The sequence below is a fragment of the Octopus sinensis genome, linkage group LG8 (assembly GCF_006345805.1).
Source record: "Octopus sinensis linkage group LG8, ASM634580v1, whole genome shotgun sequence".
Lineage (NCBI taxonomy): Eukaryota > Metazoa > Mollusca > Cephalopoda > Octopoda > Octopodidae > Octopus > Octopus sinensis.
This window is the reverse complement of record NC_043004.1, coordinates 58,859,652-58,931,740: the sequence shown is the minus strand read 5'-3', so window position 1 is coordinate 58,931,740 and position 72,089 is coordinate 58,859,652. Positions and strand designations below refer to the sequence as shown.

The window sequence follows — 72,089 nt, the reverse complement described above, 5'->3', positions numbered from 1 at the left end:
GGGAGGGCGGTGCACCGTAGCTGAGTAAAGAGGTTCTGTTAATCGTGAGCTAGCAAATGGGTTTGTATGAATCGGGAGACAATACTAAGAAAAATTGAAAAATTGAAAAATTGAAAAATCAGAGTGGCTATGAACCTGGAGACAAGTCTAAACGAAAAAAAAAAAAAAAATGTTTGAGCTAGACAGGGTAATGAGGGAATACTGAAAGAATGAGGGACAATACAATGAGATGGAAATTGAAGAATAAAGAAAGAATAAGGATAAGTGCAAGAAGAAGGTAGTCGTAGCGAGGTTGGAACGATTCACTTAACTTTTAGCCATTCATGATCTGTGCGTATTCTTTAGATATTTTGAAGCGAGTGGGGTTAACGATAAATGCGATCGCTCTTTTATGTATGGCGATGATGGTTTTGGGGAGGGGGGGGCATAGAGGACCATGGCGATGATGGTTATGGGAAGGGGGGACATAGCGAGAGAGAGATAGGGTTAGTTTAGAGAGAGAGGTCAAGGGACACGTGACAATAAGCGGTGTGAGGGAATTTGACTGGGGACGGCATGTATATATATGTATATATATGTATATATATATATATGTATGTGTGTGTGTTTGTGTGTCTGTGTTTGTTCCCCTAGCATTGCTTGACAACCGATGCTGGTGTGTTTACGTCCCCGTCACTTAACGGTTCGGCAAAAAGAGACCGATAGAATAAGTACTGGGCTTACAAAAAGAATAAGTCCCGGGGTCGAGTTGCTCGACTAAAAGGCGGTGCTCCAGCATGGCCGCAGTCAAATGACTGAAACAAGTAAAAGAAAGAGAAAAGAAAGAATACTTAATGTACAAGGTCAGATATTTTCAGAGAAAGAGGGTTAGTCGATACCATCAAGTCCCTTACTTGATTGGTACATTAGTTTATTGACTCCTGAGGAATTACTGACCACGTTGACTTCGGCGGGATTTGTACATTGGGTTGGAATAAATAGCGCAAAGCCATTTTTTCCGATGCTCTATCGATTCTAACAGCTCATCGATGTGTAATGGCTTGCGCTTACCCCATTCGATTATATATTTACGGATTACATTTACAGTGATTTTTTTTTTGTTTCGTCTTTTATTTTTATCATTTACCTTTTTTTGTTTTACTTATTTTGGTCATTGGATTGTGGTCATGCTGGGGCATTTTCTTAAGTCTAGTACTTATTCCAGTGCTTTTCAAACTTTTTATGGAGCGGAACCCCAAGTAAACATTCCACTGGCTCAAGGAACCCCTGTGCAATAATTTAATAGTCTTATGCACACATATCTGCACAGGAGAATTAAAAATTACTGCCGATTTTAGCATTTTTGTAACTTCTTGCGGAACCACTGGACTGGCGGAACCCTGGTTGAAAACCACTGACTTATTCTATCGATTTCTTTTGCCGAACCTCTAAGTTATGGGCACGTAAACAATTATCATCGGTTGTCAAGCAGTGTGTGTGGGGGGGGGGAGAACACACACACACACACACATGTACATACATGTCGAACAATGAGAATGCGTGCTCAGGACAGCATTCGTGGATAAGTACACAAATAAAGAAATTATATAAAATGATGGTTTGTTGCCAACTTAATGTGGCAGTCTCAGGAAAGGGGAAAATGCTTCTGCCATTTAGCCTGAGGAAACATCCTTTCCATTCGGCTATGGGACACAAACGTCCTGCGTCTTTAAGTCTTCAAACAGGGAGGATAAGCACCTCAACACAGCAATTATATATATATATATATAAAGTTAATCCAAACAAGAAAACAAAAATACACAACAACGCGAGGACGTGGAACAAGTATAGTATTATAGGACGCTCAGGAAAGAAGGGAAGAAGGAGGGTTTAACGTTTCGAGCGGAGCTCTTCGGCAGAAACATAGAAGGAAAGATCCAGAGAAGGGAAGACAGAGGAAAAAAATCGCCAACGGTACACACGAGGTCACATTTTATATATATATATTGGTAAAAACGGTAAGATGGCCAGATAACCGAAGTGATGGTGTTGTGGATTTCCACCTCGGCATCCGAAACTCAGAGTTTCATCTTGGCTACCGAATAATTGTCATATATTATTTTATTTATATATATATATATACATATACATATATATATATATATTATATATATATATTATATATATATATATATATATATATATATATATATATATATATATATATATATATATATATATATATATATATATATATATATTTATTATATAGAAGGAGCTTCTACAGGACTAGTACTGTTTCATTCAAGAGAAATCTTCCTGAAGATTTCTCTTGAATGAAACAGTACTAGTCCTGTAGAAGCTCCTTCTATATAATAAATTAATTTTACTCTGCTATGTATTGAGTACCTTACTTACTGTGGTTAACCCCGGATCAACCCGGGACCTACATATATATATATATATATATATATATATATATATATATATAATGATCGCACATAGCCTAGTGGTCAAGGTGTTTCACTAAAAATAAAAAGATAGTGGTTTCGATTCCCAGACTAAGCAGTATATTGTCTTCTTGGGCAAAAACGCCTTCATTTCACATTGCTCCAATCCACTCAGGTGAAAATAAGTTTCAGCAATGACTGAGAATTTAACCCTGCGATGGACCAGTGTCCTGTTCAACCAGGTGAGTTATAATTTCTTTTTTTTTTTATTTATTTTTGATTGCCCACAGGGGACAAACAAGGACAGACAAACAGATTAAGTCGATTACATTGACCCCAGTGCGTAACTGGTACTTAATTTATCGACCCCGAAAAGATGAAAGGCAAAATCGACCTCAGCGGAATTTGAACTCAGAATGCAGAAGCGGACGAAATAACAGAAAGCATTTCGCCTGGCTTGCTAACGTTTCTGCCAGCTCGCTGCCTTAAATTATAATTTCATGCACTTATACACCATGGATAGAGGGTTTAAGTTCTGGCCATAAGACATTTTGGGCCTCATAACAGAACTAAGTTTAAAGTAAGAGTAGGAGGCTGTTTTATGCTCAAACCAGCCAGATAATGTATGATTAATTCAAAACAGTGTGACTAAACAAGCATTACATTTGGCGAAGTAATCATAAAAGATGTTACATACTGAATGGGATATTATCAGAAAATATAAACCACTACAAGGAATACTCTTTTTACTCTTTTACTTGTTTCAGTCATTTGACTGGGGCCATGCTGGAGCACTGCCTTTAGTCGAGGAACTCGAACCCGGGACTTATTCTTTGAAAGCCCAGTACTTATTCTATCGGTCTCTTTTGCCGAACCGCTAAGTGACGGGGACATAAACACACCAGCAATGCTAGGGGACAAACACAGACACACAAACACACACACGCATATATATATATTATATATATATATATATATATATATATACATACATATATACGACGGGCTTCTTTCAGTTTCCGTCTACCAAATCCACTCACAAGGCTTTGGTCGGCCCAAGGCTTTAGTAGAAGACACTTACCTAAGGTGCCACGCAGTGGAACTGAACCCGGAACCATGTGGTTGGTAGACAAGCTACTTACCACACAGCCGCTCCTGCGCCTATTACTGTATTTTATTTTGAGATGCTCTGTGTTTCTTTCAATTACTTTAAATACAACGAAGAATTTAGTAAAATAGTGTTATGGACATAAATTGTGACAAAGATTTGGTGGAAGATTTTAATTCAAAACTTATGAAAACAAGACATTTGTACTCAGAGCCAGAGCCGGTTTCAGCCGGGTTGGTAATGAAAGGGTTAAACGTATTTTAATGGTTCCATTAGAATTTGTTTCAAAATCGTGATGTAATGAGTAAAAACTAGATTTTCAGTTGCAGTTATTTCCCTTTATATATAGGGAAACCCATAAGAGCTGTAGCGGGTATGATTCTTGGCCACTACTTCTGGTCTGATCTGAGTGTAGTCCTTAAAAGGACGGTTATCACAATTAGATCCGATCCAAGAATAGTCCTAAAAAGGACTATTATCATAATTAGATCGGGTCTGAGAGTAGTCCTAAAAAGGACTGTTATCGCATTCAGATCAGACTTGAATTAACCCTGAAAAGGACTGTGGTCGTAATCAGCAAAACTGGACAGATGAAAGCAGTAGTTGAAAGGACGAGCAGACAAGAGGTGTAAGTTTATACAGCGATTTATTTTAGGCGTGAAATAGCAGTACAAAGGTTCGAGGCGGCGTGAGTGGCGAGCGTGGCAGGCGAGAGGGACACGATTTACATCGGTCGAGTGCCAAAAAGCCAACTGCTTTTACAGCGATTTATGACGTCTATTTATACAAAAATATCAGCAGTGATGTTTAGCCAGTGTCCAATAGAATGGCAGGCAGGTAGCTTTTGTCCAATGAAAGGTCAGGCAAGTCGCTGGGGGTAGTTGCTTTGTTTTCTCTGTTGATGGCAGATATATTTCCGGTGTCCGTGCAAGTTACTTCCAGTGACTGTACAGAGCCATCTCTGATTTGATGCAAAGTTGATCAATCACCCATCTAGTTACTAAATGTGAAACAGTTCATTAAGACCTCACCTTCTTTAGTAATTTCCATAAATTTTTTTCACACACATGCTACATATATATAGGGAGTATTTCTAAAGTTCTGTGAAAGGGGGCACACAGAGCTACAAAAGGTTGAGAGCTGCTACTATATATAAACAGCAATTATATGACTATGTATTACAACAGCAAAAAGTATGTTTCCATAGATCTCATCTCACCTCATTTGCCCACTTATTTCTGGGTGGGTCATGGAGGCAAAGTCCTCAAGCATGCCTTCCATTAAGTCCAGTCAGTGGCAGTCATCTCCAATCGATCTGGCAGGATCACCCAAGCAAGGAGACCAACTGAACTCATAGATGTTATCCAACCAGCTTACTTGTAGCCTAACCGTGGGTCTCCTGTTGGTTGCTTTTGCACATAAAATGTGTTCCGTGATTCTTTCTTGAGATATTTTTGCTACATGTTCTTGGTACCAGAGCCATGATTTCTCGTCTCAAAGTGGCGGCTGTCTGAAGCACCTCTCTGAACTCTGAGGTATGTACACTATTGAGTAATGTCACTCCAAAAACCCTTCATAGAAACCCCCATTTCAGTTGCTTGTATTTGTAATTATAATCTTTTCATTATTATGATTAGAAGCAGTTTGTTACCATAGTTAACCTCTGAATTTTCAAGAAAATACCTCTTTCTTCTTACAAGTATAGCCTGAATATTAATCCTGTATATCTTTGGTTTAATAGTTATAGATTCAGGAAGGTGGTGAGCAGGCAAAAACGTTAGCACACCGGGCGAAATGCTTAGCGGTATTTCATCTGCCGCTACGTTCTGAGTTCAAATTCCGCCGAGGTCAACTTTACCTTTCATCCTTTCGGGGTTGATTAAATAAGTACCAGTTACGCACTGGGGTCGATATAATCGACTTAATCCGTTCGTCTGTCCTTTCTGTGTTTAGCCCCTTGTGGGTAGTAACGAAATAGGTATTTCGTCTGTCTTTACATTCAAAATCGTGATGTAATGAGTAAAAACTAGATTTTCAGTTGCAGTTATTTCCCTTTACATATAGGAAAACCCATATGAGCCATCCATGATCTCATGCAAAGTTGACCTCTCACCTATCGATGGATATTACTGGTTGCAAAATGTGAAACAGTTGATATATGACAAGCTTTTTTTTTTTTTAATTACTTAAGCCCTTGGTATTCAGATTACTCTTTCAAATGTAATGCTTATTTACAGTTTTTAATTATATCATAGCTTTGAGATTTGAATGACGTGATTGTTTTCTTTTTAAAATGACATTGTAGGATAGGTGTGAGAGGTTGAATCTGGCTGGCTTGAACATAAAACAGGTAGAATATTTGACCTGGATATGACTGGCTTAAATGCTAAATGGTTAATCAGAGGAGGAAGGGGCAACATTCACAGACCTTTTAAGGGCCTTTGAGACAGGTGAGAGAAAAGGATGCTATTCTTAGATTGAAGAGTTCAATTGAATACTTACAATAGCATGAACTCCAGCTAAAAACACACAAGGACCAATGATGGGATGATGTTTAACAAAAATAAAGCTCATAAACCACTTTATTATAAATCTCCCCAAGCTTCACTCTTCATTGCTGACTCCCATAGTAACCTTCCTGTCATTAAAGAACAATATTTACTCTTTTACTTGTTTCAGTCATTTGACTGCGGCCATGCTGGAGCACCGCCTTTAGTCGAGCAACACGACCCCCGGGACTTATTCTTTTTGTAAGCCCAGTACTTATTCTATCAGTCTCTTTTTGCCAAACAGCTAAGTGATGGGGACATAAACACACCAGCATCGGTTGCGAAGCAATGCTAGGAGGACAAACACAGACACACAAACACGTACACATACATATATATATACAACAGGCTTCTTTCAGTTTCCATCTACCAAATCCACTCACATGGCTTTGGTCGGCCCGAGGCTATGGTAGAAGACACTTGCCCAAGGTGCCACGCAGTGGGACTGAACCCAGAACCATGTGGTTGGTAGGCAAGCTACTTACCACACAGCCACTCCTGCAATATTTTTTCCATTAGTTAAGGCGGTGAGCTAGCAGGATCACTAGCACGATAGGCAAAATGCTTGGATGCATTTCATCCATTCTTACGTTCTGAGTTCAAATTCTATCAAGGTCGACTTTACTTTTCATCCTTCCAGAATTGGTAAAATAAGTACCAGTTGAACACTGGGGTCAATGTAATCGACTTACAGCCTCCTTCAAAATTGCTTCAGCCAAATTTTGAAAGCAATATTTTTTCCATTAGTTAAGGTGGTAGGCTACCGGAATTGCTTGCATGCCAGGCAAAATGCTAAGCAGTATTTCATTTGTCTTTATGGTCTGAGTTCAGATCCTGCCAAAGTTGACTTCTCTTTTCATCCTTCCAGGGTCAATAAAATAAGTACTAGTTGAGCCCCTTCCCCAAAACTGCTGGTCTTGTGCCAAAATTCGAAACCAATATTAAGAATGACCAAATGCTGTCTGTAAGTACAATGTCCTATTCAGTTGAACTGTTGACTTAATAAAATAGAGTATAAGCCATAAGGCGGCAAGCTGGCAGAAACGTTAGCACGCCGAGCAAAATGCGTAGCTGTATTTCGTCTGCCACTACGTTCTGAGTTCAAATTCCGCCGAGGTCGACTTTGCCTTTCATCCTTTCAGAGTCAATAAATTAAGTACCAGTTACGCACTGGGGTCGATATAATCGACTTAATCCGTTTGTCTGTCCTTGGTATTTCGTCTGTCTTTACATTCTGAGTTCAAATTCCACTGAGGTCGACTTTGTCTTTCATCTTTTCGGGGTCTATAAATTAAGTACCAGTTGCATACTGAGGTTGATCGAATCGACCGCTCCACCTCCCCAAAAATTTCAGGCCTTGTGCCTAGAGTAGAAAAGAATAAAGTATCAACCAAGCACTAGGAATTGACAAAATCATTTATACCATTCATGGGTAAACTGTGACCTGTGGTGTTCTCTGAATGGCATGCCTTACAAAAATTTACTTTGAATTTCTTTTAGTAGTGTGGCCTGCTTAATGATGAGCTATGTCTCAGGTGGCCCAATTCTCAAAAAAGTTGCCCTCCCCTGGTCTTTACCTCTCCCCCAATTTGGAGGAATGTGCTAATTTTAGAAATTGGTATAAGGAATAGACGAGGGTTGTGAAATAGCATAATCAATAGAGTGTCTGACTAAAAATACCATGTGGTATTTAGTTTACATTCTGATTAAAAATCATCCCAAACTCAATTTTGTACTTCATTTTGGGATAAAATAAATAACAGCCAAGAACTGGGGTCCATAAACCCAACTATATTTCTTACCCTAATGTGAAAACCTCATAACTTTATTACAAATTAACCCTTTGATGTTTAACCCTTTCGTTACCATATTTCTGTTGAGATGCTCTTTGTTTCTTTCAATTAATTTTAAATATAACTAAGAATTTAGTAAAATAACTTAGTTATCATTCAGCTAGTGTTAGGAACATAAATTGTGACTAAGGTTTGGTGGAAAATTTTAATTCAAAACTTATGAAAACAAGACATTTGTACTACAGAGCCAGAGGCAGTTTCTGCCGGGTTAGTAACGAAAGAGTTAAACCATCCATAACTGACCCAAATATCCCAGCTGTTTTATGTTCAAACTGGACAGGTCTGGCTTCTCACATCTGCCCTACAATGTCATTTGAAAGACAAACAATCACTCATGAAATCTCAAAGCTACAAGATAATACTTGATTAATTAAAAACAATATGAATGCTAAAGGGTTAATGGATGATAGAAACAACAATGCTAAACAAATTGCTGTATTGTATTTAGTTATCTTAAAATTTCTAATTCAAATCACATTGACTATATTACTTTCTAAGGTACAGGTGTCTCATAAGCAGGGAGACAATTCAGTCATCTTTACTCTAACTCTTTAGCATTCAGATTACTTTGTCAAGTGTAATACTTAGTTATTCACATTGCTTCAAATTAATCATATGTTATCTAGTGGCTTTGAGATTTCAATGATGTGACTGTATATGTTTAGAATGTCACTGCAGGGTAAGTGTGAGAGGCCAGGTCTGGCCAGTCTGAATATTTGGGCCAGATGTGACCAGTTAAAATGCTGAAGGGTTAACATTTAATCTGGCCATATCTGGCCTAAATAGTCTACCTGTTTTGTTAAAACAGACCAAGTTCAATATCTCACACCTACCCTACAATGTCATTCTAAAAATATAGAAACCCACCGTTGAAATCTTGAAGTTACAAGCTAATCTGTGATAAATTCAAAACAATGTGAATAAATAAGCAATGCATTTGACAAAGAAATCTGAATGCTAAAGAGTTAACCTTACCCTAGAGACTTTAGATTTTGTAACAAAATCAAAAATTTATATGACATAGGCATAGGAGTGGCTGTGTGGTAAGTAGCTTGCTTACGAACCACATGGTTCCAGGTTCAGTCCCACTACGTGGCACCTTGGGCAAGTGTTTTCTACTATAGCCTCAGGCTAACCAAAGTCTGTCTACCAAAATTTGGTAGACGGAAACTGAAAGAAACCCGTTGTATATATGTATATATGTGTGTGTGTGTGTGTGCATATGTTTGTTCCCCAACATCGCTTGACAACTGATGCTGGGGTGTTTACATCCCCGTAACTTAGCGGTTCAGCAAAAGAGACCGATAGAATAAGTACTAGTCTAACAAAGTGTAAATCCTGGGGTCGATTTCTTCGACTAAAGGCGGTGCTCCAGCATGGCCACAGTCACATGACTGAAACAAGTAAAAGAGTATCTGACCAAAGCCAGTTGAGAGGAAATGATAGAATATAGGATCATGAATTGAAATCGCACCAGGTTTAACTGAAACTTTCATGTGTTTGGACTTCATTGTTATTCATCTTTGTAACCCTTTAGCATTCAAATTAATATGTCATAAGTAATCCTTATTCATTTACATTTAAAAAATTAATCTGGTAGCTTCAAGATTTGAAAGATGTGTTTATTTTTAGAATTACATTGCAGGGTAGGTGTGAGATACTGGTTCTGGCCAGTTTGAACATAAAATGAGTAGATTATTCGGGCCGGATATAGCCGGATTAAACAGTATATAAAGATAGTTCTATGACTATTGCAGTCGTTTCTCAGCTGGAAATAAATGTAATTCAGGATCAGTTTGAACATCTGGAGTTGAACATTTGTAGGGAAAATGTAGATGGGGAAGGGAAACGAAAAGAATTACTCTTTACTCTTTTACTTGTTTTAGTCATTTGACTGCGGCCATGCTGGGGCACCACCTTTAATCGAGCAACTTGACAATGGGACTTATTCTTTTGTAAGCCCAGTACTTATTCTATCAGTCTCTTTTGCCGAACCGCTAAGTAACGGGGACGTAAATACACCAGCATCGGTTGTCAAGCAATGCTAGGGGTACAAACACACACACACACACAAACATACACACACACATATACATATATACGACGGACTTCTTTCAGTTTCCGTCTACCAAATCCACTCACAAGGCATTGGTCGGCCCGGGGCTATAGCAGAAGACACTTGCCCAAGGTGCCACGCAGTGGGACTGAACCCGGAACCATGTGGTTGGTTGCAGCAGAGAAAAAAATATTTGGACAGTGATTAGTGTAGAAAGAGGTCTAGTGAATGAATGAATGAAAGTATGAGAAGGAAAGTGAGGTGTACAAGGTGAGCCAGGACAAAGGTATGCATCGTTTGTATTAATTGAGATAGCTTGGCTGTATGATAAGTTTACTTCCTACCATATGGTATCAAGGCCAAGTGACTTCTACTGTAATCCAAGGCCAACCAAAGCCTTGTGGATAGATTTAATAGACTGAAAAAAGCCAACAATGTGTGTGTGTGTACATTGTTGGCTGTCCATTGTATCAGCATCGAATGTTCTGTTCAGGCTTCTCTGAAATAAAATGCTTTGGACAGTAAGACAGTTGGCATCGTCCCCACTGAGAGCCTTCACACCAAGTTGTGTACGAGAGTGCCACGAGCATGGTCAACGATGAGGCTGTCCCGCAGTAGCAGCTCACTTGCTAGTTGATGCCAAACCATTCTCTCATGGTACAGATCTTGCACCTGGTCACAATAACTTTCAAGGTTGTTGTTCCAGGACTCTTCCACTTTGTCGGTTATCTGTCTTTACCATATCCCTGGCACAGGAGGCTAAGGTGCCACACTAGACTATGAACAGAAGGGGTGACTGACTTTCCCTGTTTACAAATTGCCACTGATGTGGGTACCATAGTGTGTGTGTGTGTATAACAAACGATAAGAGACAGAAAGTGGAATATACAAGAAACTTTATTGCTTACAACAATCATTTCAATGCATCTTGCATCGATCCCTCACAGGTGGGATGCTGTACAACTGGTTGTGGATCATCCCTTGGTGCAGTCGCATTTCCTCAGCTCATGTTATGAGGGATATCTTGTTAAATAAACTCGCTTTCACTCAGTTTTAATACAGCATGTTCTTAGTGACAGTATGTTTAAGCCAGTATATATCATCATCGTTTAACACCCACTTTCCATGCTAGCATGGATTGGACGATTTGACTGAGGACTGGTAAACCAGACGGCTGCACCAGACTCCAATCTTGATCTGGCAGAGTTTCTACAGCTAGATGCCCTTCCTAACGCCAACCACTCCCTTTTACATGCCACCGGCACGAGGGCCAGTTAGGTGGTACAGGCAACAGTCACGGAAATATTGTTTTTTTTTACATGTCACCTGCACAAGTGCCAGTAAGGCAACGGTGATAACGATCACACTCAAATAGTGCTTTTTACATGCCAGCGGCATGAACACCAGTTAGCCGCTCTGGCAACGAACACACTCGGTTGGTGCTCTTAGTGCTCCACTAGCACAGATGCCAGTCATTGAATTTGATTTTGTTTCTGATTTCACTTGCCTCAACAGGTCTTTGTAAGCAGTGTCCAAAGAAGGGAAGGTACGCAAAAGTGGGATACACACACACACATATATATATATAAGTATGTATGTATATATGATTGTTTTGCATGCTTGTGTCTCTTTGCCCTGATATCACATGATAATTGTAAAATGATTGTCACAGGTCATACAAGCAGTGTCATTCATTTCTAATATTCTGTGGAGTGTGTTTAGCTATGGGGAAATACTATCTTGTTTGGAAACAGGTGATGGTTGGTGACAGGAGGGGGATCTCTCTGTTAAAAATCTGCCTCAATAAACAGTCCAACCCATGCAACCCAGGAAAAAAGCAGAGGTTAAAATGAAGATGATAATGATAATCCTTGCCAAGAATGTCTGAGATGCCTTGTGTTGACCAAAGACAGTGCCACGGAGCATTGAGATAAATACAAGAGACAACATCAAGAGGAGTTGGTTTGGTGGGTTGCAATCACTTTCATGTGATCACTTTCAAGCAAAAAAGAGTCAAAGAAGTAAAGTAGCAAGACAGGAATCAAATATGGTAGCCAGGAGAGCTATTTAACCCTTTTGACACCATATTTCTCTTGGTATATAATGCCTTTCTTTCAAGTAATTTCAAAAACAATGAAGAATTTAGTACAACAATTCAATTATAATTAAAGTGATGCTTGAAACATAAACTAACATGAAATTTTAATAATTAGTTTTAATTTAAAACACTTCAAAAGAGGAAGTTTGTACTGCAGAACAAGAGTCAGATTCAGACAGGCTGGCATCAAAAGGGTTACGATCAGTGGGTGAAAGGTTTACATAGAAATTAGTAGATATAAGTCTTGGTAAAATTACGGAATACTCTTTTACTTGTTTTAGTCATTTGACTGCGGCCATGCTGGGGCACCACCTTTAATCGAGCAACTCGAACCCGGGACTTATTCTTTTGTAAGCCCAGTACTTATTCTATCATTTTCTTTTGCCGAACCGCTAAGTAACGGGGACATAAACACACCAGCATCGGTTGTCAAGCAATGCTATGGGGACAAACACAGACACAACACATATATATATATATATACATGGGGCTTCTTTCAGTTCCGTCTACCAAATCCACTCACAAGGCTTTGGTCAGCCCGAGGCTATAGTAGAAGACACTTACCCAAGGTGCCATGCAGTGGGACTGAACCCGGAACCATGTGGTTGGTAAACAAGCTACTTACCACACAGCCACTCCTGTGCCTAATTATAATTAATGAAGCAACAAAGTTTGTATATTATATGACACAAAGACCTTTGGTGATACACTGTGCTTGAGAAGACCTGTCAAGGCAAGTGAGATCGTAGTTGAGGCTGATGCTGGTGTCTTGTAACTGGCAACCTTGCCGGTAGCATGCAAGAAGCACTCACTACACTCTCAGAGTGGTTGGCATTAGGACAGGCATCCAGCGGTAGAAACCATGCCAGATCAGACTGGACCCTGGTGCAGCTCCCCAGTTTACCAGTTTTCAGTCAAACCGTCCAACCCATGCCAGAATGGAAAACGGACATTAAATGGTAATGGTAATGATGATGAGTGGCTGTGTGGTAAGTAGCTTGCTAACCAACCACATGGTTCCAGGTTCAGTCCCACTGCGTGACATCTTGGGCAAGTATCTTCTGTTATAGCCCCAGGCCGACCAATGCCTTGTGAGTGGATTTGGTAGACGGAAACTGAAAGAAGCCTGTCGTATATATATATATATATATGTGTGTGTGTGTGTGTGTATGTGTTTGTCCCCCCAGCATTGCTTGACAACCGATGCTGGTGTGGTTACGTCCCCGTCATTTAGCGGTTCGCAAAAGAGACCGATAGAATAAGTACTGGGCTTACAAAGAATAAGTCCCGGGGTTGATTTGCACGACTATGGCCGCAGTCAAATGACTGAAACAAGTAAAAGAGTATGATGAAGGTCTCTCTCTCTTCTATGATGCTTGCCTAACAGACACTGTTGAAGTGAATGTATACCTTCTAGTTGGTGATAACAGGTATCTTCCTCCAGGTGTTATAAGCTGCGTTCTTTATCTGTAGCATGAGCATAGTTGCAGTTAAGGGGCAGCCGAAACAAAACTGTTGAGGTTCCAACCACTTTAGCCAGCTTGAAGCACCAGAGGTACTTTGCTGATAAGAGCTGCTGTGTAGTAACATGTAATGCGCTACCTTCACAAGCTAGGTGTTATCTTCAATAACACAAATACTAGTAATAAATGGATTTATAGCTCCTTACCTAGAGATGTGTGCTCATCTGTAAAAGCTAAAAATCAACAAGAAAATGTTTTGTTTTTCTTTCTTGCTCTAATAATCTGCACGAAAACATAATTTGTAAAATCAAACAAACATTTGTGAATTTTAGTAAAAACAAAATAAAAAAAAAGTTCTAATAATTTTTCTAAAATCAATACACACCAAAACAAATATTTTGCAGGGTTTTTTTTTTTTTCCATAATTTCTTTTAATATAAAATGATTATAGAATTTACAAAAAAAAGAGAAAAAAATCATTTAAAGTGAATTAAGCTTGAAAACGAAGGAAGATAGAAATACTGAAGAAAAACAAGTAACTATTGAATCAAGATTAATTAATTATACTGCTTTTAAACAATAAAAATATCAGAGAAAAATGTTAAAATCAAGAAAAAAAATACAAAACATACAAGAAGATGTTAAAAGACGTAAAAAAAAAAGAGCTTGGATATTTTGTCATACAACTGAAGTTCAATAGAAAAAAAATAAGGGTGGAAATAAAGGGAGGTAATTAAATCTGAAGGCTGAAATTAGCCATTTATTTTTTTTATTTCATATTCGGAGAATTTTATTTGATCCAAATACAAGGATTTATTTGAGAGAGAGAGTTTATGAAGTTAAAAAAAATGTGGGGGAAAAGAAAAAAAAAACAAATATAATAGAAGATACCTTCTGTTATTTTAATCAAAATGTTCCACAAATTCTTATATTTTTTTTTTTCTTTTCATGACATTTTACAGGGTTTTCTTGTACAGGAAAAAAATGAGAATTTAGTTAAGATAGGATTACATAAATGTAACAATAATGTTGTTGTTTTCTTATTTGTACTTTTTTTTTTTTTTTTTAGACACATGAAATCCGAGATTTTAAGGAAGGAAACATAAAAAATTATGAGATCCTTTCCCAAAGGCCTTAGCAATTGAAGTGATTTGTTTTATTTGCAATAACAACTCAGTGAAAAGTAACAGAATTTACACAAATAAACAGTAAGAAAATAGAGAGAGAGAGAGAGGGAAGAAAGGAAATTAATGAATAAATAATGAAACCAAAGAGATAGACACTCTCCCATTTAAAATTTACACCTGGAAACACTAGTATTTCCTTCAGAAAAAAAAAAAAAAAAACTTTTCTGAGGCAACCCCTAAAAAGCATCTTCTCAGGTTATTGCAAGGTTGAGGTGCCATAATAGCCAAGTAGCCTCCCAAACATTATCTGATGTTTTCACTAACAAAATAAGGAAAAACTCTAAATTCATTATCAATGGACCAGCATTCCAAAGATCTCAAAAACCAAACTTACCTGTTTGCCCAGGTGTGACATTAACAACTGAGGGAGTGAATGTACCTGTTTTGGTTATATATTTACTACATTCCTTTATTCTTCTTGCTTCAGCCATGCTGGAGCACCACCTTGAGAAATTTTAGTCAACTAATCAACCCCAGAACTTATTCTATCAATCTCTTTTGCTGAACCACTAAGGACATAAACATACCAACACCGGTTGTCAAGTAGTGGTGGGGCCAAACACAGACACACATGTGTATGCGTGTGATGGGCTTCTTTCAGTTTCCGTCTACCAAATCCACTCACAAGGCTATAGTAGAAGACACTAAACCGAGGTGTCATGGTGGGATTAAACCCAGAACTTTTTCTCTCTTTATATTTTCTTACTGTTATATTTATAAATTATGTATTTATGCTGAATTATTGCAAATTAAGGGTACCATTTTAAGTGATGTGTTTCCGACTGGGAAATGAAACAGTCTAATAATGATGATCAGAGACTGCCAGAATATTACGGTACCTACTGTATTAATAGAATTTACTTTGAAGAGACGGAATAAAAAATGAATGCATATTTAATATCACCTGCTTTTTTATTTAAATTCTTTGAAACACCCACACATATATACACAACAACCAAACTTCAGTCAAGTTTTTTAATTACTAAGTAGAGGTGGTGGTGAAGGAGGAGGAGGAGGAGGAGGTGAAGAAGAAGAAGAACTGGCAGCCTGATTACAAGTTTCCAACAACAGTTTGAAGATTTTAATGTAAACTTTGATGTTGACAAAGGTTCATGCTGTAAATAATAATAATGCTAACAAGCAAGGAAATAATGAAAGTCCGTTGCCAACAAGATGAGCTTCAGTAATTAACACACGTTTGAGTATATTATATATGTATTTTAAATATTGTATATACATGTGTGTGTGTATGTATATATATATATTGTATTATATATGTGACTGTGTATATCATATATATATATATAATGTATTATATATGTGACTGTATATTATATATATATATATGTGTGGAGGCGCAATGGCCTAGTGGTTAGGGCAGCGGACTCATAGTCACAGCATCGCGGTTTCGATTCCCAGACCAGGCATTGTGAGTGTTTATTGAGCGAAAACACCTAAAAGCTCCACGAGGCTCCGGCAGGGGGTGGTGATCCCTGCTGTACTCTTTCACCACTCTTTCTTCTGTTGGCCTGCTCGCTTAGCCAGCGGGGTGGCATCATTTGAAGGCTAAAACAATGCAAACACATTGTGACCAGCGATGTGTAACAACATCTGATGGTCTGGTCAGTCACGTGATATATATATAATGTATTATGTGACTGTGTATATCATATGTATATCATATGTATATATATATATATATGTATGTATGCACATGTTTATTCACATAATAGAGAAGAAAGAGTAAGACAAAGAGAGAATAAATTAACATCCTCACCACTCTGCCTTATGTTTTTGAGTATTTCACCTTAAATTGTGATTCTCCTAGTATATATGTGTATGTATGAGTGTGTATTTATATGTGTGTGTATATATATATATATATACATACATATATATATGCATATATACCCTCATCATTTTAATGTCAACTTTACCACAGACAGAATTTGTGTGTGTATGTGTGTGTATGTATGTATGTATGTATGTATAAAATCTGGTGTGATTTAATAAGACAAAAAATGCAGCGCTTAATGGATCAGAGAGATGAATAGCTTTACATTATGATTATACAAACTTCAAAAAGAGTACATCACTTTCACATGTGACGACTGCAAGCTTACATCCTGGAATGAAACTGACAACAATGTACTCCTGAAGTTCATATGATCGTCACATAAAAATCATATAGATCTAATATAGAAGAAGGTGGAGTAAAACTGTAACATCGCCTGAGGGAATTGAGCACTGCATCTGCTGTATGCTGTACAGCTGTGCTCACCACAACTCCCAAAAGGACATTAAAACCCCTGACTGCCCAAATTAGTAGGCTTAAACTAAGTTGCTATGGTGACATATATATATAGATAAGGTCACATATACATTAATTAAAAGAGAAAATAATATAAATTTAGAGAGATATAGAGAGAAATATTTGCTTCTATTGAGTCAGTATTTCAAGGATTATATCAGAGGCTTATTTTGGATATAAATATGGTCTTAAGTAAATTCCGTTTTCCTTTTCCTCTAGTTTTATGAATAGAGAAAAAAAAAATGGATTTAAAACGAATTTTTATTTTCTTAAAAAAGTGATTAATAAAGAGCACATCAGTGGTAGCCCTTGATTTTAAAATGATAATTTGCTGATTTAATAATAATAATAATTGTTCTACTATAGGCACAAAGTCAGAAATTTTGGGGAGCGGTTAGTCAACCTCACTGCAGAACTGGTACATATTTTATCGACCCTGAAAGGATGAAAGGCAAAGGTGACCTCAGCAGAATTTAAACTCAGAATGTAAAGCCAGAAGAACTGCCACTAAACATTTTGTCCAGTGCAGTAATGATTCTGCCAGCTTGCCAGATATAATAATAATAATAATAATAATAATATTGATAATAATAATAATAATAACGGCACAAGGCCAGCAATTTTCAGGGGGGTGGTGTGCTTATTGATTACATCGGCCCCAGTGCTTAGCTGGTACTTATTATTTTATTGACCCCCCACCCCCACCAAAAATAAGGGTGAAAGGCAATGCTGACCTTGGTGGAATTTCAACTCAGAACATGAAGAACATGCTAATGATTTTGCCAACTTGCCGCCTTAATAATAATAATAATAATAATAATTAATAATAATAATAATAATTAATAATAATAATAATGATAATGAATGAATCTAAAACTATTAAAGAAACTTAAAATTGTGAAAACAAAACTCTTGCATCATTGTCATCAGTTATCATCATTATCATCATCATCACTGTTGTTATCATCACAGATGAAAACAATTTGCTCCCATCTTCACCCAGTTAAACTGTTAAATTTGTCGTCAAGTGAACATAGATCCCTACAATTTTCCTTTTTATGTGCGTGCCTTTGGTGACGTAAAATATGTTTAAAACAACACTAATTTGCAATCAGATGTCTTTTTTTTTTCTCTTTACGTTTTTTTTTTAATTTTTTTTTCTTTATAGCTTTTTATTTAAAAAAATAAAAAATGACTTTCTAACATCTTGAATCAATAGTTTCATTGCAAAAGGTACATCTTTGGTGGTATGCATTTTTTTTTGCTTCTTCTTTCTTTTGTTTTTGCTTTTTTTGTTTGTAATGGTTGGATCATTATTCCACACGTACCCCCACCTACTGAACAAACCAAAATTAACTAATTAGCTAATAAAAGAAAAGAAAGCAAAAAAAAAAAATGACTACGTAAATAAATAAAAAAGTATCTAGATAAGGATTAAACAGAAATTCTAAATTATATCCTTCATATGCAAATGTTAAAAAAAAAACAAAAAAAACAAATATAATTAAAGAAGCTTTATACCAAAAAAAAAATTTAAAATTAAATACAAGAAACTAAAATAAATGAAATATATAAAAAAGAAATAATAAAGGGAAAAATATATTTACTGTAGATGTTCCAATACTATTAGGTTGCTTTGCGAAGCTTCCTTAAATAGTTTTAACAGATTGGGGAACTGTACACATTTTTAATCGTACATGTGTGTGTATGTATATGTATGTATATATGTAAGTACGTATGCATGTATGTTTGTACGTATTTATGTATATATATAGTTGTGCTTCTTTTCCTTATGCAGATCCTGAATGTTGGCTGAGCAACACAGAAAGATCGCGATATATCTATCAGAAGAGCTGTTGTCTGTTCAGTGCTAGCAACAACTGACAAGGCTTGCTGTTACACTCTGCTGCGATCTGTCAACACACGGATTATTGAGCCCAAACCTCCAATGGCAAACACCTACAAACAAAAGGAAATATATATTACATACATAAATATGATCAGATATATACACACATATCGTGGCCGTTCGCCAGCCTCATCTGGCACCTGTGTCAGTGGCACATAAAAACACCAACCGAGGGTGGCCGTCTGCCAGCCTCGTCTGGCACTGTGTCGGTGGCACATAAAAAAAAAAACACCATCCGAGCGTGGCTGTTCGCCAGCCTCGTCTGGCACATGTGTCGGTGGCACATAAAATCACCCACTACACTCTCGGAGTGGTTGGCGTTAGGAAGGGCATCCAGCTGTAGAAACACTGCCAGATCTGACTGGCCTGGTGCAGCCTTCTGGCTTCACAGACCCCAGTTGAACCGTCCAACCCAAGCTAGCATGGAAAGCGGACGTTAAATGATGATGATGATATATATACGGGGTGGCTCAAAAGTAGGTTTACAGTTAGTCAACTATCTCTTTCGCATTCATATATTAATAGTTCAGATCTTAATTATAAAAAATATGAAACCATTATATGTGAAACACATAGGCGCAGGAGTGGCTGTGTGGTAAGTAGCTTGTTTACCAATCACATGGTTCCGGGTTCAGTCCCACTGCGTGGCACCTTGGCCAAGTGTCTTCTACTATAGCCTCGGGCCGACCAAAGCCTTGTGAGTGGATTTGGTAGACGGAAACTGAAAGAAACCCGTTGTATATATGTGTATATATATATATATATAATATATATATATATATATATATATGCGTGAGTGTGTTTGTCCCCCTAGCATTACTTGACAACCGATGCAGGTGTGTTTATGTCCCCGTTACTTAGCGGTTCGGCAAAAGAGACCGATAGAATAAGTACTGGGCTTACAAAACAGAATAAGTCTCGGGGTCGATTTGCTCGATTAAAGGCGGTGCTCCAGCATGGCCGCAGTCAAGTGACTGAAACAAGTAAAAGAGTAAAGAGAAAAGAGTATTATTCTATGCTAATTTAGTTAATTTTGTCAAGTTTCCTTTTCAGTTTGTAAGATAGAAATTTAAATGTAGCAAAATGTTTTAAAAGAAATTTAAAATGCATATGTGATAACTGTAAACCTACTTTTGGGGCCACCCTGTATATCATCATCATTTCACATCCATGATCCAAGCTGGCACAAGTTGGAGGGTTTAATTCTGTAGTATATAAACCAGCTGTATCTGGCCCCAAACCCCTACCTGCTTTCAATTCATGCCAGCATGGGAAGCAGGAATATGATAATGATGATGATGACAGCCAGATCTGGCCTCTCACACCTATCCACCAACGTCATCTCTTCTCTCTATATATAAACGGCAGTTTGTCTGTGCGTGTTTCTGTGTGTCTGTTTGCTTGTACCCTCACCCTGACCACGGCTTTCAACCGATTCTGATGAAACTTGACACACACATAGCCCAATGTCATAATTCAAAACTAACGCAGCGAAAATTTTGAAAAGTTCCCCCAGTTCTGAAAAAAATCGATAAATTCGACATGGGGTCGAGAATCAGAAACACAAACCGCAAACTGTCTAGGGGACGCAACTCCACCTTTTTTTACTCTCAAAAAAAATTTACCATCATTTTTTTGCTATTTTTTGGCTATAACTCTCTAAAAATGCTTTATAGTTATTTCCCTTACAAACCTGAGCAACGCCGGGCGATACTGCTAGTTCTCAAAATAAAAAAATCATATTATTGTAATCTCGAAGGTAATGCATGACTAATTCAAAACAATATGAATAAATAAATATTAATCTGATGGGGCCGAGGACTGCATCATGCTCACAAGTGTTTGCTTTGGCATGCATTCTACAATTGGATGCCCCTCCTAATACCAACCACTTTATGGCTTATACCAGGTGCTCTTTTTTTGTGTCACCAGCATTAGGGTGGTTGTCATGCAGCTTGCACAAGAAGGTAACTTTATGCCAGTAGAGAGAGGTAAACCAGGGTCAGGACAGAACAGATTTCTTGCAGTAGAGGAACGACCCACGTTTAAAAAAAAGAGGGTGAGAGTGATGACAGTATGGAAAAGTGAATGTTTAAACAATGACGGTTATGACCATTGTGGTATACATATCTAAACAAGCTTCTATACAGTTTCCATCTACCAACTCCACTATCAAGATTTGATTAGCCTGGGGGTGTTGTGAAGTACTACACAATGGAACTCAACCCAGAACTAAGTGGTTGTAGAACATACTTCTTAACCCTACAGACATATATCTGTCTCTCAGATTCATATTTCATATCAGGTGGCTGAAATTCAGCCGATGGGAAATCTCCTGCTTCCATCAGGACTTAGCAGGAGATATATTTAAAACAAAACCAAAAAGGAAAATGGTGAAATACTTTACCTTTTCATGCCATGTAAGCAATATGGCACTGCTGCCTTCTGAGAAGAACTCAAAACCTATATAAATGTATTTCATCAACATATCTATCTGTTTAGAATTTAGACCTTCAACAGCAGTGTCCATATCATTGCCTCGGAATGATGTGAGAACTTTCGTTGTCAGTTGGGATGCTTTGTCCTGTTAAAAGAAGAAAAAGAAAACTGAAAGTTGAATATTCTTAATTGTAAATTATCTTCATAAGATAAAGAAATATTGTTACTAGATGTTGTCTGAATGATGTCTTCAATGCTTTTATGCTATCTTAGTTAATGTTACAGTTTGTAAATGTTACCAAAACATAATAGTGATGACAAGTTACAACAAGCAGGTGTAGAAATATTTCCAAAATAGTATGAATATCTTGGTAATTTGCTGAAAGAAAACAGAAAACACAGACCAGCTCAGGTGAATGTGCTACGTAGTAATATTAAAATATTTTTAAAATACTTCAATTAAACTTCACACCAGCTTTGTTGGAGAGATTTCGGTAACTAACTTGCACAAGTGAGTAATATTATAGTTCTATTCTGTATATTAGTTCTAACAGTGAAACGTCTTCTTTCGATAGAATAATTTATCAGTCCTGCCTTATTTGTGTGACTACCAGAAAGTAGCAAGGCTCAAAGCAATGAGAAGATGGGAAAGTAGTGTGGTAATTAGTGAATATTACTAATCAAGTTCACTTATGGTTAGTAAGGACATATGAAAGCTCTGTGAGTCAGAGTCAAAAGCTTGCGGTTAGTAAAAATGTAGTGATTCCTACCAAATGCGAATTGTAAAATAATACATTAAAATTTCCTACTTCAGTGAAATAATTTGACTTTCCCATGAAATGGCTATAAAATAAATGGTTATCATGGACTTAGTTTATGCGAAATTTAGTCTGAATGTTTAAAAGTAAACATAGTAAACATAGGCGCAGGAGTGGCTGTGTGGTAAGTAGCTTGCTAACCAACCACATGGTTCCAGGTTCAGTCCCACTGCGTGGCATCTTTGGCAAGTGTCTTCTGCTATAGCCCCGGGCCGACCAATGCCTTGTGAGGGGATTTGGTAGACGGAAACTGAAAGAAACCTGTCGTATATATGTATATATATGTATATATATATATATATATGTATATATATATATATATGTATGTGTGTGTGTGTTTGTGTGGCCGCAGTCAAATGACTGAAACAAGTAAAAGAGTAAAAGAGTAAGAGTACATGTATAAAGGTCAGAAATTTTGTGCATGACAGAACAAACTTGAAAAAATGAATATTACAAAGGTTTTTGTTTTTTATTTGGAAGGATAAAAGCTTGTTACTGTTATCACATGACTTGCTATATTATTGGTATGTAAATGCACACTTTTTTTCCAGAGAAAATATCTCAAAAAACTACTCCCGAGTTCCATATATGTAGTTGGATCTCCACAAGCTTAAATGCGCTAAAAAAAACAAAAACGTTTGTAATATTCATTTTTTCAAGTTTGTTCTGTCATGCACAAAATTTCTGGCCATTATATATGTACTCTCTTTTACCTGTTTCAGTCATTTGACTGCGGCCATGCTGGAGCACCGCCTTTTAATCGAGCAACTCGACCCCGGGACTTATTCTTTTGTAAGCCCAGTACTTATTCTATCGGTCTTTTTTGCCGAACCGCTAAGTGACGGGGACGTAAACACACTAGCATCAGTTGTCAAGCAATGCTAGGGGGACAAACACAGACACACAAACACATACATATATATATATATACGACAGGCTTCTTTCAGTTTCCGTCTACCAAATCCACTCACAAGGCATTGGTCGGCCCGAGGCTATAGCAGAAGACACTTGCCCAAGATGCCACGCAGTGGGACTGAACCCGGAACCATATGGTTGGTTAGCAAGCTACTTACCACACAGCCACTCCTGCGCCTATGTACTATGTTTACTTTTAAACATTCAGACTAAATTTCGCATAAACTAAGTCCATGATAACCATTTAATTTATAGCTATTTCATGGGAAAGATTTGTAATTTTGTTTCTGTATCTCCTTATCATTCAATTTATTTTACCTGATATTGTTTATACCAATTATAAAGGTAGCAAGCAGGCACAGCCATTAGTATATTGGACAAAATGCTTACTGGCATTTCTTCCAACTCTTTATGTTCAGAGTTTTAATTCTGCCAAGGTCAACCATACTTTACATCCTTTCAGGATTAATAAAATAAAGTACCAGTAAAGTACTGAAGTCAATGAAATTAATTTGCACCCTCCCTTCAAAGCTGCCGGCCTTGTGCCAAAATTAGAAAGACTTATTTATACAGGTTACGATGGGAACATATGCTTCATACATGAGTAGGCTTGTGTTGCAAACTATCACTTTGTTCTTTCAGAATCCAATGAAAAGTTCCCCCTTTTTTCTTTAATTCAGCTATAGTTGGGACAGCCACACGTAACCACTTAACCTTTTAGTTACTGTATTTATTTTGAGATGCAATGCGCTTCTTTCAATTACTTAAAATATAGCAAAGAATTTAGTAAAATAACATCGTTATCATTAAGCTAGAGTTAGGGATGTAAATTATGACTCAGGTTTGGTGGAAGATTTTAATGCAAAACTTATGAAAACAAGACATTTGTACTCAGAGCCAGAGCTGGTTTCAGCCAGGTTGGTAACGAACGGGTTAATAGCAAGCTGGCAGAATCATTAGAGGGTCAGAAACACTGCTTTACAGCATTTCTTCTGACTCTTTAGGCACCCAGTTCAAATCCTATGGTGGTCAGCTTTACTCTTCATTCTTTCAGGGTCAACAAAAGGAAGTAGCAGCCAAATATGTAAGCTGACAGTACTGACAACCCCTCTCCATCAAAACATGCTTAAATCAGAAACCAATATAAGGTGACAAGCCAGCAGAAACATTAGCGAGTTGGACAAAATTCTTAGAATTTCTTTCAGATTTACATTCTGACATCAAAGTGAACTTCTGCTTTTCATCCTTTTGCAACCAATAAAATAAGTACCAGCTGATCACTCTAGGGTATGTAATTAACTACCCACTTCACAGAAAATATCAAACTTTGTCCCTATAGTAGAAAGAATTAACTCTTTAACATCCAGTTTTATTCTGCCAAATGTAATGCTTATTAAAAAGGGTAAAGACCCCCTTCAATCATGTATGACCATAAGTTTACACCTACAAAGTCACCCTCTGAAGCACAAGTCCAGACAAGGTTGTTTAACCCTTTCGTTACTGAATTTATTTTGAGATGCTCAGTCTTTCTTCCAATTATTTTAAATATAACAAAGAATTAAGTAAAATAACATCGTTATCATTAAGCTAGAGTTAGGGATGTAAATTATGACTCAGGTTTGGTGGAAGATTTTAATTCAGAACTTTTGAAAACCAGACATTTGTACTAAAGAGCCAGAGCCGGTTTCAGCCAGGTTGGTAACGAAAGGGTTAAAGACCATCAGCAGTTGCCCATGCATACCAAACCCACTCTCCATGCCACCAATTTTATCCAAGGGAAAAAGTAAAGGCCAATACAGTTTGACACCAGTGAAGTCGCAACTCATTTCAACGGCTGAGTGAACTGGAGCAATGTGAAATAAAGTGTCTTGCTTGAAAACACAACACAGCCCAGTCTAGGAATCAGACTCATTAGTTCATGATTGTGAGCCTGAAGCTCTAACCACTGAGCTATGCATCTTCACTAATTTATTCACATTGTTTTGAATTAATAGTAAATTATCTCATAGCTTGGAAATTTTGATGGTGTGATTGAATATTTTTAATATGACAATGGAGTGTAGATGTGAAAGACCAAAATTAGCCAGTCTAAAACAGGTAGAATATTTGGGCCAGATATGATTGGTTTAAATGCTTAAGGCTAAAATAAACAGTCTTAATCCCCATCTATTTATTTTTCATATCCTCTTACTCTTTTACTTATTTCAGTCATTTGACTGTGGCCATGCTGGAGCACCGCCTTTAATTGAGCAACTCGACCCCGGGACTTATTCTTTCGTAAGCCCAGTACTTATTCTATCGGTCTCTTTTGCCGAACCGCTAAGTGACGGGGACATAAACACACCAGCATCAGTTGTCAAGCAATGCTAGGGGGACAAACACAGACACACAAACATAGACACGCATACATATATATACATATATACGACGGGCTCTTTCAGTTTCCGTCTACCAAATCCACTCACAAGGCTTTGGTCGGCCCGAGGCTATAGTAGAAGACACTTGCCCAAGGTGCCACGCAGTGGGACTGAACCTGGAACCATGTGGTTGGTAAACAAGCGAGGTATTTTTTCTGAAAATAGTTCTCATTCACATCACTGTTATAAAGATAAGAGCTATCATAACATATAGGCAAATCAAACAAATCAGATAGATTTACATTAAACATCCTTTCAAATTACAACACTACCTTAACCCTTTCATTACCAACCCAGCTGAAACTGGCTCTGAGTACAAATGTATTGTTTTCAAAAGTTTTGAATTAAAATCTTCCACCAAAACCTTAGTCACAATTTAAGTTCCTAACACTAATTGAATGAGAACTAAGTTATTTTACTAAATTCTTTGTTATATTTAAAGTAAGTGAAAGAAACACCGAACATCTCAAAATACAATAATGAAAGGGTTAAATTTGATCTTACTATATGTATAACTGTTTAGGGAGTTTGTGTTTTAACAGGCTATGTATGTGTAAGAGTTAGCACTTCCTTCTCTAAGCCTAGATTTGAAATCGAATCCAAGAATCATCGGTCGTCAAAAACCAATGCATGAAATTTAAGGATCTCTTTGTTCTGTCAAAAAGTGATTGATCATCTCCCTTTGACCTACGACCTCAGCCATGTCAGGCGAAGTTCAACTGGACAAGCGCTGACCTACTTAGGTAGTAACTCTGTTGCAGTATGTCTATCTTTCTAGCTGCCTCAAATATTATAAATACAACGGGGGGGAAAACAGAGAAGAGAATCGCAGCGAAGACGGCAGCAGACAGATCTATCTCGCCCCGCGTTTTGGAAATGACAGAGAAATGCCTAAAGTATCTATCGACTACTGTTTCGAATGATTCACGCACACACAAACATATTCATCTTTAATATGTGTTCTATACAAGCAATTCGTAGCAATTGCTTACATTTGTATGTAGTGTACTTATAACCCATGTAAATAAATCCCTTTTTAATCCTGAAACAATTTATGTATTTATTTACATACACACACATCCACTACATATATACAACAACAACAACTAAAAAAATAAGGAATGACATCAAAATATCCAAATCTGTATTATTTATTTCAACCCTTTAGCATTCAAATTACTTTATCAGATGTAACACTTATTTATTCAAATTCATTTGAATTAGTCATGTATTTTCTTGTGGATTTGAGATTTCAATGACATGATTGTTTAATTTTAGAATAATATTTTAACTCTTTCGTTACCAACCCGACTGAAACCAGCTCTGGCTCTGAGTACAAATGTCTTGTTTCCGTAAGTTTTGAATTAAAATCTTCCACCAAAACCTTAGTCCCAATTTATGTTCCTAACATTAGCTGAATAATAACCAAGTTATTTTAATAAATTCTTTGTAATATTTAAAGTAATTGAAAGAAACACAGAACATTTCAAAATAAATACAGTAATGATAGGGTTAAGGTCGCTGTGAGAGGCCAGATTCGGCCAGTTTAAACATAAAAACCAATAGAATATTTTGGCCAGATATTGCCGGTTTAAATGCTAAAAGGTTAAAACAAACAAACATATGCCAGTACTTACCCTGGAAGCTTTTGTGTCAGCCGGTGGGTTGTTAAGAATGTGAATCAAGGCATCTGAATTTTTACCCCTGAGAGAACAACATTAAGGAAAATACAATACTAAATCAATTAAAACATTAATAACCCAAGTTGTGCTATTCTGTTATTGTTACTTGTTTTAGTTAGTGGACAGCGGCCATGCTGGGGCACTGTGTTCAAGGGTTGAATCGATCAGATTAATCCCGGTGCTTATTTTCTGAATGCTAGGCCTCACTAAGGAAATGATAAAGGACTGGAAGATATGGCAATTTGCTGTACTTGATATCAAGGTATATCAAGCTAAGTAAATCTGCTGTCTTCCACACATACAGGCTTGTCTTTTCAGGTGCTGGTGTCACTTAAAAAGCACCCATGCCAGAGCTGCATAAATGCACCCATGTTGAGAGCACATAATAAGCAGCCAGTACACTCTGCTAAGAGGCTGGCATAAGGAAGGGCATCTAGCCATAGAAAACACGCTACAACAGACAGTTGGAGTCTAGACAGCTCCCTGGCTAGCTAGCTCCATGCCAAACCATTCAACCCAGGCCAGCATGGAGAGCAGATGTTATACAATGATGGTGATTTTAAAACCTGGTACTTAATCTCTTCGTCAAATCAGTTACAGGGATTCTCTTTAACAAATTGTAGGAAAATTACTGACAATGTTTTGAGAAATGTGAAGCCTTTACAGGGGTGCCCCTTTTATTTAGGGGAAATGGATGTCACCTAAATAATTAAGGCTAAACAAAGACAAGCAGATAATTGAACTCAATTACTCCTACAATGACATGACACAATCAAGAACAGATGCTGTCTTGGCTTTAAAATGGTTGGTTTTACATAAAATCTTTTTAAGAACATACACATATATATATATATAGATATGTGTATCTGTGTGTATATACACATATATACATAAGCCATTGTTTTTGGCACATTAAGCATTAACAGTGAGACAAATGTGGCAAACTTGGCAGACATGGGAGTGAGGAGTATTTTGTTCCTTCATTAGGTTACTCAACGTCACACCACATATACTCAAATACATATACACACACAATGCACAAATATATATATATATACACACACAATGCACAAATATACACACACACAAATATCCGTGGAATAAGCTGCCAGACGAGATGGTGAAGATGCCGACGACCGCTCGATTCAAAGTCTCCCTTGACCTCAAGTGGCCTGAACTCTTTACATGAACACCACCCTGTACATAACTCCATGTCCCTTTACATGGCCTTGCTTTTTGCTTTTTGAGCCAAAAAATTAACTAACTAACTAACTAACCTACATGTAGAGAGAGAGAGAGAGAAAGAGAGAGAGAAAGAGCGAGTGAAGGGCAGGTTCTACGATGCTGTTGTTAATGCTGCATGGTGATGAGACATGGGCTTTGAATGCTGAGGACTTTAGAAGACTAGAAAGAAGTGAAGCGAGTGTGCTTCATTGGATGTGCAATGTGAGTGTGCACGAAAGAATTATTAAAAAAAGTGTTGAATGAAAAAAAACTGGGCACAAGAGGAATCGGATGTTGTAGTCAAGAGAGAAGACTGCACTGGGATGGACATATGATGCATATGGATGAGGATAGCTGTATAGAAAGAAGTATGAATCACTTCAATGTGGCTGGAACTTGGTGAAGAGGGAGAGACCCAGGAAAGCAGGATGAAGTGGAGAAGGAGGCTGATGTAAAGATCCTAAGCCTGACAGAAGATTAATGACCAGGGTTGACATAAGGTTCTAGAAAAGGCGTGTCCTGAATGAAACTGAGTTCCGGCAGTACTATGTTTTGTGCTCTTCACCCTCTTACAATGATTCCCCACTCTGGTCATCTCCCTCTGATGTCCTCCTAACAGGCAACTGTATCATTTTACTTCTACTGCTCAGCCCATCACACTCTCTTCTACACCCCTCCATCTTCCCCAACTCTTCAGCTGTACCCATTCCAGCAGTCTACCTCCAAATCCCCCACCTCCTTCCCATACAATCCCACAAAGTGCCCACTCACCCACCCACCCATTTCTACTCAACTTGCACCTCATTGTCATTATCCATCTCTTGCAGCTTCTACTCATCATTTTCTCTTCCTTCTCCTCCTTTCCCCAACTAGATGTGAGTGATCATGCAGATCCCACAAGAACTGGCTTTGCCCCATCCCTTCTCTTAGTAAACCCTTTATCCCCTAGCATGAAGCTGACTCTACCCACCCTTAGGATTCATAGTCTTGCAAACTGCATGGCAAACTCAATAGTGCAGGTGGCACGATAAAAAAGCACCAGTCATGCCGTAAAGTGGTCGGCATTAGGAAGGGCACATAGAAATCATGCCAAAGCAGACACTGGAGCAAGATGCAGTCCTTGGACACAGCAGATCCTACCAAACTGTCCAACCCAGGCTAGTATGAAACATGGATGTTAAACAATGATGATGATATATATAAGACAGCAAACATGAATTTACATGCATACCTTTCCTCCCTTGGACACACAAAGATCTGTTGAGGCAAGCGAAGTCGATATCGAACCTCATCCGACGACAGGCACCCATGCTTGCGAAGACCTGTTGGGGGCAAGTGAAATCGAAATTGAACCAATCCTATGACTGGCACCCGGCAGATGCCAGGACCCCTGGACTGGTGGTACGTAAAAAGCACTATCCGAATCATGGCCGATGCCAGCGCCGCCTCGACTGGCTTTCGTGCCGGTGGCACGTAAAAAGCACCATCCGAATCGTGGCCGAAGTAAGTGCCGCCGGCACGTAAAAAGCACCAATCTGACCGTGGCTGATGCTAGCCTCGCCTGGCACCTGTGCAGGTGGCACGTAAAAAGCACCCACTACACTCACGGAGTGGTTGACATTAGGAAGTGCATCCAGCTGTAGAAACATTGCCAGATAACACTGGAGCCTGGTGCAGCCTTCTGGCTTCCCAGATCCCCGGTCGAACCGTCCAACCCATGCTAGTATGGAGAATGGACATTAAACGACGATGATGATGATGTTTGTTTGCATTTATCTACATTTATGTATGTGTCAATATCAAAGTCAGATAGCAATGGTAACACAACTTGACATTAACTTACTCCAGTTATGAATATTAATTCTTAACTGTTTTCGTTACCAACCCACCAGAAGCTGCCTCTCTCTGTTCAATATACAAAACTGCTTATTGAAAAACTACCATCATAACTTTATATGAAGAACTCTATTAAATTATAATATAAACACCAGATAATTTTTATTGAAAAATCCTTGATTATCTCCCACCATCTACTACACAAATAAGAGTTAATTAATTACTTAGATGACTTAGTTTGCTAAAGTTCAACTCATCTTTTTGGAACAATAAAGACCAAAATACCACCATTTTTATTGAGATAAAAACAGTTCTAACTCCTGTGCCCATAATTTTTCAAATGCCAAACAGCAGCTCTCTCTTCCCTGGTATAATAAATATATATATAGAGAGAGAGACACATCTATTTAATAACACTGTAACAAAATTTCATTTAAAAAAAAATTTTTTGTCTTTGGTCATTAAGTGTTATTTTCTATTTGCTTCTATCAAGAAATCAAAGGAAACTACTATTCTCTTCAAACTTTGCTTTTGTGACCTGGACATCAATGTTTTGAAACTGAATTGGAATCAAAATTGAACCAATCCTATGACTGGCACCCGGCAATGCCAGGACCCCTGGACTGGTGGTACGTAAAATGCACTATCCAATTCGTGGCCGATGCCAGCGCCGCCTCGACTGGCTTCCGTGCCAGTGGCACGTAAAAAGCACCATCCGAATCGTGGCCGATACCAGTGTCGCCTCGACTGGCTTCTGTGCTGGTGGCACGTAAAATGCACCAATCCGACCGTGGCCGTTGTCAGCCTCGCCTGGCACCTGTGCACGTAAAATGCACCCACTACACTCGCAGAGTGGTTGGCGTTAGGAAGGGCATCCAGCTGTAGAAACACCGCCAGATAAGACTGGAGCCTGGTGCAGCCTTCTGGCTTCCCAGATCCCCGGTCGAACTGTCTAACCCATGCTAGCATGGAGAACGGACGTTAAACGATGATGATGATGATTTCAGACAGATTCAGCACCAAACTGCTGAAGAAGAAATATCATTACAGCAAATATTCTGCACAATACTTCAGATTTGCTTGTCAGTTGCTTGACCATAACCACTATGGCTGACAATATATGAATCTCTGATCATGAGCAGTGGTGAGGGAGCATCATAGCCATGTGTTGAGAAGGATTTTTGGGGGTTTGGATAAATGTAACAAAAGCAAAGCTTGAAGGAAAGTATTAGCCATTTTCATACTTTCTAGGGATAAGCAAACAGGAAATAACAGTTGCTGCCCAAGGACAAAAATTGTGCTACAAAGTATAATTAGTCTAAATCAGCACAACCCCTTTTAACAAATGGAGTTTCACAAATACCCCTTTCCAATGTTTTTGACTCCACCCAACAAAAATTCAAGCAGATTGCTTTAACTTTTTGAATATGGAAAGTAGATATATCTCCTTAAAATCTTAATACTGTTAACTGCAGAAAGTGATCTTGATCCACATATCTGAAAACACCACTCCCTATCCTGAGAGCAGTGAAGACAAATCTAGTGACAGTTTATACTCTCACTTTTACTTGTTTCAGTCATTTGACTGCGGCCATGCTGGAGCACTGCTTTTAGTCGAGCAAATCGACCCCAGGACTTATTCTTTGTAAGCCTAGTACTTATTCTGTCGGTCTCTTTTGCCAAACTGCTAAGTTATGGGGACATAAACACACCAGCATCAGTTGTCAAGCGATGTTGGGGGGACAAACACCACACACACACACACATATATATATATATACACGACGGGCTTCTATCAGTTTTCATCTACCAAATCCACTCACAAGGCTTTGGTCGGCCCGAAGCTATAGTATAAGACACTTGCCCGAGGTGCCATGCAGTAGGACTGAACCCCAAACCATGTGGTTGGTAAGCAAGCTACTTACCACACAGCCACTCTTGCACCTATACAAGAGAGAATTTTTCAGATTCTCTTAATTTGATCATATATTTCATCAAATATCTCTTTATTGAGCAAAAATTAAATACTTTTAGTGGCTATGGAAACTGTACCTAGGAGCTACTGAAAAAGTATTGCAGAAGCAAAAAATATCAATTCTAATTTTTTTTTGTATGTGGATAATATCATTATTACAAGAATGATCATGAAATTTAATTACACAGTTAAAGAGTCAATCGAACAAGTTAATTTAGTGCAATGGTTTATTATTCATATTTTCTTATACTACCCCAGTGACTCTTCTCAGATATTTGCACAAACTAGTACCTCGTTACTAAATTGTTGTGGAAATTATTAAAGAAAAAAAGAGGACTTATGTATATAATGAAAATATATTGAATTGTGGTGAATAATTAATCCTTATTCTAAGTTCAAACCATCCAGATCCAGCCTCTCACACCTACCCTACAATCACATTTTAAAATTAAGTTATTTGCTTACAAACAACATAATTTCATCGCCATAGGCGCAGGAGTGGCTGTGTGGTAAGTAGCTTGCTTACCAACCACATGGTTTTGTGTTCAGTCCCACTGCATGGCACCTTGGGCAAGCGTCTTCTACTATAGCATCGGGCCGACCAAAGCCTTGTGAGTGGATTTGGTAGACGGAAACTGAAAGAAGCCCGTCGTATATATGTATATATATATATATATTATATATATATATATATATATATATATATGCGTGTGTGTGTTTGTGTGTTTGTCCCCCTAGCATTGCTTGACAACAGATGCTGGTGTGTTTATGTCCCCGTTACTTAGCGGTTCGGCAAAAGAGACCGATAGAATAAGTACTGGGCTTACAAAAGAATAAGTCCCGGGGTCGAGTTGCTCGATTAAAGGCGGTGCTCCAGCATGGCCGCAGTCAAATGACTGAAAAGAGTAAAAGAGTATATGCTCATCTCAAAGATATTTTTTAAATGAGTTTAAAATAGGCACAGGCATAGCTGTGTGATAAGAAGTTTGCTTCCCAACCACATGGTTCTGGGTTCAGTCCCACGGCATGGCATCTTGAACAAGTGTCTTCTACTATAGCCTTGGGCCAACCAAAACTTTGTGAGTGGATTTGGTAGACAGAAACTGAAAGAAGGCTTTCATGTGTGTGTGTGTGTGTTGGTATGTTTGTATCCCCGTAACTTAGCAGTTTGGCAAAAGAGACCAAAAGAATAAATATCAGGCTTAAAAAAAAGTACAGAATTTGATTCATTTTAGTAAAAAGTCTTCAAGGTGCTGCCCCAGTATGGCCAGTCTAATGACTGAAACAGTAAAAGAGAAAAGACAAGTACTGTACCAAAGTTTGAATAATTTATTTCTGAGAACCATCTCCCACCAGCCTAAGCACCTAGCATGCCCACCATAACACTTTTTTGACATTCACTACCCCTTATAACAAGGTTTCTCAACCATTTATCAATGGACCCGTTTAATTACTTCTTTATTCTGGTGGACCCTCATAACCATTCAATGTTTAAAAACTCATTTTTATAGAAACTTCTTTCAAAATTCTTATTTTGTTTTACACACATTCTCTTGTGTAGGTTGAACTGTGTAAAAGGTTAGAGAAAGAAACTAAGCTATTTTTTGCAATCCTTACTAATACATATGTCTAAAACAATATTGTGGGTCCCCAATTTACTATTTTGCTGCATAGACTCCCAAAACTTATTACAGAGACCCTTAGGGACCACATAGACCCCAGTTGAGAACCACTGCCTTATAAGTTCCCAATGATCCTAAGGGAATACTTCCACCTAAAATAAAAACCACTGATTGAAATCATCATCATCATTGTTTAGCATCCGCTTTCCATGCTGGCATGGGTTGGACGGTGCAACTGGGGTCTGGGAAGCCAGAAGGCTGCACCAGGCCCAGTCTGATCTGGCAATGTTTCTAAGGCTGGATGCCCTTCCTAATGCCAATCACTCCATGAGTGTAGTGGGTGCTTTTTACGTGCCACCTGCACAGGTGCCAGACAAGTCTGGCAAACGGCCACGGTCGGATGGTGCTTTTTACGTGCCACCGTAGGTTTAGGAAAAGGAAAACGAAACAGAAAAACACACACACAGACAGTAACTCCAAATAAACTCAGTGACTATAAAGCAGACAGAAATAGTCTGACTCTCTGGCAAAACAAATCACTCTATTGTGCTGGGTGTCAGTGCATAACAATAATAAACTCAGTCTTACTAACAACAACTTATCTAGCGAAAGATAGCTAATTAAATAGCTTCCTGCCTCCCATTTCACAATCTTTCTCCTCTCCTCATCCCTTGCTGCATAAATGGTCAATATTTTTTAATTACTATTAATGGCTTTTGAACAGCAACAATATTCCATCACCACCATTTACAATAAATATACTTAGCTGCTGCCATGTCCATCATCATCACCACCACTATCACCACAAACCATCACTAAGTGAATGGGCAGGCTGTTAGAATGTCAGATAAAAAGTATTGTGGTATTAGTTTCAGATTTTTTGTTTGTTTTTTGGGTTGTTGTTTTTTTTGTTTTTTGTTTTTTTTGTAGAGTTCAAATTCTGCCAAGATTCAACTTTGCCTTTCATTTTTTTGAGAGGTCAATAAAAAGTGTTGAGGACCGAGATATGTGGTGCATTGCTGTACTCAAGAAGACCTGCTCACCACAACAGAACTGAGATCCTAAAACCAAGGTGCCACATAAAAAGCACTGGTGCTAGTGCCACGTAAAAAGCATTGGTGACAGTGCTATGTAAAAAGCACTCACTGCACTCTGTGGAGTGGTTGGCCATAGGAAGGGCATCCAGCTGTAGAAATTAAGCCAAAACAGACTATGGAACCTGGTGTGCTCCCTGACCATGCCAGTTCCTGTCAAGCTGTCTAACCCATGCCAATGGTGAAAACAGACATTAAATGTTGATCAGTGCCGCCTTGGCTGGCTTCTGTGCCGGTGGCACGTTAAAAGCACCAACCGATCGTGGTTGATGCTGGACCCCACTGGCACGTAAAAAGCACCCACTACACTTGCGGAGTGGTTGGCATTAGGAAGGGCATCCAGCTGTAGAAACTCTGCCAGATCAGACTGGAGCCTGGTGCAGCCTTCTGGCTTCCCAGATCCCCGGTCGAACCGTCCAACCCATGCTAGTATGGAGAACGGACGTTAAACGATGATGATGATGAAGATTATCCAAAGTGACTGATAGAAGGAACAGTAAGAATGTCAAACCAGATATCTTGTGGTCTCAATTCTGTGACTACAAATCTCATCAAGGCCAATTTTACCTTGCATCTTTGTTTTTTTTCTTTTTTATGATAAAAAAACAGTAATCCAAAGCAGTGGATTAGTAGAAGTGTAAGAATGTCAGACCAGTTGCCATTGTGGCACTTGTACTGGTTCTTGGCACTTTTAGTTCAAATCCTGCCATGGCCTACATCAGTGGTAAACTTAACCCATCACTTGAGTGCCAATAGCAGAATTCATTCTGCTGCAACTATTTTAGGCCAGGACTCTGGTATGAAGATATTTTTCTCCCTCCTTACACGAACTTCAGAGGTCCTCCAAAGAGTCATGGACACTCCTGATTAATAGATAAAAAAAAAAAAAAGAATATGGGGGACAAAAAGAAAACACTAACAAATTATAAGAATTTGCCTCATTGCATGTACATGAAACAGATGTGAGACATTTGGTGTAAGAGAAGGATTAGATCTTATGTAGCCACTATTGATATCATCATCAACCTGAACTCTGTCCAGTCAATAGCGATTCTCTATGCAGTTACTTGACTCTCTAAAAATAGCAGCCACATAAATCTTCCTCCAAGCAAATTGTCTTAAACACATTAGATAAAGTAATCCTTCATACACTATTCATGAACAAAAGACAGTGTGTTAAAAGATGGAATGTCTTTGATCATAGGTCTGCTGGATCAGAGCTGACCAAGGGTTAAACAACAACATCAACAGTATCAGTTTTATGTCAACATCCAAATGGCTTTATTTAGCCTTCAGAACAGGAATTCTAATACTGTATCCTTCCTCTATCAGATCATTTGAGTAGCTGTGTGGTAAGTAGCCTGCTTACCAACCACATGGTTCCGGGTTCAGTCCCACTGCAGCATGGTACCTTGGGCTAGTGACCTCTACTATAGCCTCAGGCCGACCAAAGCCTTGAGAGTGGATTTGGCAAACGGAAACTGAAAGAAGCCCATCGTGTACATATGTGTGTGTGTGTGTGTGTGCATGTGTATGTTTGTGTGTCTGTGTTTGTCATCCCCGCAACATCGCTTGACAACCGATGCTGGTGTGTTTACGTCCCCATCACTTAGCGGTTCGGCAAGAGAGACCGATAGAATAAGTACTAGGCTTACAAAGAATAAGTCCTGGGGTCGATTTGCTCGACTAAAGGCAGTGCTCCAGCATGGTCGCAGTCATATGACTGAAGCAAATAAAAGAATAAAAGAAAAAGAATCCTAACACTAAAAATTCTAGTTTTCGGATTACTCTGTCAAATGTAATGCTTATTCATTTGCATTGTTTTGAATCAGCCATGCGTTAGCTCATAGCTGTGAAATTTCCCATGATGTGACTCTTTACTTTAGGAATGATATTGTAGGGTAGGTGTAAGAGGCTGGATTTGGCTATTTAGAACATAAAGAGGGAACATTTAGGCTGGGCCTGGCCAGTTTGAATGCTAGAGGGTTAAATCAGGTCTATCTGGTGGTAGATTGGCAGAATTATTAGACAGTCAGAATTATTAGGTGCAGGAGTGGCTGTGTGGTAAGTAGCTCGTTTACCAACCACATGGTTCCGAGTTCAGTCCCACTGCGTGGCACCTTGGGCAAGTGTTTTCTACTATAGCCTCGGGCCGACCAAAGCCTTGTGAGTGGATTTGGTAGACGGAAACTGAAAAGAAGCCCGTCGTATATATATATGTATATGTATATATATATATATATATATATATATATATATGTGTGTGTTTGTGTGTCTGTGTTTGTCCCCCTAGCATTGCTTGACAACCGATGCTGGTGTGTTTACGTCCCCGTTACTTAGCGGTTTGGCAAAAGAGACCGATAGAATAAGTACTGGGCTTACAAAAAAGAATAAATCCCGGGGGTCGAGTTGCTCGATTAAAGGCGGTGCTCCAGCATGGCCGCAGTCAAATGACTGAAACAAGTGAAAGAGTAGAGAGTCATACAACATGCCATGTAGCATCATTTTACTTAACTAAAATTTAATTTGACACTACTTAAATGGTATTAAGCTCCAGTGCAAGCACTAAGGCATTTGTACAGAGACTTCAAAGCAACAAGCAGCTGCCTGACTGTAAAAAAACCAAAAGAAAGAACTTCTGCAAAACACTCGACAGTATGTTTCGTGGTCACAAAGCAAACACACTTGACAATACTATCACGATTTCTCAAACACCTGCCAAAGAACGAATATTTGATCTACAGTTAGCTCAGACTGTTTGATCATGTTACTCTTTTACTTGTTTCAGTCATCTGACTGCGGCCATGCTGGAGCACCGCCTTTAGTCGAGCAAATCGACCCCGGGACTTATTCTTTGTAAGCCCAGTACTTATTCTATTGGGTCTCTTTTTGCCGAACCGCTAAGTGACGGGGACATAAACACACCAGCATCGGTTGTCAAGCAATGCTAGAGGGACAAACACACACACAAACACACACATATATACGACAGGCTTCTTTCAGTTTCCATCTACCAAATCCACTCACAAGGCTCTGGTCGGCCCAAGGCTATAGTAGAAGACACTTGCCCAAGATACCACGCAGTGGGACTGAACCCGGAACCATGTGGTTGGTAAGCAAGCTACTTACTACACAGCCACTCCTGCGCCTATATCGTCTGCTCAACAATAAATGCTGAATCCTAAGGTGGTGAGCTGACAGAAGGCTCAGCAGCATTTTGTCTGTCTTTATGTTCTGAGTTCAAATTTCACCAAGATTGATTTTGCCTTTCTGAATCAATAAAATAAGTACCAGCTGAGTACTGGGGTCAATGTAATTGACTTAACACCGCCACTCCTGCCGAAATTGCTGGCTTTGTGCCAAAATTTGAAACCAAAAAATGCTGAATCTTCCAGAGATTCTGATTTTGAGAAAATATGGACAGTGATAGATGATGAGCTAACAAGAGAGAGAAACTCTTTACTCTTTTACTTGTTTCAGTCATTTGACTGCGGCCATGCTGGAGCACCGCCTTTAATCGAGCAAATCGACCCCGGGACTTATTCTTTGTAAGCCCAGTACTTATTCTATTGGGTCTCTTTTGCCGAACCGCTAAGTGACGGGGACGTAAACACACCAGCATCGGTTGTCAAGCAATGCTAGGGGGACAAACACACACACGCATACATATATACATATACATATATACGACGGGCTTCTTTCAATTTCCGTCTACCAAATCCACTCACAAGGCATTGGTTGGCCCGGGTCTATAGCAGAAGACACTTGCCCGAGGTGCCACGCAGTGGGACTGAACCCGGAACCATGTGGTTGGTTAGCAAGCTACTTACCACACAGCCACTCCTGAGAGTTGGGAATGAAAAAGACAAAGCAGGGGAATGAATCATCACTAGAGCAGTAATAGAGAAGAAAAAAAATGAATGGAAGAGACTGTAGGAAGTATTTACAACAGACAAGGAGAGAAGTTTGAATAAATAGAGTAATTATTGTCTTAGTTGTCAACAACCGTGGAATGTCCATGAGTCAAGCTGCTATAAATTTAAACATTTCAGGATATATGTTTCATTTCTATTAAGTCTCATCATATGTTTTAGAGACCCACAAACCCGAACTGACAAACTTACTTTTTATATATAACAGCTTTAACAGCACCCACCAATGTTATAGCTATGAACACAGTCTAGCTGATAGAGTTATTCTTTAACCCTTTCATTACCGTATTTATTTTGAGATGCTCTGTGATTCTTTCAATTAATTTTAAATATAACAAAGAATTTAGTAAAATAATTTAGTTATCATTAAGCTAGGGTTAAGAGCATAAATCGTGACTGAAGTTTGGTGGAAGATTTTAATTTAAAACTCATGAAAACAAAACATTTGTACTACAGAGCCAGAGGCGCTTTCAGCCGGGTTGGTATCGGAAGGGTTAAACACAACAGCCTCACTAAGTACTCTTTACTCTTTTACTTGTTTCAGTCATTTGACTGTGGCCATGCTGGAGCACCGCCTTTAGTCGAGCAAATCGACCCCGGGACTTATTCTTTGTAAGCCCAGTACTTATTCTATCAGTCTCTTTTGCCGAACCGCTAAGTGACAGGGACGTAAACATACCATCGGTTGTCAAGCAATGCTAGGGGGACAAACACAGACACACAAACATATATATACATACATATATACGACATGCTTCTTTCAGTTTCCGTCTGCATTGGTCGGCCCGGGGCTATAGCAGAAGACACTTGCCCAAGATGCCATGCAGTGGGACTGAACCCGGAACCATGTGGTTGGTTAGCAAGCTACTTACCACACAGCCACTCCTGCGCCTATGTACCCTTGTATAAAATCAAAACCTATGGAAGATTCCAGGGTAGGGTGTTAAGTCAATTACATTGACCCCAGTACTCAACTGGTACTTGTATGAAAGGCAAAGTCACCCTTGGCGGAATTTGAACTCGGAACATAAAGACAGACATAATGTTGCTAAGCACTTTGTCCGGTGTGCTAACCATTCTTTCATAACCCACCAATGCCTTAGTTAAAAACACAGGCTAACTGATAGTTACTCTTTAAATGCAACAGCCTCACCAGTACCCTTGTATCATAGAGAAGGATAGAGACTAGCTAATAGATTTATTCAAGATGCGCAAGTTTTATCTGTACCCTAATCACCACAGGTCTTATGTTAAATGCACTTCTTGACATTAATCTTTTACATATACCAATTTTACATGTACTCTGATGGATGGAAGCACTCCGTCGGTTACGACGATGAGGGTTCCGGTTGATCAGAATCAACGGAACAGCCTGCTCGTGAAATTAACGTGTAAGTGGCTGAGCACTCCACAGACACATGTACCGTTAACGTAGCTCTCGGGGATATTCAGCATGACACAGAGAGTGACAAGGCCGGCCCCTTGAAATACAGGTACAACAGAAACAGGAAGTAAGAGTGAGAGAAAGTTGTGGTGAAAGAGTACAGTAGGGATCACCACCATCCCCTGCCGGAGCCTCGTGGAGCTTTTTAGGTGTTTTCGCTCAATAAACACTCACAACGCCCGGTCTGGGAATCGAAACCGCGATCCTATGACCGCGAGTCCGCTGCCCTAACCACTGGGCCATTGCGCCTCCACACATGTACTCTAATACCCTTATGGTTAATTAGATTTACTGTCCATCAATATTTTGCAGCAACAACAGTGTTTTCCAACTACAAACATCTCACTATGTCTCCGGAAAATGATTCTGTTTCTATAACAGTAACCCTATCTGGAATACAGTCACAGAGATTTATGTGGAAATTATATAGAATAGACTTTATACATAGCAGTTTCACCTGTTCACACACTCAATATATCACTCTTTCTAGTTGAAGGAAGCTAAGTATTCACCTCTTCAGTAAAACACCTATTCCTGTCCCTCTGTCATACTTTCAGATCCTTCAATACTATACCCACCTCAGTTGAGGGGGTCTTGTGAATACTTGGTGATCTCACTAGTGCTAGTGCCATGAACAAAAATATCCAGTACACTTTGTAAAGTGGTTGGCAATAGGAAGGGCATTCAGTTGCAGAAACCATGCCAAAGCAGACATTGGAACTTGGCTCATGCCAAACCATCCAACTCATGCAAACCTGGAAAAAGGAACATTAAATAATGATGATGAGACTTGATATGTATTTACAGGCAAAGTTAAGGGCCTAAGAAGATTGCTTTGCAGTTTCCAAATGCAGGGTTTCATTCCATTGCAAAGCACCATGGGCTAGTCTCTTTTGTCATAACCTGAAGGTTAACCCAAAATCTCAGTCTCAAGAGTAAAAGTAGATGGACAGAAACTGAGTGGAAGCCTTGTCACATGTCACACTGATTTTATTTGATGATTATCAAAATAATACACTTGTCTATGGAATACTCTACACCAGTGGTTTTCAACCAGGGTTCCGCCAGTACAGTCCAGGGGTTCCGCAAGAAGTTACAAGACTGCTAAAATCGGCAGTAATTGTTAATTCTCCTGTGCAGATGTGTATGCATAAGACTATTAAATTATTGCACAGGGGTTCCTCGAGCCAGTGGAATGTTTCCTTGGGGTTCCGCTCCAGCAAAAAGTTTGAAAAGCACTGCTCTACACTTTACATGCTAATTTTCTAAATAAGCAATTAAAGATAATTAGACAACTGAATGATCACTGTTAAAACCAACAGAGAATCCATCACATACAAAATACTTATGAAGAAGAGTGTCACTTATCAAAGGCCCGAGAAAGAAGGACAGGGTACCAGGCCCAACACCTGTGAAAATCGAAAGGATTAAGTTATGTAGATATTTAAAAGGCTCAAACTATCAAATGCCTAACAATTGTTAAACAGTTAGAGTTGTAAACCTGATTGATTTATTACGGTAACGTGAGGTGGAGGAATATATTCGATTAAATTAACATTGATCCTGGAAGTAGGCAAAAAAGCATCTGCAGGATTTGAACACTGATTATAAAGGGTGTTATCTAACTACCGTTTGACATTTAGCACGATACTCTAAGAATTCCGCTATTTTTTTTTTAAATTACGCGTTGGTATGCGCGCGTGAGAGAGAGAGGTGTAGATAAACGACAAACGAGCACAGCTTAATTAGGAGCTCATTACAACAAAACTAGGTTGGTATTTAGGACAATTAATTGTTTGTATGTATATATATATATATATATATATATATATATATATATATATGTGTGTGTGTGTGTGTGTGTGTGTATGTATAAATGAACGTTATTAATATGTTGAATATGTTAATTATCATGAAGTATAAATAAGACAAAACGAAATCAGGGATAGAACGCTAAAATCGACAATTGAGTCCACCACCATGTGATTGATCGTAATTCAATCGATATCGATGGAAAATAATAATAAAAAAAAAACACACCAGCAGCAACAAACGAGGAACCGCCACGTAATAGTTCGACTTGCTAGAAACAGCAGCTAAAAAATTTTAAATCATACTCAACTCTTAGAAAAGGACATATTGAATAATATTGGCCCGAGGTCACAGAAAAAGGAAAAAAGACGGGATGGTCACGGTTGGTATGCGTTTCTCATAGGATCAGTTTAATGAGGGTCGACTGTAGCTAAACAACAATAATTGCATTTAAATGAAGTTAGAAAGCAATTAATAACCCACCAGGCATACTGGCAGAGAAGACAGAATGCGAGAAAAAAAAAATATATATATACACACATCACACGACAGAAACCGAATCTCGCGGTTCAAGGACAAGGACGTGTGTGTTTGTATGCATGAACATGTATGTATGTATGTATGTATATATATATATTATATATATATATATATATACATGTTCATGCACATATGAACGTGCGCGTGTGTGTGCATACAGATACATATAGATACACACACACACCTACCTACACATATACATACATGTATATAATAGTGAAATCTGCTTACTGTGATTTCGGGACAGAGCAATTTAAATGACAATAAGGAGACGATTTAACAATATACTGTTCATGCTTGGGACCCCACTAACTTTGATAATAATAACCGTCTGATAACATAACTAGTGATCATAACAAACAGCTGCCACTAAATATAAACACACACAAATATCAATATATAAATATTTATTATATATTATATTTTCAAGATTGTCAATATCTCACCTTTAAACTGACACGTGATTAAGCAACGAAATGGTAAAAGGGGGGCGTTGAACTCTTTATATAATAAGAAGACATGGCGAAGTTTGTTTTCTATGCTACGATATATGGAGAGTAAGAATAAGAAACGTGATAGACAGAAGAAAATAGGCAACCATAGTGCATAAAAGCATGGGAGAGAAATAAAAGATAGTTGAATCGAAAGACAGCTCCAGAGATTCGAGAATGAAGAAAAAAAAACAACGAACTCCTTATTAAAAGATCCAAGAATCCCCAACCCCTTCAAATAAAAGTAATTTCATTACACAATTGCTTAATTAGTAAGTTTTACCCCAACATTCGTAGGTTGTTCCCGCAATTTTCTTGGAGTTGGCTGGGTTTAATTTCGCCTCTACTCATCATCCAAGTTGTATCTAATCTCTTTGCCTAAGGTAGGACAGTCTTAGCAGCATTTACAGACACTGGGTAAATTAATGCTCTTGGGCCCTAATAGTATTTATTTATCGACAGTAAGTCACAGCATACACAAATCAGAATTGGACCCCCCCCCCAGACCCGTGAGGTACCCGAGCAACTGTCCAATGTGCCCATGCTTTCAGAACGCACTGACTCCGAAAATCTACACTTAATCACTAACGCCTAGTTCTACCATCCCAGAATGTCGACCCTCGGGAAATTCCCTCCTCTTACGGATCAGGTGTTGACGTACAAAGGTTCGAGAATGTGAAAAGGAATGGCATCACTCCGCTGGTATAGGAGGGCCTAGAAAGGCCATGGCACTGCCTCCTCCTCCAGACCCAGCAAGTGATTAACTAAATAAAACACTCGACGTCAAAACCGTTTAGAAAGTGGGTGACATGATTGATACCAACGCCTATCCTAAAGCTGTCTTCGTTAAACTAAAAAGTAATCAAATCGATGTTTTAACATAGCACTGGACCTATTTTTCAAAAAGGGCGGTAGATGACTAAATAGAGAGACACTTTTAATCAACCCTGGATGAACCTACCAACCACAAGACTCGCTTGTCTATTGCTTATGTTAAATCTGTGTTGAAGATTACTTATAAAAATGACACTATACCACTAGTAACAACAGCAATGGCAAAGAGAGAGAGATGGAGAAAAAGAGAAAGAACTAAATATGTTTATGTTTTAGCCCAGGTCAAGCCCGATCATCTCTTCATTTTATTTATTTTTTTTAGTCATAGTATACATGGAACTACATTAACCATCCCATTTTTAGGATAGAAAGGGATGAAACTGAGACTGGGCGGCTCGTGTCCAGTGGAGAAAGAAAGAGAAAGGATTGAAAAATTAGATGTCGCTGTCAACTGTCTGAGTAAGCGCAAATGAGTAAGACGTGACAATGTATTAAGTGACCAACGAACTAATAACATAGACATCATGACAAGTAGTGAGAACCTCATCAAACAGGACCTAATGGAGACCACTTGCAATCTAACAAAAACAGCGGACCCCAACGACTGTTTAGGCCCCCGTCACACGAATATTTCATAACCAGGGAGTTAAACGGAATAGAGGACAAACAGCGCACATAAAATGCTTAATATATATATTTTTTACTACCCACAAGGGGCTAAACATAGAGGGGACAAACAAAGACAGACAAACGGATTAAGTCGATTACATCGACCCCAGTGCGTAACTGGTACTTAATTTATCGACCTCGAAAGGATGGAAGGCAAAGTCGACCTCGGCGGAATTCGATTCGCAAAAAGGCATCCAAGTTGCAGACAGAATTGTAATAGGAGTTTGACAAATGTTCTGAGAATCTCTTATAAAAACCACTAAGATGTGAAAAGAGGTGTGGTTGAACGGTCAGTCTCTGGTAGTGTCTTCCGACTGATATCGTAAAACCTTATTTTAATGCATATATAACCTCAATAGCATACAAAGTGTAGCTGTGTGATTATGTGTGAGTGTGTGTATCGCATGTTACGATATATTTATAGGACAACACATTGCTCTTGTGTGAAGGAAGAACCAGTAACTCCTCTATCTGTAATGATGTCACCCCCAGGAATGTAGTGGAGAGCATAACATAAAGTGTAGTTAAAAATACTTTGTAACATGTTAACTAGACAGCCTTGTAGAATAGATAACCTGTTCTTTAATAATAGCACATATAGACTTTTATATGGCAAAAAAAAAAAAAATCAATTTAGTGGGATAAACTCAGACCTACTAACGGAACTCAGAGCCAACAACAAACTTCAAGTGGTCATTTTTCCTCATCAAACTGTCCAGGATGTGACAAAAAGGAGTGGACAGAAAGCATGTGTGTGTGTATGTATGCAGAATTCTGGTTTAAGTATCTCAAATAATCCCTCATTATATAAAAGTTTAGCATATTCTAATAAATCATTCTACATGTGAATGGAATTATTATATAAGAACCTTGTGAATAGAAAAATTTTTTTTTTTGTTTTTGTTTTTACCAAAGATTGCTTTTTGAATCAACAAAATTTGTTTATATTTTGTAAGGTACTGAATTAATAATATGCACAAAATAATAAAAAAAAATCCTGTAATGTCGCACACAAAAGCAAATAAATACATAAATAAAACTGCTCAAAGTCTTGATTACGAAACATCGACATTCTGACAATACAACCATTATATGGTTGGTGGGGGTGGACTTAAATTTTAAAAGACAGATCGCAAAAACAAAAATGTATGTGTGTGTGTATTCATTGATGAAGCTGTGACAGGGTGTGTGCGTATATTTGATTGCATGTTTATCTGAAACTATTAGGATTGATGCAAAGTTGCAACCACACCTTTTTTTCCTTCAGACCCAATTCCGCGCACCAGCATGACACCTCACTTTACAAACCTCTGCTGGTGTCATACATACATATATATATATATATATATAATATATATATATATATACACACACACACACAGATATATATATGTGTGTATAATTTAAAACAGTTTGATTCGGTTCCTTGTTGTTTCAAGTTTCGTCGCAAGCCCCTAACGTGAGTCTGATTTTTTTCAGTTTTGGATTGGCGAAACTTGGAAGTATCACAGAACCGAATTAAACTGTTTTAAATCAAATAATACATGTAACTCCTAAATGTATTGAGTACCCTTTCCTTTCGTTTGTGTCCACTCAGTCACACACATATATATGATTGTATGTATGTATGTATGTATATATATATGATTGTATGTATGTATATGTATATATATGATTGTATGTATGTATATATATATGATTGTATGTATATATATGATTGTATGTATATATATATGATTGTATGTATATATATATGATTGTATGTATATATATATGATTGTATGTATATATATATGATTGTATGTATATATATATGATTGTATGTATATATATATGATTGTATGTATATATATGATTGTATATATATATATGATTGTATGTATATATATATGATTGTATATATATATATGATTGTATATATATATATATGATTGTATATATATATATATGATTGTATATATATATATGATTGTATATATATATATGATTGTATATATATATATGATTGTATGTATGTATATATATATATATGATTGTATGTATGTATGTCCATTCGCATATATATATACGCACGCATGCTTGTCAATCAGATAAAACGAAAAGGATACGCGTTGAGGAAATTCACGACTTCGCTATAATTCGGTCCCTGTTCCTTCTGGTCTTCGTTCTGTTCGTCTTGGTATTTATCTTCGTCATAATCATCGACGTTGAAGCTGCGAAACAAAGTGGCACCTGTGTTTTTAGACATGACCGTTAAAGTGATGTAGATGTTAAAAGGGGGGAAATTTTTACTAAAGAAATTAGTTGAGAGAGTAAAAGACGAGAACCGGTCGCTGTATTATTAAGTCTGCTCCACGCCCCGGAAATGGCTCGCACTTTGCATTTACTTTCGTATTTCAATTAATTTTTTTTTCTTTTAATTCAGACTTATTTTTAGTCTCTTTTAGATTTTATCTGACATAAATATATTTAAAAGTTACACTGAATTAAATTTGTTCAAACATTTGGTGATAAATTATGACAACTTTAGTACGGCAAAAGTGATATGAAAATAGGATTATATCTAAAAAAAAAAAACATTTCTCGTTATTGTTCCGGTAAATGAAACAAAAAATTAAAATCAAAAGTATTTTCAATTTAATGTTTTTTTCTGTCAGATATATTACAATTATTTTATTTATCAATTTAATAATTTTTATTCACATTTATATCAAATAAAAGATATTGCTGATCACAATTTTCAAAAAGTACTTGATTTAATATAACCGGAAGTGAGGTAAGGTTCACAGTAACTAATATTGTAACTTCCTTTTAGGGATTAGACCTTCTCAAAGATGGTGAGTTTTATTTTTTACCGATAAATTATCTCTGTTAATCTTCACACTAATATTGCAGTTTATTTACTTAAATCTGCTCTAGGTATTCTTTAATTATTATAGTCATTAACTGTGTTCTTTTTATTATGAAACATGAATATTTCACTCTTATTTTTACGGTAATATATTCCATGTATCCACCACGTTATCCATGCTCATAATTTGATCTTTTAAAAAATTTGCGTTTCCCGTGTTTGTATAGTTATTTCATGAATAAATCCTAAATTAACATATATTATATATTTAGATTTCTTTAATTAAAGCTCAATATCGTGCACCTGCTTCTTCTTTTACTCGAAGACGTTGCAACCTTGGAATAATATCTTTCTTTTTACAAACTCCTTTTTTATTCTGAGTTGATTGCTTATTAAATTCATTTGTATGTTATGTCCATTTTGTTGCGGGCAATTTTTTAAAAAAAAGGGTTAATTGACGTTTATTTTGCACAAATTTTTAATAATGGTCCCGGGGTCCACAAATTATTAACACGGGGTCGTGTTGCTCGACTAAAGGTGGTGCTCCAGCATGGCCGCAGTCAAATGACTGAAACAAGTAAAAGAGTAAAGAGTAATGGACCCCGGTTGAGAGCACCTGATAATAAAGGGAAGGATTTATCTGCAGAATAACCACGAGTTAACATTTAATTAACATTCATAAAAAAAAAACTGCTGCGGTGTGAATTCCCTCTATTTTTTTTTTTATTCATTTCAGTCATTGGAATGCGGCAATTAGGGTGCACTGTCTTGAAGGGTTTAGTCGAACAAAACGACCCTGGTACTTACTCTACTGGTCACTTTAACTGTTACAGCTAAGTTGCTGGGACATGAACAAACCAACACCGACTTTTAGGAGGCGGTAGACTGCAAATAAATGCATTCTTATATACACGACAGTCTTAGTTTCCGTCGGCCCGGGTCTGGAACCCGAAACCATGTGGTTGGGGAAATTACTTCGTAGTTATGTCAACGCCTGTACATTGCATTTGTGTTCTACGCACAGGAATTCATATTATCGAGGGGTTATATGGGGGATGCTTAAACTAGGATCCGCCAAATTGCTTATAATGCCAGGCGGAATTACGTATTTTCTTTTTAACAATTCTTGTTATTTTTATATATGTAGTGGCTGTGTGGTAAGTTGCTTGCCTACCAACCACATGGTTCCGGGTTCAGTCCCACTGCGTGGCATCTTGCGCAAGTGTCTTCTGCTATAGCCCCGGGCCAACCAATGCTTTGTGAGTGGATTTGGTAGATGGAAACTGAAAGAAGCCTGTCGTATATATATATGTGTGTCTGTTTGTCCCCCTAGCATTGCTTGACAACCGATGCTGGTGTGTTTATGTCCCCGTTACTTGGCGGTTCGGCAAAAAGAGACCGATAGAATAAGTACTGGGCTTACAAAAGAATAAGTCCCGGGGTCGAGTTGCTCGATTAAAGGCGGTGCTCCAGCATGGCCGCAGTCAAATGACTGAAACAAGTAAAAGAGTATATATACATCGTGTGACTATGGAGTTCCCTCCAGTTGAGTAAAACAAGTATCGAAGGGATCTATATATGTTTCCTTGGACCTTTGCCAGTACAAAAGCATTTCATCCTTGATTTCGGATTAGCCCTTGTTTATTATGTTGTAATATAAAGCTTTTCGAAGTCGTATGTTACTCTGGTGGTTGAAATTAATCCTTCGGTATTGGTACACGCTGTCACTCGCCCAAACTACCTCTCATACCGACAATCTGTGTAGACCAATATTGAAGGATCACTCAAAATTTAGTAAATGTATAGCATATATATAGATATATGTGATCCATGGATACCAGATAAATGTGTCCTTTGATTTGAAGGTAGTGCTCATCTCGTATTCTACAGAAAAGTTAGCATGTGTACAGATTGATGCCACAGCGACTTTGTTTCCTCATAGCTTCTTGGGTGCAATCGCATTTTTTTAATGAAATCTTACAAGGACACAGTTTTCGCGGGTGTGGAATTGCAGTTATGTTTGCTATTTTGAATTTCAGATTATTAGTTTTCGGTTTTGTTTCCTCCTAAATGTTGCAGGGAAAAAAACGTTTAGAAATTTGTGGAGGTTGATGTTTATAAAGCGAAGTTATTGAAAAAGAGGCGATTGTTGGTCACTGAGTGAATTTTATTTTAATTATCAAGTGTTAAGTATTTTCTGCTAAAACTTTGAAAGTTCATTTTTCTGTAGCTATCTGTACACATTACAATTTGGTCATTTGCATGGCATCCACGAACGTATCTTGGTAATACCTTTCGGTAACTGTTATCCTCAACTTGCTCTCCATCAAACTATTATATGTGCAGATAGTTTTGTGTTATATCTCTATGAATGAAGATCAAACCTAAAACATTTGTGCCGGACCATAGTCATAGAGCCAGAAAATCCGCAATGACTTGAGTGAGCTGAAACAAAGACATTTGAGTACTGCTGTTAACATTGGTTCAACATTTGACTAAGGAGTCCTTGTAGTTGTTTATTCCTCCTCTGTGAATAAAAGCTGTTAAGACTAGGTAGTATCTGGATTGAACTGCTACTGAAATGGAAGATAAGGCAAGTTTCATTATTGTGAATGTTTTGTGCAGGTGTTCTGCAAATGCCAATAGAAAATTATGTCTAAAGTGAAAGAGTATTCAAAAGCTTTAATTTTGGACAGGTATTTGCAGGATACTCAACTGTACAATATTTCCTATGATGTGGGTTGTCTTTTTCCATCTTGGAAGCTATTTGATCTCCAAGCTCCTTCTGCTAATACAAAAATGGGTTTGCAACCTCTAAATCATCTCTGTTGGGTGTAGGTTCAGAACGTCAAAGGCTTTCCCATTCTCCCCGAGCATTATACTAATACATCTGATTGTTCTTTGACCTGTTTTCGTCTTTAGTTTTCTGTAAATTTGAACTATATATGTTTGGGCAAATGAATTTGTTAGTTTTAACAACTGTGTACACAAAATCAGAGGGAATGCATGTAGGTTGATAAATTTTTACTTGCGCTGTTCTTTCTCTCCGTGATCTGAGATGAAACTTCAATATTGCTGGAATTTCTTAACTAATTGGAAGCAGATTGATTGGTATGGTTTTTGAATCTTCAATGTGATTGAACATAATTATTTACTTGTAGTATAATTGTTGTCACTTGTTCAATTCTTGCAGACTAAAGTTAAAGCTAAAGATCTCCGAGGCAAGAGGAAGGAGGAGTTGTTGACACAAGTCAAGGAACTTAAAAATGTAAGTATATATTTGGTAGCTTTTGGAAATTTGCAGAGACAGTGGAGTGCCTAATATAAAATAGTTATCTGGATTCATGAGGGCTGCAGGAAATTAGTTTTATTTGACTTTATGCTATTAAACCTTTGAATAAGATTTTATTTCTGCTAAATCCTGTTGTGAAAACCATGCAGTTTTAGCTCCCATTATGTCAAGCCAAAGGCTTTCTGCAGTTCCCTCATACTGACAAGTACTCTTTCAAATTGGCAACACACGAGGCCATCATACAAGGAAAGTTAACAAGTTGGGCTTTTTTTTATCATTATTACGCTCAGGCTGTCGTTTATAGTATGGCAGTTTTACACATGCATACTAAGTTATATGTATAACATTGTTTTTGTTCACTTTTCTATGCTTGCTTGGCTCCGAGAGGGTTGTTGGGGGCAGATTTTCTCTAGCTAGATGCCCATCCTGTCTCAAACACCTTTTTCCTACTAGGATGATATCTCCTCATGGCCAGACATGTTCCTGTGGAATATTGGAAGTAATGATGTTGCTTGTATAACACTTGCTCGCATGAATCGCACAATGATGGTAATATCTCCAAGACTATAGTAGCACTCACTTGCCCACTGTGGAGTTGCATGGCTTAGTGATTAGGGTGTCAGACTCCTGATCATAAGATTATGGTTTCAATCCCTGGACCAGGTGACGTACTGTGTTCTTGAGCAAAACACTTCATTTCACATTGCTTCAGTCCACTCAGCTGGCAAACAATCTTGCAACAGCCCAGGTGGAAACCAATCCTTATGTGTTGGTGTGACTCGAGAAGGAAGGAAAGGCAATGTGCATGAAGACATCCCAAAGCCGTGCTTGGGAAGCAAGCAAATTTTATCCCCTAACATGCTAGAAATATCTCATTTACTGTCATCTAACAGTGCTGTCAGTATTTGAGGTTGTGATAGTTTAAAGAGTGTCATCACTTGTGCCGTAAATGTAAAACTCTGCTCATAAATGCCTCATGGCTCAACCAGATGTGTTCTGGGTGATTTCCTAATGTAAATAAGTAACTTATGGGCTTCCCAATTCTTTTCAAAACAGTCAATAGATAAGCATTACATTTGACAATTATCTGAAAGATAAACTATTCTGAATTTCTGCACAATGGTTGATTTACTTGCAGTATGTTCTAGAGTGAGATTTGGTCCTTTGGCTCATCTGAGTTGGCAGTAACCTGAAAAGAAAAGAAAAAAAACTTGACTCGACCTATGACAGCCTGAGCCATGCTGGCATAGAGAGCAGGCATTTGAATAATGATGATAGCTTTAAAATGTAAAAAAAACTGGTTGCATTTAAATCTTACCTATCGGTTTTTGTTTTTCATTGTTATATGTGATTGTAAGGTATAAAAGTACTCTAACTCCTTTTGACACAAAACTTCTTGAGCCTGCCACTAGTTCTATGATACAAACTTCATGTTTTAACCCTTTAATATTTAAACTGGCCATGTCTGGCTCAAATATTCTGCATGTTGTATATTCAGACTGCTCGTGTACAACTTCTCACACTTATCAAATCAAATTCGCAAATTCGATGACTGGCACCTGTGCCAGTGGAGCGCTAAGAGCACCATCCAAGCGTGATTGCTGCTAGAGCAGCTGACTGGCTTCCGTGCCAGTGGCACGTAAAAAGTACCATTCGAACGTGGTCATTGCCAGTGCAGGTGGCACGTAAAAAACACCACTTCAGCATGGCCGTTGCCAGTATTGCCAGACTGGCTCTTATGCCAGTGGCACGCAAAAGCACCCACTACACTCTCGGAGTGGTTGGTGTTAGGAAGGGCATCCAGCTGTAGAAAAATTGCCAGATCAGATTGGATCCTGGTTCGCCATTCCTCAGTCAAATCGTCCAACCCATGCTAGCATGGAAAGCGGGCGTTAAACGATGATGATCAGCATCATTGTAAAAATAAATAATCACATCATTGGAACTTCAAAGCTACAAAATAATAAATACATGATTAATTCAAAACAGTATGAATAAATAAATGTTGCATTTCAGAGTAAATCTGAATGCTAAATTGTTCTAAATTATAACCTTTCATCAAGCATAAAATTAATTTTGGCTCCAAACACTGGCTTAATAATGACAAAGATATTTTAGTAGATTCTGCATTATTTTCCAAATTGTAACAAAGGCAGTGCATTTCAACAGAAGTATCGTAACAAAAGGGTTCAGGCTAAGATTTTAAGTCTATTTCTTGCTGATAAGTTATATCATCTCTTTATAGTTTTGTTTTACATGCCTCAGTGTGTGACTGATGTTGAAATTGCACTGTAATTTTACAGGAACTTGCTCACCTCAGAGTTGCCAAAGTGACCGGTGGACAAGCTTCAAAGTTATCCAAGATGTAAGTATGCTAGAATTTGTTGGTACTATAATTCTTTTTTCTTTTCTTTCCTAAGACAGTGAGAGACTGGCAGAATTGTTAGCATGCCATGCAAAATGCTTAGTGGCATTTCGCCTATCTGTATGTTCTGAGTTCGAATTCTGCTGAGGTTGACTTTGCCTTTTATTCTTTCAGTTAATAAAATAAATACCGGTTAAGCACTGCGGTCAATGTAATCAACTTACTTGCTGATCTTGTACCAAAAATTTGAGACCAATATTTTGTTGTTTTGACTTTAAATTTGTAATTAATCTATGCTTTCCAGTACATAGAGAAAATATTGTGAGATTTTATGCAGTAAGTTTTTTTCAGATAACGGTGGGCGTCTGGGAATTGTTGAAATGTTTTAGTTATTTGATATAGATGTACCTAAGAATTTTTAAAGATACAGAAACTTAGCACCAGATTAAGCTGTTTCCTTTTTCAAATGAATTAGTCTTTATCAGAGAGAATGGGGTGAACAGTCTTTAATTAACATCTCCCTTCAACTTGTGTAACTCAATTATTGCAGTTTTATCACATTCAATAGATGACAAATTTGGAATTAAAACGAATAAACAAAAGTTTATTGTCTTGCTTCTGCTTTTCATTTGTGCTTCATAATTAAGAGAACCAAATTCCTTTTTCTCAAATCAAATACATCATCATCATCGTTTAGCGTCCGCTTTCCATGCTAGCATGGGTTGGACGGTGCAACTGGGGTCTGGGAAGCCAGAAGGCTGCATCAGGCCCAATCTGATCTGGCAGTGTTTCTACGGCTGGATGCCCTTCCTAACGCCAACCACTCCATGAGTGTAGTGGGTGCTTTTTACGTGCCACCGGCACGGAGGCCAGGCGGGGCGGCGCTAAAAGGAAATGGTTTAGTGACAAAGATAACCTACATGAGATGTATAATTACAACTGTCTCCAATTTCCGTCCATAGACACAATGACAACCCACCTAGAAAACATGTGATGCAGTCTAATTTCTAGAATGATCTGAGTGAAAATATTGCTGCTGCAGCGGCCATGCAGCTTTGACTGGTTATGAGACGAAGTTGCTTACTGGTGGTTGTCAGGATTAGCATCAGTCTAGATTTTATTACCCCTCTTCATAGGTTTTGGTTGTGTCTGTTGAATTTATTTCACAATATACCCATGATGGTCAGTCGTGGAATTAGTTGTGAAATACTTTACCTGGAATATATGTTCATGGTTAAATATACATCTTATGCTAGGTTTATTCTCATTAAAATTGTATGATTCATCATCATCATCATCGTTTAGCGTCCGCTTTCCATGCTGGCATGGGTTGGACGGTGCAACTGGGGTCTGGGAAGCCAGAAGGCTGCACCAGGCCCAGTCTGATCTGGCAATGTTTCTACGGCTGGATGCCCTTCCTAACGCCAACCATTCCATGAGTGTAGTGGGTGCTTTTTATGTGCCACCTGCACAGGTGCCAGACAGGTCTGGCAAACGGCCACGGTTGGATGGTGCTTTTTACATGCCACCAGTTAAAGTTCAATTTCGATTTTGACCGGTTTCATAACCATACTGTTGGATTGTGATATAATTTTTCATTAAGTATATTTAAAAAGTATTTCTTTATTGATCCTACTATCAGCTTTTAAATTTAGTACAAAGTATCAGTTTGGCCTCTATTGCTCCATTTATTGGCATAAATTTCATTTTTACTTACCTCGGAAGTACACATATCTGCATCGTTTTTTATATTTATTTTTTCTTAAACTAGCATGGGATAGAGTAAAATTTACTGAGACAATGTTCTACGGCTGGATGCTCTTCCTGTTTCTAAACCATACCTGTCTCCTTAGCTACGGAACATATTTATTGGCAATGTAAATATAATGCCACAGTTTTGCTCAAACTCCTGCTAAAAGTTAGGCCATGAACACCTACACAACAAGCATCTGTGTAGTTTCTATCTGCCAGTTTCACTTGGAAAACATTAGTCAACCCAATGATTTAGTCAAAGAAATTTGCCCAAAAGTTTTTCTCTTGTTTCTTGACTGAAAAGGGGGTGTTTTTATGTGGATTGCTGAAAAGTCTAAGACAGGAAAAGGTTTATTGTTGTGAAGAAAATTCAGTACTAAACTATATTATTATGTGTAGGTTATACCTGAAGAAATAGAGATGGTTGTAATAAGAAGTGTCCCCTCAGGGTAGTGTGTTCAAGACGATGATGTGGAGATGGAAAGGTTAGGAATAGTGGATAATAGTTGCAAGGGTATGATAGGGGTGGGGTTAGATAAGTAACGCTAGAAAATGTTCAGGGAGGTGAATGGGAGAAGGCTCTCAATGGGAAGTGGCACAGGAGAGAGACTTTAATTGGTTAGCAGTGCAAAATGGGGGCAATAGTATGATATACTGTAATGGCTCGTGATTTCATTAATTTACAATGGCAAAATAATATAGTGAATAGAAAATAAAAATCATTGTGGAGTTTATTCTCAGTTTCTTTTGAAACAAAACAATGTTCCTCATACTGGTTATTGTAACCGAAAGCTACTTTCCAGCAAATGTTCCAACTTTTTATATGTCAGTGTAAATTTCCTTAGTAATAAAATATGTAAAAGAACCCATGCTAGCATGGAAAGCGGACGTGAAGTGATGAATGAAATTAAGTTTTAAAGGGTAAGATCACAAAATATCCCTTGATATTTTGTCAATGTGAATTTTTCTTGGATGGGTTGCATCATATCAAAACACAGCAAGTTTTTTGATGACAAGGGAATTAGTATCATGGTTTTGTTATAAATGAATTAATGGCTGTCATTATTTGATTTGGTTGAGTCACTTTAAAATGTTCTTTTTGTTTTCTTATAGCCGTGTTGTTCGTAAATCTATTGCCCGAGTATTGACAGTCATCAACCAGACCCAGAAAGAGAATTTGCGTAAATTTTACCGTAACAAGAAATTTAAGCCTAAAGATCTGCGTCCCAAAAAGACTCGTGCCATGCGGCGGGAGTTGACAAAGAAAGAGAAATCTTTGATGACACACAGGCAGGCTAAGAAGCGTATGTTGTGGAAAATCAGAAAGTTTGCTGTTAAAGCATAAGTTTGTTTCATAGCCACAAATAAATGTTTAAATAAGAAGTACAGTGTCCGTTTTTATTTGTGTAGCTGTTTGGGTTTATATAATTATAATAATTTTAGTTTTGATCAGAGAGGAAAGTATTGTGTCTATGTGTGTGTGTGTGTGACCCTTAAAGTTTGTGAGTCTGGCAAAAGAAACTGGAGACTTGGTTCAACTGCTTGCAACAGTGGACTCGGCTGAAGGCACCTGAACTGCAAGGTGTCATTGTCATCAAATCAGATGGCAAATTGAAGCCTAACATTGAAGTGGCCATGGTAGATTTTTTATCTCAGAACTGAAAAGGTTGGAATGGATACCATTAAATAGGCTGTCTTGACACTCACAATGATTCCTCACATCAAACCATTCTGGTTGGTACTTTTTCATCAAAGGATGAAAAGCAAAGTTACACTGAGCACACAACTAATACCACCAAACATCTCTCTTTGGTATTCAAATGGCTGCCAGTTCAACGCCTGTATTAAATTTTGATTGGTTTAACCCTCTTCTTACTAAACCGGCTCTGTGTTAAAATGTTTTGTTTTCATAAGTTTTGAATTAAAATGTTCCTCCAAGCCTTAGTCACAATTTACGTTCTTAACTAAATGATAACTAAGTTATTTTACTAAATTCTTTGTTATATCTTTATATATAAAAGAGAGGTTGTCTGCTGTCTGTCTCCTACGATTTAGATTCCTAACTAATCCCACATTTTGCGGTGCAGTTTAACCAAAACCGGGTATCTCATAGTCGTGATTCATATTGAGCCCTTCTGGGTATTAGCATGAGTCTACGATTTAAAAAAGAATTTACCATCAATTTTTCCCATTTTTGGCATATATAAGGGAAGTAACTCTCTAAAAATTTATTTTTAAATCTCAGAACGTAAAAAGCTACAGTAACCCCCCCCCCCTCCTTTGTGGTTAGCCATATTGATATGGCTATTATACTTTACATCTCTAAAAATGCTTATATAGTTATTTCCCTTACAAACCTGAGCAACGCCGGGCGATGCTAGTTTAAATTAATTGAAAGAAACACACAGCATCTCAAAATAGATACAGTAACGAAAGGGTTAATATAGTGAGAATGGTTTTCTTAACACTGCATTCCGAGAACAGCTTAAATTGAATGTGTAAGGGATCTCAAAACGATTATCCACTTTCCTGTTTCCAGTTGTAAACATGTACCAATCATGGTGAAAGGAACTTAGATACCAATCTACACTCCTGAGTGAGTGACAGCTAGTTGTAAAATACTTGGAACATTGTCATTAGGTTGTCGTGTATGACTGCAGTTTTGAGAGCATTCTTTTCACTTAATCTGAAACCTGTAAAATGAAGGGGTAGCATCATACTTGGCTCTATGTGATGACTAAGCATCTCATGGCATGTGCACAAGGCCAGAGTTATTCACACATTCTACCCATTACTATTACTGCTCAATGCAAAGTAGGCTTTGTTGGCCACTTAACCCTTTCGTTACTGTATTTATTTTGAGATGCTCTGTGTTTCTTTCAATTACTTTAAATATAACAAAGAATTTAGTAAAATAAGTTAATTATCGTTCAGCTGGTGTTAAGAACATAAACTGTGAATAAGGTTTGGTGGAAAATTTTAATTCAAAACTTATGAAAACAAGACATTTGTACTCAAAGCCAGAGCCTGGTTGGTAATGAAAGGGTTAATGTACTGGAACAACAGGCCTTATCACAGAAAACAACTAATCTACATGTTATTTGGAGAGGTGTACAATATGAAGAAATTGCTAATGAAAGATAGTTACTGGTACAAAATTGTGAGATGTTGCACTGGTAGTTGGTTGTGCAGGGCCTGGCATGTGTCTTCCTATCTGTATCATTACTCCCAAAGGACTATTGTGCATTCTTAGTGTGACAACAATATGGTCAGACTACTGTATGCTTGCAGACACAGGTGGTGATCTCAGCAGTAGTAGACAATGTCTAAGTACAACAGTTGCTATTCTTCAACACTTATCAAAGTTGGTGGTGTGCATCTCAGCACAAGGCGGCGAGCTGGCAGAAACGTTAGCACGCCGGGCGAAATGCGTAGCCGTATTTTGTTTGCCGTTACGTTCTGGGTTCAAATTCCGCCGAGGTCGACTTTGCCTTTCATCCTTTAGGGGTCGATAAATTAAGTACCAGTTACGCACTGGGATCGACTTAATCCGTTTGTTTGTCATCTCTGTGTGTAGCCCCTTGTGGGCAGTAAAGAAATAGATGTGCATCTCAGCACTGCTTGAGGTGATTTCTCTCTTTTGGCTTTTTTTTTTTGTGGGTGTGGGGTATTTTATTCTATTGTATAAGTAATATCTATAATAATAAATGCGAAATTCTTTGTATCTTAGTCTACATAGACATCTCTTTTTGGAAACAGGATGCTCCAGAGATTGAAAATCAGCCCTTTATTTGGTTCTTGAACATTCAGCATTGGAATCCGGTCTGGATGGGGATTTGTTATATGCATACAGTTGAAAATTCAACTTTTAAAAGAACTTCAAATTTGTTCGTTTACTCTGAATTTAAAGTAATATATACCATATACAAAGAGAGAAGAGCAAAGACTGGTAACGGCTCAAAGAGCCATGGAAAGGTCAATGCTTGGTATCTCGTTGAGAGAGCACATAAGTAGCAAGATCATCAGAAAGAAGTCCAGCGTGAGAGATGTCATCGCAGAAAGTATAGATGGGCTGGACACATCGCCTGGCTCACCGATAATCGGTGGACGCACGCAGTTGTCGAGTGGTACCCACGTGTGTGGAAAAGACCTCCACGACGATGGAGTTACGATTTCAGGAGGGCGATTGGGATCACGTGGATGAGAAAGGTGCGATCCAGAGAGGAGTGGACAGCGGTGTCAAATAGATGCCTGATGGACTGGTCGGTCATGGTCAGGGTGATATACCATATTGGTAGGGTACTAATAAATGTTTTATTATTATTTCTCTCTTTAGTTGTGGGCTGCAAGGCCCAATTAGCCCTTTGCAAGAGCTAGCTTAAAAGTCTGCATAGTCTGGCATTCATAACTGTAGAAAGATCAGTTTGTCTGAGATGAATCTATTGTATAGTATAGTTTGTTGACCAAATTTTGTACTTACAATAAAGCTACGCCTACTTGATTTATGCAGGGCATCTGTGTGCTATGCCAACACTAACTGACAAAGAGCCAAAGTCTTGTAGACGAAAGTGATGGATCCTTGTGGTACATGAACAGAGGACAGCAAATTTTGAAATGTTTGTGTACACTGCATATCCTTGCTAGTCAGTATTCTGTGTTGTTTCCTAAGTTGAGGTTGAAAATTTTTGATGTGTTTGGATAACAGGTTGATGGAGCCAAATGCTTTTCTGATATATCAGTGTTGACTGGAATGGTACATCATTATTTTAACGTTTCCTTTTCCATAGTTGCATGGATTAGTTAGAATTTCTCGAGGCTGATTTTCACTGTCAGACACCCTTCCTATCACTAACCCTCACCTGCTTCCAAGTCAGATAATATTTCCCCAAGGCCAGATGTTTTTACTAAAGATTAAGTTAAAAGTAAAAGTTACCTTCTCGAGTCATGCTGACTCATAAGGGCCGGTTTCCATGGCATAAATTCCCACCTGGATAAGAGACTAATCCATCACAGGATTACTCACTTTTGCCAGCTGAGTGGACTGGAGCAATGTAAAATGAAGTGTTTTGCTCAAAAACAATGCATCACCTGGTCGAGGAATCAAAACCACAATCGTACAACTTACAGAAAATTGAAAATGAAGGTCACAGCATACACGACAGTAATTCTTGTTTATAACTATCCTGAGATGCCAAGACAAGGAGATTACTGTAACCATACACACACACACATCAATAGTGCCCCAGCATGGTCGCAATCAGATGACTGAAACAAGTAAAAGACAAATGATATATGACCAGCTTTTGGTAAGTTATAGTAGAAGACACATTGGCAAGGTGCAACACTGGAACTGAACCTGCAACAAGCATTTTGATATGGCTGCACTGTCCTTACATGTGGAAGGTTGTTTTTGGAGTGTTTATGTAACATTTAGCATGAGACTATGAAATTACCTCCCTTTAATAGTTAGCGATTTCTTTCCCATAGTTCTAGAGCCGTAGTTATAATTTTACAACTGTATTGCTTCCGTACAACCAGCAATCAGCATTACCTTCTTTGAGGTCGCTTGACATACTAGAAATAATAACAATCACCCCACCCTCCTAAAAATAATATAAAAGAACTTTGATGTTGGCTATTGTCTTCTAAGAAGATGGCATTCTCTTTACTCTTTTACTTGTTTCAGTCATTTGACTGCGGCCATGCTGCAGCACCGCCTTTAGTCGAGCAAATCGACCCCGGGACTTATTCTTTTGTAAGCCCAGTACTTATTCTATCGGTCTCTTTTGCCGAACCGCTAAGTAATGGGGACATAAACACACCACCATCGGTTGTCAAGCAATGCTAGGGGGACAAAGACAGACACACACATACATATATATGACAGGCTTCTTTCAGTTTCCATCTACCAAATCCACTCACAAGGCATTGGTCGGCCCGGGGCTATAGCAGAAGACACTTGCGCAAGATGCCACACAGTGGAACTGAGCCCGGAACCATGAGGTTGGTTAGCAAGCTACTTACCACACAGCCACTCCTGCGCATGATCACTTTTAAACACAAACTTTACGAAATACAACTTTGAATTATCCCAAATTAGTCTCTATGTGTTAAGTTTGTCAATTGTGTGTTGGATGACAGTCAATTTTTTTATTGTTTGACTGACCCCAAGTCATGAGCATCTCATCCCATCCTTATTTCTACAATATTGGTTTGACCCTCTAAGTTTAATTCGTTTTAAGCTGGGAAGAATCGGCTTCATTTTCTTGCATGTTCTGTAACCACAGTGGTTTTCTCATTGGCTTCGTAGCAACTGATTGGTCATGATGGTAACGAACATATAGGTACAGGTACTCTTCGCAACCACATGGTTTCAAGTTTTTCAGGTTCAGTCCCACTTTGAGCAAGTATCAGTTATTGCCTTGAGCCTTGTAAATGAATCTAGTAGTTGGAAAGTGTATGGAAGTTCACCACATACATACCTATTTTTTTATTACCCACAAGGGGCTAAACACAGAGGGGACAAACAAGGACAGACATAGGTATTAAGTCGATTACATCGACTCCAGTGCGTAACTGGTACTTAATTTATCGACCCCGAAAGGATGAAAGGCAAAGTCGACCTCGGATACCACATACATACCTGTTTATGTTTGTCCACCACCACTGCTTGACAACCAGTGTTAGTTTGTTTATGTCCCTAACCCGTAACGGTTTAGCAAAAGCAACCAACAGAATAAGCACCAAATTTTAAAACAATAGGTATCGGAGTTGATTTGTTTGACTAAGCCCTTCAAGACGTGTCTCAGCGTGTATAACAGTTCAACACCTGAAACAAGTAAATGATTAAGATATTACTCAAGCTACAACTCCCTATGGGTGGAAAATTGTTGCACAAAGATTAATGGAATTGTAACGGTGCTTGTTATGGTATCTGTAAAGAAATATTTATTTACCGTTACTTAATATAATACCATACCTCGTTTATTGTAGTAGTAAACCAAAGATAGTGATAGCATGCTGTTGTAAGAGAAAAGAAATTGAGTTTGTGAAAGTTATCGAGTCAAGGGAATTTGTGTTTCATAGTTGGCTGATTGTAACTTTCTTTCTCCATCTACCATTTGTCTTTAGCGGCTACCTGCTTGTGGCCATGACTTTAGTTGGTCTTGCCATACCAAATCCTAGTATTTATAACTATGCAAAACCAGTCGGAAGGATATTGTTGAGAACAATGGAATTCGTTGGGGGTCTGTTATCTCTATTCTAGCTTTTGGTGAAATAGAAGAGGTTAGAAGGGTCAAGTGGCAAAGATATTATTCTGCTTAGCGAAGGCATCTGGTAAATGTAACTGCTACCACTCACAGAAAAACTATTGTTTTACCGTGAGAAAAATGCTGTTGAACTGTTAAGTGAAATTTGGCGATCGAGGATCGAATCCACGTCATACTGGCATAAAGCCACTATAGAATGATTAGACATTATCCTCAACTTGGAATATTTTGTATGGTGTCTTTCTGGCAGTGATTACCAACGTTTCCGCAACCTTATCACTCCATCCTCTGTGTTTAACACTTGAGCATTCTTATTACTCTGCCAAACGTAATGCTTATTTATTCATGTTGCTTTAAATTTAAAATGAGATTTTGATGATGTGAATGTTCGTTTTTAGAATGACATAGTACAGAAGGTGTGAAAGTCCAAATCTGACCAGTTTGAACATAAAAAAATTTGGGATGCATATGGCTAGTTTAAATGCTAAATGGTTAAGACAGTAGGTTTCCTAGTTTTTCTCCAACAGAAAAAAATTCAAACTCAGTCACAAAATCTGCAATCTTAAGTATTTAGCATGAGACTATGAAATTATCTCCCTTTAATAGATAGCAATTTCTTTCCTCATTCCACATTCTTAACAATTTTGAAATAAGGATTTGACACGTTTTTCCTCAGTTACGTTATTTAACTCTTCTTGAAATCAAAAGTTATTTTGTTAAATTCATTATTTTCAAAATTAACTGAAGCACGTTGCCACACTATTTTTAAGCAACATTTGGTTACCCCCCTTTAATTACTTCCCATAGTTCTAGAATCTTGGTCATAATATTATGTATTGCTTCTTTCGCACCAACATTACGAATTTGGACCCTCTATGCGGTCACTTAACTTGCTAGAAATAACACCTCACCTCTACTAAAAATAATATAAAGGTAGGTTGATATTGGATATTGTCATTTGAAAATATGGTATTATATATTCTTTTATTTGTTTCAGTCGTTCAACTGCGGCCATGCTGGAGACCGCCTTTTAGTCAAAGAAATCGACCCCAGGAATTATTCGATAAGTCTCTTTTGCCGAACCACTAAGTTACCGGGACGTAAACATACCAACATCGGTTGTCAAGTGATGGTGGGGGTCGGTGGACAAATACAAAAACATACACACACACTTATATATATATATATATATATATATTTATATATATATATATTGGCCTGTTCGCTTAGCCAGCGGGGTGGCGTCATTCGAAGGCTAAAACAAGGCGAACGCATTGTGACCAGCGATGTGTAACAACATCTAATGGTCTGGTCGGTCACGTGATCACGTGATATATATATATATATATATATATATATATATATATATATGACAGGCTTCTTTCAGTTTCCGCCTACCAAATCCACTCACAAGGCATTGGTTGGCCCGAGGCTATAGCAGAAGACACTTGCCCATGGTGCCACACAGTGGGACTGAACCCAGAACCTTGTGGTTGGAAAGCAAGGTTATTACCACATAGCCATGCCTGCGCTTCTGATCACTTTTAAGGACAAACTGTATGATATACAACATTGGATTCTCCCCCATACTCTTTTATTCTTCTATTTGTTTCAGTTATTGGAATGTAGCCAAGCTGGGGTACTGTTTGAAGGATTTAGTTAATCAAATTGTTTCCAGTATTTATTTATTTGTTGAAATTTGGCTCATACTAACAGACCCTTTTGCTGAACAACGTTATGAGGATATAAACAAACCAACACCAGTTATCAAGCAGTGGGAAGTTAAACAAAGAATGTTGCATGCACACACACACACATTTAACAATTATATGCACAGTTTTGTATGTCTGCTTCACCAAGAGCAATGAATGTATGTAGCAAATGAATGACAGGAGAAAATATCATTAGTTGAAATGGCCTTTTATTTGGTCATTACAATGTAAGCCACAACTTTTTTGAGTTGCTGTTGTTCAATGATCATTTGTAGTTCAGTTATCCATTCTGTAGGTAGCTAACTTCATCTGTGAGTGACTGCTAGAAGATGGGTGGAAAAAGGAGGGAGTGTGAAAGAGTAAGGGAGTCTACCTCTTTGTGTTGACAAATAGAGAGGGTGAAAGTTAAATGCTCCCTCTTAGAAAAGCCGTAAGTGAAGTGAGAAAAAGAGGTGCTCTTCAGTTAGGTGCCAAAGAGATAGAACAGATTTTGGGCTCTGTATTTATATTTTTCCTAACTAAATTAAGTCAGGTTAGGTAAAGGATTTTCCATCTTTTATCTGCCCTGGCCCAAGTTTCAATCAAAACATTCAAAGAATGTAATTTATCTGTGTGAAAGTTGACTCTCATAAATTTCCAAGTGCAAAAGCCAAGAACTTGTAGAAAAAAATGTAAATTTGGTTTCAAATCCTGGTTTAGAATTTAGAAAGCTATTCATCACACATATATAAAGTGTTGAACACTCGCAGAATGCAAGTTAGCAGTCCATTCTCTCACACCACTAGACTGGATGTTTATATAAATAGATTGAAAAGAACCATCCAAACGTGGCCGTTGCCAGTGCTGCCCCAACTGGCACCAACCGATCATGGCCATTGCCAGCCTCACCTGGCACATAAAAAGCACCCACTACACTCACAGACTGGTTGGCGTTAGGACGGGCATCCAGCTATAGAAACACTGCCAGATCAGACTGGTCCTAGTGCAGCCCCCTGGCTTCCCAGAGCCCAGTCGAACTGTCCAACCCATGCTAGCATGGAAAGCGGACGTTAAACGATGAGGATGATGATTGACTACTTGTTTCTCAAAGATTGGACAATTGATGTAGACACCTGATAAGACCCTGGTAAGGCTTGAAAATTGGAGTTGTTGATCATTTTTTCAATCTACGGAGCAGCATAAATTTCGCATGTTAGTATGTCTGCTATATAGAATTACACACACACAGATATAGTGAAAGCGTGTGGCTTAATGGTTTGGGCATTCGGCTCACGATCGTGAGTTCAATTCTTGGTGACGCATTGTGTTCTTGAGCAAGATACTTTATTTCACATTGCTCCAGTCTCTGAAAACTACGTTAAGGATACACGTGTCTGTGGAGTGCTCAGCCACTTGCACATTATTTTCATGATCGTATCAGCTGGACCTTCGTCATCGTAACTGACAGAGTGCTCCTTCCTTCAATATATACATATATATGTGTGTGTATATATATAAATATATATATATATATATATATATATATATATATGATATATGTGTATTGAGAGAGAGAGCACGACAATGGGCTTCTTCAGTTTTCATCTACCAAATCAAAATTCACTCACAAGTCAACCACAGTCAAGTACAGGGGTTTATCTTTGACTAGGTATTTCTCCTGCAGTTGCCTTACCAGAAATATAGCATTAACGGTGCTTCTTCCTGGCACAAAACCAAACTGCATCTCATCTAGACTAACTCTCTCCTTAATTAGTTGGGCTATGACTTTCTCTGTAACTTTCATCACCTGATCAAACAATTTGATACCTCTGTAAGTATTTCTATCTAAGGCATCACTTTTACTTTAGCAGCAGTTGACTATGGTGCTGCTACACCATATGACTCCTTCATGAACCACCTGATTACTAGATCATAACCCACACCATCAGATATTTTGAGCATTTCAGTGGTGATTCTTGAAGGGTTGGTGGCTTTCTCTCTCTTCATATCCTTAATTGCTTTATGTACCAAGGTATTGTCAATTCGGGTGGCTGGTCCCTCAATTGGGTCAACATTTGGCAGACTCCCTGCTTCTCATTCATTCACCACTTCAGCAGTCTTTCATAATGGCATTTCCAAGCCTCTTTTTTTTGCAGAATCATTAAATGCAAGTGCACCATCATCCATGCAGACACATTTCTCTCCTATGATGTCACAATTTTCTCTCATACGCTGTCTTGCAATCCCAAACATTTCAGTTCTTTGGTCCTCATGTTGCTGAACATAGGCAAATGTCTTCTTTTCTGCTTCTCCCTTGGCTAGATATACTTATCTCCTAGCTTCCCTACTGGTTATCTGATACATGTCCCTGCTAACCCCACTCTTCCAGGCCTTCCAGGTTTGTTTCTTTGCACTAATTTCCCTGTCTACAACATTGTCCTCCCCCCCAACCCACGTTACCCTAGGTCTGAATGGGGCTTTGTACCAGCTGTGGATTTGGTCTGTGGCACTCGGCAAACTGTCCTGCAGAAATTCCCAGTTGCCCTGTACATTACAAGTCGGTAGCTCCTCCCTCTCATCAAATTTCTCAATTAGGGTGTCCCTAAATCTCTGACCATATGAAGGGTCCTTAAGCTTCCAAATCCTTTGTTTCCAGATTGGTCTGCTTCAGGAGGTACATTCTTCACCAGGGAGAGTCTTTGTATCTAAGAGCAACCATGCATCTCGCTGTCTGGTAAGAATGTAATCGATCTGGCAGTGGAGGCGCAATGGCCCAGTGGTTAGGGCAGCGGACTCGTGGTCGTAGGATCGCGGTCTCGATTCCCAGACCGGGCATTGTAAGTGTTTGTTGAGCGAAAACACCTAAAAGCTCCACGAGGCTCCGGCAGGGGATGGTGGTGATCCCTGCTGTACTCTTTCACCACAACTTTCTCTCACTCTTACTTCCTGTTTCTGTTGTACCTGTATTTCAAAGGGCCAGCCTTGTCACTCTCTGTGTCACACTGAATATCCCCGAGAACTACGTTAAGGGTACACGTGTCAGTGGAGTGCTCAGCCACTTACACGTTAATTTCACGAGCAGGCTGTTCCGTTGATCGGATCAACCGGAACCCTCGTCGTCGGAACCGACGGAATGCTTCCGCAATCGATCTGGCTAGCTCAGTCACCTGATTTGTAGGTTATCAGCTGGCTGGCTGGTTTCTTGAAGTTGGTGTTGCAGATCAATAGGTTATTTGCATCACAGAACTCCTGTAGCTTTGTTCCATCTTTGTTTCAGGAACCAATTCCATGGCCTCCATGTATACCATAGAAGATACCTGGCTGCCATCTGACATGTCTATTGAAATCCCCAGCCACAAAGATGAGATCATTGTTACTCATCTTTGAGGTAACCTGCAAAAGAATATATAAGTGGTCCTTCTGTTCACTTGGTAGGCCTGCTTGTGGGGCACAGGTAGAGATAATTGTCATTATACTATTCTGCAAGACTTGCCTGAGCTTAAGCATGCTATTGCACACTCTGACTACCTCTACGACCTTATCCACCCACTTCTCTGCAAGAAGTATGCTCACAGCACCTACCCCATCACTGTTACCTTCCCAGAAGATTTTATACCTGTGTCTTGCCTGTGAGGAATCTAGCTACATACATCAACATGCCTTCGTTAAAGCATCTCAACAATCTTGCTAGACCTACCTTTTAATATGCTTACATTGACAGTGCCAACTCTGAAAACTGGGAAAAGGACGTGGGAGGGAACATGGGAAGAAGAGATGGTATTCAGCACCTGAAAAGAATGTTTCTGTGATCGTTTGATAACAGACATGTCACATCATTTGTTTTCGCTTTAACCTATCATCATTCAAACATGTTAAAATTGTTGCCTCTTTTGTGGGGTGAGTGCAATATAAGCATTGTAAATATAAGTGTTACTGTTGCAAATATAAAATAGGTGAATGTTTAAATTAAGTAAGTGCACTGCAATTGTTTAGTCCATTATATATAAGGAGGTGCAATGGCCCAGTGGTTAGGGCAGCGGACTCGCAGTTATAGGATCGCGGTCTCGATTCCCAGACTGGGCATTGTAAGTGTTTGTTGAGCGAAAACACCTAAAAGCTCCACGAGGGTCCGGCAGGGGATGGTGGTGATCCCTGCTGTACTCTTTCACCACAACTTTCTCTCACTCTTACTTCCTGTTTCTGTTGTACCTTTTTTCTGGCTTCCAGAAATCTGAAATTTCCAGGAAATACTGTGCCATATCATGCAATATATGGCACCGTATTGAGTAACCAGACCCTGTTTTTGAAGCTGGTTAATTTGCATACGTGGAGGCGCAATGGCCCAGTGGTTAGGGCAGCGGACTCGCGGTTGTAGGATCGCGGTTTCGATTCCCAGACCGGGCATTGTAAGTGTTTGTTGAGCGAAAACACCTAAAAGCTCCACGAGGCTCCGGCAGAGGATGGTGGTGATCCCTGCTGTACTCTTTCACCACAACTTTCTCTCACTCTTACTTCCTGTTTCTGTTGTACCTGTATTTCAAAGGGCCGGCCTTGTCACTCTCTGTGTCACGCTGAATATCCCCGAGAACTACGTTAAGGGTACACGTGTCTGTGGAGTGCTCAGCCACTTACACGTTAATTTCACGAGCAGGCTGTTCCGTTGATTCGGATCAACCGGAACCCTCGTCATCGTAACCGACAGAGTGCTTCCACATATAGAGAGAAAGAAGTAGATGGTTTGGAGGGATGGAGGTATACAAGTCTTCTGGTACAGAAGTGAGGTAGAGCTCTAAAGGGGTTTCCAGTATAAGAGAAGAGATTTCCAGTATTGCTGGTGGGAGTGGGAATGGATAGGCACAGCGAGGACATGCAATGGGCAGCTTCGAGACAAGAAATAGAAAAAAGTTGTATGAAGCCACTTGTGAGGCAGACAAAGTATTGCAAGGATTTAAAGAATTACGATCTGGAAGTTATTTGAAGAATTAAAGAATTACAAGTATGAAAGTTGGGAACACATGGGATGTGAAACAGGGAGAGAATACTGCAAAGATTGAAAGAAATGTGATTCGAAAGTTATTTGAAAAATTAAAGAGTTATAAGTCACGAAAGTCATTTTAACTCAAAGTACAGCATGTTAGTATTACAAGTTAGATGAATGAATGATGAGCGATTAAAGACTAGAGAAATTTCAGATGAACGATGAGTAGTTAAAAACTAGAGATGAGGGCCTTAGTCAAGGTCTTTTTGTGAGATCATAATCATGGTTGTATAGCAGTTTATAATTTATTGCTACATTATTACAAGTATTCATGCAATACAGATAGAGTCAATCTTATATGTACATAAAGTTTTACAAGTGCTGGAGATTTTCAATAGAAATTTGATAATTAGTCTGATTTTTCACATCAGTACATATTCATATTACCATGTTGATTCTTCATCCATCTCCAGGTTGAGCATAGAGTTGTGAAAACAGCTATTAAGAGTGTTGTGCTTGGTCGAGTATAGAGCTTTGAAAACAGCTATAAGAGAGGAATTGAGCAGGATCCATAACCAAAGGGGTCCCAATTCCCTCTGCTGTATTTAAAGGTTCTAGTGATTATCATGTGAACAAAAATTTCTGATTGGCTGAAATGATATAAACATGATTCACATGTGGTCAAAAGTGAGGTCAAAAGCAACTGCCATAGTTGTATTCATTAATTCTGCTGAAGAAGGAAGTCTTCTCTGCTATCATAGATACTGACATCTTTGAAAGAAAGAAACTGAATACTCTTTTACTCTTTTACTTGTTTCAGTCATTTGACTGCAGCCATGCTGGAGCACTGCCTTTAGGCGAGCAAATTGACCCCGGGACTTATTCTTTGTAAGCCCAGTACTTATTCTATCGGTCTCTTTTGCTGAACCGCTAAGTAACAGGGACGTAAACACACCAGCATCGGTTGTCAAGCAATGCTAGGGGGACAAACACACACACACACATATATATACATATATACAACAGGCTTCTTTCAGTTTCTGTCTTCCAAATCCATTCACAAGGCATTGGTCGGCCCGGGGCTATAGCAGAAGACACTTGCCCAAGATGCCACGCAGTGGGACTGAACCCAGAACCCTGTGGTTGGTTAGCAAGCTACTTACCACACAGCCACTCCTGCACCTATTTAAAATACTTTATTTTCTAGTATACAAGTCAACATAATACATAGTGCAAACATTTAAACATTGTCACTGTCTTTCCAAATCCTGCCTCTTTTCACATGAAATTTTTGGTCCTCCAAAGTCATCTTGGTGTATGAGTTGACCTACTTTCTTTGGCTGTTAAGTCTGGTCTCAAACATCTGACGTGTATGCCAGAAAATATTGGACTCTGTAGTTGTTGGTTTTCATGAGCTACTGCCAAATGCTGAAAGTGAGGATGAAATATCCTACTCTTTTGCCAATACTTATCAAGATGAAACAAAACGATAAGAAAATAAAGGAGAATGAAATTTAAAAAACAAAATCTTGCTGAGAGATTTTCAATGGCCTAATTCCTGGTTCACTGTTTTTTTTTATAAAGACAAGGGTGCATCTGTAGAACAGATGTGACATAGTATTTTTATTGGGAAGTATTAGTTTTTCTCAGCAATGGATATACTTGTAAATATTTACTTATATCAGTACACACTTAAACATAACCTCCAGTTGAACATACATACATACATACATGCATACATGCATACATGCATACATACATACATACACACATACATACATACACACATACATACATGCATGCATGCATGCATGCATGCATACATACATACATATATACACACAGCCAGTCGACTTATACATACCTTTCCTTCTTGGGGCACAAAACTCCACTTGTGAAGACCCGTTGAGGCAAGTGAAAATCGAAATCAAATCAAATCAGATATCAGAAAGCAGAACCAAAATCGAAGTCGATCAACATCAATGGAAATTGCAGCTGTGATACCAGTGCCGGTGACAAGTAAGCGAACCATCCAATCATGGCCGTTGCCAGTGTTGCCCCGACTGGCCTCCGTGCCGGTGGCACGTAAAAAGCCCATCCGTTCATGGCCATTGCCAGCCTTCTCTGGCCCCCGTGCCGGTGGCACGTAAAAAGCACCATCCGTCCGTGGCCGTTTGCCAGCCCCGTCTGGCACCTGTGCGGGTGGCACGTAAAAAGCACCCACTACACTCACGGAGTGGTTGGCGTTAGGAAGGGCATCCAGCCGTAGAAACACTGCCAGATCACACTGGGCCTGATGCAGCCTCCTGGCTTCACAGACCCCAGTTGAACCGTCCAACCCATGCTAGCATGGAAAGCGGACGCTAAATGACGATGATGATGATGATGATGATATATATATATATATATATATATATATATTTAACATCTATCTTCCATGGGTTACATAGTTTGACAGAATCTAGGCATGCAGGTGAGCTGCACGAGACTCCATTGTCAACTTTGGCATACTTTCCATGGCTGGATGCCCTTCCCAATGCCAACCACCAGGTGCATTTTACATATCACCAGCACTGGTGCGTTTTACATGGCACCAACACCAGTGGGGTCACCAAGTAACTTGCAAGATGAAGACCTCTCAGCTGGGAGAGGGAGTGGAACCAAGGGAGATGGCTCTGAACCACTTGAGAGGCTAAAGTATAATAGAGGGAGAGGGACAGGTGTCTTATTATAGAAGAAATACTTGGCTACCCCAGATAAGATGCTTGCCTCCCAACCACATTGTTCCGGGTTCAGTCTCACTGCGTGACACCTTGGGCAAGTGTCTTCTACTATAGCCTCTGGCCAACCAAAGCCTTGTGAGTGGATTTGGTAGACAGAAACTGAAAGAAGCCTGTCGTATATATGTATGTGCATGTATATGTTTGTATGTCTGTGTTTGTCCCTGCAACATCGCTTGACAACCGATGGTGGTGTGTTTACATCCCTGTAACTTAGCGGTTTGGCAAAAGAGACCAATAGAATAAGTACTAGGCTTCCAAAGAATAAGTCCTGGGGTCGATTTGCTCAACTAAAGGTGGTGCTCCAGCATGGCCACAGTCAAATGATTGAAACAAGTAAAAAGTAAAAGATATATATATATATATATATATATAATATATATATATATATATATATATACA

General features: G+C 38.5%; 2 protein-coding genes across 2 annotated transcripts; one reads left to right on the top strand and one right to left on the bottom strand.

Annotated features, from left to right (window-relative positions):
- Positions 1-18,205: 18,205 nt before the first annotated feature.
- LOC115215184 (actin-related protein 2/3 complex subunit 5-C) lies at positions 18,206-47,086 on the bottom strand. Its single transcript, XM_029784371.2, has 4 exons — positions 46,816-47,086; positions 27,190-27,256; positions 21,371-21,547; positions 18,206-19,013 (listed from the first exon to the last, which is right to left on the bottom strand). Exons 1-4 carry the CDS (start codon positions 46,953-46,955, stop codon positions 18,951-18,953), a joined length of 447 nt encoding a protein of 148 aa, XP_029640231.1. The 5' UTR covers positions 46,956-47,086; the 3' UTR covers positions 18,206-18,950.
- Positions 47,087-47,458: 372 nt separating this feature from the next.
- On the top strand, positions 47,459-56,350 carry LOC115215211 (60S ribosomal protein L35). Its single transcript, XM_029784420.2, has 4 exons — positions 47,459-47,544; positions 50,752-50,826; positions 53,154-53,215; positions 56,081-56,350. Exons 1-4 carry the CDS (start codon positions 47,542-47,544, stop codon positions 56,310-56,312), a joined length of 372 nt encoding a protein of 123 aa, XP_029640280.1. The 5' UTR covers positions 47,459-47,541; the 3' UTR covers positions 56,313-56,350.
- Positions 56,351-72,089: the final 15,739 nt, after the last annotated feature.

What these genes read in the sequence shown, in the direction of transcription:
- LOC115215184 (XM_029784371.2), bottom strand. Translation starts at nt 46,955, where the DNA reads ATGTCTAAAAACACAGGTGCCACTTTGTTTCGCAGCTTCAACGTCGAT. An exon ending in CTGACACAAAAGCTTCCAGG is followed by an intron (nt 21,548 to 27,189) that starts GTAAGTACTGGC and finishes TTCTTTTAACAG; the next exon opens with GACAAAGCATCCCAACTGAC. An exon ending in TGCTTACATGGCATGAAAAG is followed by an intron (nt 19,014 to 21,370) that starts GTAAAGTATTTC and finishes TTTTGTTTGTAG; the next exon opens with GTGTTTGCCATTGGAGGTTT.
- LOC115215211 (XM_029784420.2), top strand. An exon ending in AAGTCAAGGAACTTAAAAAT is followed by an intron (nt 50,827 to 53,153) that starts GTAAGTATATAT and finishes GTAATTTTACAG; the next exon opens with GAACTTGCTCACCTCAGAGT. An exon ending in GCTTCAAAGTTATCCAAGAT is followed by an intron (nt 53,216 to 56,080) that starts GTAAGTATGCTA and finishes GTTTTCTTATAG; the next exon opens with CCGTGTTGTTCGTAAATCTA.